The sequence below is a fragment of the Erigeron canadensis genome, chromosome 1 (assembly GCF_010389155.1).
Source record: "Erigeron canadensis isolate Cc75 chromosome 1, C_canadensis_v1, whole genome shotgun sequence".
NCBI classification, from domain to species: domain Eukaryota; kingdom Viridiplantae; phylum Streptophyta; class Magnoliopsida; order Asterales; family Asteraceae; genus Erigeron; species Erigeron canadensis.
This window is the reverse complement of record NC_057761.1, coordinates 29,604,949-29,677,037: the sequence shown is the minus strand read 5'-3', so window position 1 is coordinate 29,677,037 and position 72,089 is coordinate 29,604,949. Positions and strand designations below refer to the sequence as shown.

Sequence of the window (72,089 nt, the reverse complement as noted above, 5' to 3'; positions counted from 1 at the left end):
GACCAGTCACAATCTGTGACGGTGGTCTCTGAAGCCGCTGCCGGTGATACTGCGACTGAGGATAGAGCAGTTGTAGTTGAGGCACCAATCATCTCTGTCCAGGGAGAAGATGTTTCGGCAACGGATCCCATAACTGATGAAACCATTGAGGTCACTCAAACTGGTCATCAGGAGTCTGAACAACTTGTTCAGCCACCCCCAACATTTATGGATCTTGGCATAAATGAGGGTGAGTTTCAGCTTGAGTCTTCGGACTCATCTGAGACGGAATCTGACCAGGAGATGGCTGATGCAACTGTACTTGATCAGCTCCCTTTTCTCCTTGGTCAACCCCAAGAACCACATGTTTCAGTTTCCCCAACAAATGTACAAAGCTTAGATATACCTCCTATATTCGCCTCTCGCCAACTACTTTCTTCTATGGGTGTGCCTAGAAATAGACACATCCTAACACCACCGTCGCCGTCGTTCACACCTGAGCATTCTCAGCATGAACGACAATTTGAATTTCTTCCCTTCATTTCTACAAACCCTCCTCTTCTATCAACTGACGCTACTGCAACTGGAGAACCAAATATTGTCATACCTCGTCCAGTTGCACCTGTAGCTTTTCGAGCTGGTCCAGTGACACCTTCTCCTCAGTCACTGGAAAGCTAATTTGTGTCTTTCCAAGCCGATCTCTCAAACCTTCTCACGAGGGTTGAGGAGATTCAAAAGACACTGGACAGAAACACCAAGTCCCTCTCCAGGTACCACAAGGACCATTTGCAAAATATTAAAGTGGTTGACCTGGGGATCAACAAGTTCTCTGCCAATGAGGACTTGGTGTTTGGCAAGTTGAACGAGTTAGTGGAATCCTCCAACCAACTGGCAACATCTTTAAAGGAGGCATTCACACTGACTCAATCTGGAGTCACATCTTCAATATCCAACCTGCTGAACAGTACTGTCAGATCATCAGAGGTTGATATTAAGAATCTGGAAAGGCAGGTGCAAGATCTATGTAACAAACCTGGCCTAGATGTGACAGAACTTGGTAGTCAGTTGGCCTCTTCAGTGGGTCTAAAGATCGAAGAAACTTTGGCTGCCAGTGAGAACAATTTGATTGAAAAGGTGATGTCTGAGATCACCAAGATTGCAGCGCCCCAGGTTGATCTCACTCCAATTACATCTGAGATTGATCGGTTGAGGTGCAGTCTGGATACACTGGCCAGCAAAGTGTCTGAACACTCAACTGCTATATCTGATCTGACCACTGAAGTTGGCAAAGGAAGGGAGGATGTTCCTGAAGGAGTTAAGGAAGTCCCTGCAACTGGGCTTTCTCCAGATGATCTCTCCATACTCAAACAAATCTTAAAGAGTCAAGAGCTGACAAGTGGCAATGTTATGACTCAGTCTCAGGAGATCAATCATCTGTGGAGGACAATGCAATCATGGTAGCCTCTAGATCGCTTGCCCTCCAGTCATGCAGATTTTGAAGCTATCAGGCAAGGACTAGATGCTGCCAAGGGGGAAAGGTCTGTACATGCCCCTCGCACTTTTGTGGAGACTTCAGGTAAAGGGAAAGAGATAGTGGTGGCTACCAGTACTGAGGCTGGTGAGTAGGAGTTTGAGGTATTTGATGATGTGGTGAAGGGGAGTACTGATAAGGGAAAGGCCATTGCTGATGAATCTATGGAACCGGCCACCGATGCACCGATGTTGGAAACTGGCAATGTTGATTTGTTGCCTCCAGTTACTGAAAGCGAGAGTCAGAAGTTAGCAAGAGTGGGATACTTGGTCAAAGAAAGGAAGAAACAGATGAAGGTAAACCAATTCGAATCAAGAAGAAATCTTCCAACCCCTCTTGTTGATATCACTGATGCTCAACTCCTTGGCTTGACACTTGTTGAATACAAGAAGATCAAAGAAGATCCAAGAATAGTCAATGCACTGAAGGAGATGCTTGAAGTTGAACTGGACAAACACTACCAGGATGATGAGGCTGAACTGGATGCTAAGTGTTTGAATGTGTCGGTGGAGAAGGCCAGAGAGATTAGGTTTGAAGGGATTCTCAAAAGAACTGAGCAGGTAAAGAAGGCGGTCACCAAAGTGTTGAATCCACCCAAGTCCAAAGGAAGAAAACAAAAGGATTTACCAAGGGATGCAAATCTGAGGACTTGGGTAGAACCATCTGAACCCACAACTGATGACATTCGAGCTGCTACACAAAAGCTGAGCACGAGCAAAATTAAACTGACAAATGAATCTGAGGCTCGCACATATTTGTCTGATGTACAGCGTCGAAGGCACAATAGAGGCAAGATTACTGATGTTAAGGTTTCGATCAAGCCTGGTGCTAAACATTTTGTTGTTGAGGTACAATACTTTGGGGGACCTAAGAGAACAACTGAGAACCCGGATGTCCATCAGTATGGTCATTCCGAACATGTAGAGATGTTGAGGTTGCTGGAAGGTAGGCAGAGGAAGAACAAGGTTGAAAAGGGCTGGGAATATGTATTGCAAAATCTTATCAAGTTCAAGGAAAACATTGAAGAAAGATTAGGCCTTGATCTTGAGGACACACAGCCAATTTCATCAGTTACAAAAAGAAGGAAAACTGGCGAAGGGCCATATGTTTAAGTTTTCCTTCTAACTATCTGCTTGTAATTTTGTTTACTTTCTTGTAACTTCTTTGTAAATGTTGTGTATATACAAGCTGCCAGATTGTAACTCACAAGTAAGATATCTGATAAGATCTACAAACAATTAAAACAAAATCCAAGACATTTGATGATCTATAAAAATGTCTTGGAAACTTAATAGGTTTTATCAAACTCAAGTATTTCAAACTTAAACTTGTATAGAAACAAGTTTGAAAATACTTGACAATATTTCAGGACAATTAGGGGAAATTTGTTAGGTCCAGTTTAAGCTAAACTGGAGCTCTCCAGCGACATCTGGAGAGCATGCGGAATTGTCCGAAATATTAGAAGTCCAGTTGCACTGTACAGGTTTAGCAACTGATGACTTCCTCCAGTTAAGATCAAAAGACTAGAATCTGAAGACCTTCCAGTTGAAGTCAAAGACAACAAATGGAAGATAGAGATTGGCAATGGCAGCGAAGCCCAATTGACAATCTACCAGATCAATCAACTGGAGAATTCTCCAGTGTAAATGCTCTTACAAAGCTTTACACTGATTACGAGGAGGACCTTTTTACTCTACATCCTTTTAACCGGACAATGATATTGTCTCTGGATAAAGGTGCAAAGATGTAGAGTGGTTAAATAAAGTAACCTTTTGTCTTACTTTATTAAGCACACACAAAGGATAATTTTAAACAATACTTTTGTGTGCTGTCAACTATATTTGTACGTCGAAGTTGAGATCCCCATGCTCAATCTTCGACTATAAATAGAGGTCCTTGCACAAGCATTTTCAACAACTTTGCAAATACATATATTCTGCAATATTGGTGAACTTGTGCAATATTCTCTCAATCGCAAAAAGGAACATTTCACAACTCTAAGTGTTTCGATTGTTTAGGAGAATTTCCAAGTTTAGATCAATTGTAATTCATGGGTTGTTAGGATATTTACATTCATGTATTATCTTGGTTCCGCAACAATCTTGTATTTTATTTAAACAATCTATAAATAAAATACACTGAAAAATTACATATTGTCTCACCAGTTTATATACTTGTCATTTATATTATTGCATTGTATTAATTTACGTATTCTGTCACCTTAATACATTTACTCCAGTTAACCTGGTACACGATCAATCCAAACTGGTCATATCCAGATTAATTGATTGTGTTGCAAAGTTCACTCACCATCGACATAGAGGTGTCTTCAGCACCCATCTAGTAATAGTTGGGACTTATATACCACATAAGGAATTAATATTTATAACAAGTTACGCACACATAGCGACAAAGACAATACGATTCCTGCGTATCACGCAGATAAATAACTTATAATTTATTTGTAGTATATATCGATATTTACCTTCAAAAAATGGGTTTAGTATCTGTGATTGTAACTAACTATAGATGAATATTTATAGTGTGAAAAACTAAAGTTGTGTTCATTGTAGTAACGAACTTTCGAATCCTATGCATTGTATGTATTTGGGTATATATGTGGCAACCATATAAGATGTCACTTGTAAGTTTTTGATTATAGTTCTACCTTCACAGATAATAAACCCCCCAAAAAAGAAGGGGGGCCCCTCAATATTAATAATCAAATGACTAACTTATATTCGGATCAGTTGACATTGTAATGGAAAACCTCGATCAATATGGATACACTCATGATGAGCTTAACTAGGTTTTTGCACTTGAATCTATATCAATGTCTACTTTATAATATGTAATCATTCAGCTCAATTTCTATGATTAATTTCATTGCATATAATTTACGAGGAATCCTTTTTATATAATAAGATATAAACGTGCAACGCACGGGGTATAAACTAGTAAATTAATGTATGTCTAACTATGTATATTAGATACCATCATGATTAATTAGTAATATATATATATATATGTGTCGTGCTTTTATCATCTTATATAATGTGATGTTATCTTCTTATTTTACACATACCTAGAATATGAGTGGTTTTCGATTATATCGACCTAACTTGTGTTTTGTCTTTCATAATTAGATACTGGTGAGTTGATATAAATTCATATCTTGGTGATTTTATGTCAACCGAATAGTATGACAAGTGAGTTTTTTTTTTAAATTTTCTGTTAAGCAACATCTTGCGTTTAATCGCCTATGTGTTGTAGACTATAACGTAACTAATATAGTGTAAATATGTTTAGGTAACAGAAGCGATTTGGGTGAATTAGAGACTACGCAATCCGCACCCGTGTTGATGACACGATGTTCAAATAATGGTGTTTTTATAAGATATTGTTCAAATAATGGTGTTTTAATTGGGTGATTCAAAGATATACTATTATGGCATGCTTTTTCCTAATCAGTTTTGTTACGTTTTTGAATTTAGACGAGAATTTCTGTTAGATCTATCATGGTGTAAATTTGAGACTTGATATAAGTTTTTATATTGTTAATTGTTAGATGTAATTTGGTTTATTGAATTTGAATTGATTTAGCATTCATCGTAATCCTTTGTTTGTTAATAAAAGTGATTATTACTAGGTAAAACCCGTGCGTTGCACCAGTCTATTTTATTTTCTACATAACTTATCGTAAATGACATGCAATAAAAATAATGTTATAACGAAAGTGAATATATAATTATATACTTAATATAACATATATGAATTGATTAGGTTTTTAAATGTATTTTTCATTGATATAACTTTAATCAATTAATATATAACACAAATAAAGATATTTACGGTCGAAGTGTACTTAAGCTTAAGTGTGGAACATAAGGCTGTTAGGTACCTAAGCTTAAGTGTTGAACACTCACATATTATTTTTTTAATTCATAAAATTCATGGGGGGGCGAAGCATTTATTCATTAATTAAGAAATATTAAAATATTTGTATGTGAGGGGTTCCACACCTAAGCTTAGGTACCGGACAACTTTATATTCACTTTTCCCCAAATAAATAGATTGTAATATCCACACTTGAAGTCATCAATAAGATTACACTTGATATTATTGTCTAAAACCCCCAAACAGAGCATGGTTTTGAAACTCAATAAAACACTCTTAATCAATGCGATATCATTATGAAACAACCCCATTAAAAAAAAGTATTTAAGAAAACATCCTCATATGTTTGATTTGAATGTGGTTAATGACTCATAAAATGTGTACTTACATTGGGAACTCAACTTAGTATCTAGAAAAAGTAAGTATTATATATGTTAAGGAGTGGTATTTGTCAAACCCATTGACCGAGTCGCCGGCCGGGCAATACCACCACCGCCGGTGTTACGCCAAAGGAGAGAATGCGTAGATTTCGGCAAACTTCACCGAAGAGAGTGTGGATGAAATATGGGTTGTGGGGGCCACTATTGACTAAAAGCATGGTTGTTCCTTTTTTCTTTTATTTTTTATATGTATATATATGACAATGAAAGTTATATATATCAATTTATATTATAGCATTTCTCCTAATATTTTAAGTAATTACAAAATGATTTTTTGTTTTATTACTATTTTTAATTTAATTTTATTTAATTGAAATACTTATAATATCTATAATGAAATTAATTATGTTTTCTTCTAGTGTCATATATATATATATATATATTAATATATAGTCTTGTAAGAAAGTTGAAGAAGTAATCTCTATCTTTTTACTTTAAAAAAAAAAAAAAGTTTTTATTGTTTATATTTTAGTCCCTAAGATTTGATACTATACAAAATTTAAAACTATATTTATATTTATATTAATTACATTTCTTTCTCCCAGATATCTATTTAAACGTTTTAATTTATATCGTTTTTGATTTTATGTATTAAAAATATGATGTGGAAATAACATTTATAAGTTTGGTGAAGTTTGGTGAAAGCGATGTCAGTATTTTGGTGAAATTGGGTTAAGTTTGAAAAAAAATGGAGTAGAGGGGTTTTATTGCACAGTGATATGGAAAAATTGATAAAAGCTTAGTTATGGAATGACCACTCTCTCCCCCTTATAAATTTGATTTAATTAATCTAGCTAGATAAGATGTTTATTATAGGACTTGAAATTTTTTGAAGTATAACCCATGCATTCCATGGACTAATAAAATTTATAATTATTAACTAATTAATCATTAATAAATAAATGAAAAACGACACATATACTATTGTGTATACTAAAAAATGTCATTAAATGAATCATAAAAATTATAAATTATATAAAAATACATATAGTTATAAAAAAAATGAATTAATTCACATGATACAATACAAACATTGTTGATAATAACTTAAAATCTTGAATTGTAAAGCCTTACGTACCAATATATACTTCAAAATACCGAAGAAACTTTAAAATTGCTTGCACGGTTGCTCAAATATAGCTTTAACAAAATGTATGAGAAAAAACAACTTTATATGTTAGTTAAAAATGATAAGTTAAAAATGATGATCAACTTTTGCAAAAAAATAAAAAATATAAGAGTGCTAATCTACTATTTAAGACCCAACTGTTTAAAAGACTTATAATAATGTACGCCAATATAAGTTATACTATGTACACATATGTTTAGGTAATGAATTCTTATAAAATTTGTTAGTAACACAAAAGTTTCAGACTTAATTACACATTTTACTATCTTAATTAGGAGCCAAAAGATAAAGCATGAAAAATATTATTAAAATGTAGACGAAAAATACTTATTAAAATGAAAAATTTATTAGTATAGATGCTAATGTGTGAATATTGATAATATAAAATCTATTGGTTTCAATGTGTGAAATTTATTACTAAAGATGCTAATATGTGAATAGTATTTCTATTGTGACTTTTCAAATAATAAACAAAATTCATTGTGGTTCAACTGGCAAAGAAGCTCACATGGTAGCCTGGAGGTCACATGCAGGTTCTATCCCTACCTCCAACATTTTTATAAAAAGTTTAATATATATAGCATGATTGTAAATCTTGGTTGCGTGGAGGCTGACTAAGCAAAGTAGGCGTCAACATGGATGCTGACGTGTGACTTGGATCACTCTGGTAATGCCACATCAGAAAACGCTGACATGGCAGGCTCAGAAAGTGTCACGTGAGCACTTTCTGATAGCCTTTTATATAGATATAGATTATATATATTCTTTGTTGAAATAAGGGATATATATCATGTTAATAAAAGTGATAAAACGAAAAACATAACGTGGCTGTAAGGTGTTAAGGAAAAAGTAACAGGGTCAAAAATTAAAATAGATGTAAGGGTAAAATAGTCTAGCTAATTATAATTATTGTGTATGGTTAATTAGTGTTGTGTAGGAATCACCTTTATAGTACTTAAATTAATCTTCAAACGGAATTATCAAGTTACATTTACGATATAGCCTTCCTTAAAATACTAATTTTAATATGTAAAAATTTTTACTCAATTATTATTTGAGTATAACATGTCTATCGAAGCTGTTTACTTAGCGATATTCTAAAATTAAAAAATAGATTACTATCATTTTGTTTGTTTTATTATTACACATGGTGTATTAATTTTTTATTTTTCACCATTAGAAATAATATTTTATTCTTAGATAATACATATTTTATTCAATAAGAATATGACAATAGTTTATGTGTTTCTTATAAAGATGTGATTTTAACATGTTCGGTATGTTATCACAATTATTAAAAAACACTTTAAATAAATGATAATTGTATAATTATTTTCAAAATCTCAATATACTTACATTGATTTTTATTTATTTTTAATTAATTAAGTTTGTATATATAAGATATAACATACTATTAGCATATATATTAGCTATTATGTTATTGAATAAATACTAACTATCTTTTTTAATTTATTATATTAAGATTATCTATAATACCTTATAAAAGAAATGACCTATTTTTATATTAGGTAATTCTAACTTTGAATTACCAGATTTGCCCTTGGACTTTTTTGTTTTTTTTTTCTTTACGTAACTACCCAAAATCTCTAATAAAACAGACCGTCTTCCCCATTACTGCCGCCGCATTGCACGGGTACCATGCTCGTTGACTAAAAAGTGTGACTAAGAAGTGTAATTTGGTGATAAATTAAAGCCAAAAAGAAAAAAAAAGTAACTTAAAGAAATTTGTAAATTTATTATTGGTTAATAAGTTATTAAAACAACTCTTTTAAGTATATAAAAAGATAGCTATAAATTTTTAATAGTTTTCAATAACTTATTATTTATCTATCTTTAAGTAGAGTGGTAATTCTTGTATTACAATTATCTAATTCAATTATACATATGGATCTGGATAAAGAATAGTAGTCGACATTTATTGCTTTTAACTTTTTAATAGTTTTTTAATAAATTAATAACTATCTATTAATCATAAAAATATATTTATTTATGAGATAATTTCAATACATCACCATGTGGTTTGTCATTATATCATTTTCCGCACCTTTACTTTATTATTATTATTATTATTACATACGCCTATGGTGACATTTTGAATCAGCACCGACCTCTCATCCTAACGTCTGTTAATGAATTTCTTTTATGACTCTCACATGCCTTGCACATGAGGGTATATTGGTACATTTGCATCTAAACACCTCCTTCTTCTTGATGTTTTTCTTTTCCAGATCTAAGCACATTTTCTAAATCTTCAACATCACATTCTCCATTTCAAATCCTTCATTTCTTAACACATATTTCCATAAATTCAATTTTCAAAACCCACAAATTACTTAATAATATAACATAATAATAATACTAAAGTTAAACTAATAACAAAATAATCCTAGATATTAGAGGGGTGTAAATTATATGTTCTGCTTTGTAGATTCATTTTCGGATGTTTCAGCTTAAATAGATTTGCAAATGGTTTTAGAAAAAAAAAAAAAGTGAGATTTTTATTTTGTTTGTTTACAAATTTGATCTGTGAAGTCGCAAAGATTAAAAAGAGGGTGTTTTTAAATGCGAAAAGACCAATATACTCTCATGTGCAAGGTATGTGAGAGGCTTAACAGAAATTCATTAACAGACGTTAGAGTGAGAGGTGAGTGCTGATACAAAATGTCACCATATGGGTATGTAATAATAATAAAAAAGTATAGGTGCGAAAAATGATATAATGATAAACCACAAGGTGATTTAATGAAGTTTTCTCTTTATTTATATAATAAAAGTCAAGAAAAGTCAAAATTAAGAGTTGGAAGAAATCGAGAGTTATGATTGGTCAATAAGTTATTAGAACAACCATGTTTTAATATAATAAAAGATATCTTAGTTATTAATGACATATATATATGCAACCTTATATTTATATTTAATTTTCAACTAATTATTTTACGAAATTAGTAAACGTAAGCTAGATCCCCTGAGCAAATGATCCACACTTTTCAAAGAAAAAAAAAATATCAGTCTATAAATTTTGATATCAAAATTATGAGGAGCGAATTTAGTATCCCAAGACTACAATAAATTGACATCAAAAATATGAACATTTGAAAAAGGTATATAACTTTGAGCGACATCATGTGTTTATTAAGTGTATATATTTTTCTTTTTAAACATCTAGGTGTATAACTTTGAGTGACTGAGTATATATATAATCATCAATCTGTATCTCGTACGGGTAGTGAAATATTCATTTGAAAACTAAATTTTTGTGAAAACTAAAAAAAACTGACAAAAACACACCGTGATCTAAATTTAACACAATGTGTTTTTATAAAACACAATGTGTTTTTATTGTGTAACCTAAAATACGCTGTGTTAAGTTTTAAATCACAGTGTGTTTTTGATAGCGTTGTAAATCGTAAAATTGTTCAAACACACTGTGATATGAACTTAACACAATGTGTTTTCGAAAAACACATTAAAAACACATTGTGTTAAATTCAGATCACAGTGTGTTTTGGCAGTTTTTTAGTTTTCACAAAAAGTTTACTTTTCAAATGATCAAAACCCTTATCTCTATATATATAATTCTCTATCTCCGAACGCTTAAGTGACATATCTCTTTGCTTGCCACATCATTAACATTCTGCTTACGTGTCACTTTCATATCGTGTTGGGTTAGGAGCTTGACACATAAGCCGCCACATACACATATGCATAATATCCAATATTTATCCATGTCATTATTAATAATTAATTATTTATAGTGCAAAACAAGACTCGAACTTACGACATACGGGATAAAAACAGGTGAATGTAACCATTAGACTAGACAACATGTTGGTGATATTGTTTCTAATTTTAAATAAATGTATAGCATTTAGTTATTTTGATCTGTTTCCTTTGACACATATTTTAATATTATAATATGTTTATGTATAAATATAATATATATTATATATAATATGGTGTCAATTCAATACATCCAATCTTAAAATGAGAACATTGTGAAAATACTTAAAAAACTTTATTTTGATGCATCAAATGTCTACAAAACCAACATAGTTTATATAATTATAATTATTCAAGTGTTTAACAACATATTGATCCATCTAAATCGAAAAAATCATGTTTCCCGGTGTTTTTTTGGTATATTTGCTTATCATTTAAGGACTTACAATTTACAAAAAAAAAACGCAATGAATTAACTTACCAGATAAGGATTTAACATTCGTAGCAAATTATTAATATTTACAATGAAAATACGGTACCCCCATAGCATGCAACCATGCATGTAAATACGTTATAAGTTATTTGTAACATATTATTATAGATTCACCACCATTAGAAAAAAAATGGACCAGACGTTAATGTTTATAATGAAAAGACTAATTTATTATCAGATTTGGTTGACATTGTAATGGAAAATCCCGATCATTATGAACATACTTACGATGAATTTAATCAGCTTTTTGCGTTTGAATATACGGGCATAGTGTCCGCGCGTTGTGGCGGTTAGAAGGAGAAGACATTATAAAAAGGAGGCGGTGGTGGAGATCACAGAGGGTGATAGAAGGTCGATGATGAGAGTATGTAATGATTGAAGAGAATGGGAAAAGATGTGTATATGAAGGTTTTATGTTTAAGTAGGGGTATTTTAAGAAGAAAAAATTATGCTAAATTTTTTAACCCTATTCTCTTTATAAGGGATTATATATATATATATATATATATATATATGGTAACACTACAGTGAGAACACTTTTAAAATAAGAACGGTTAGAACACTTAGAAACATCATTTTGATACATTAAAAGTCCATAAAACTAACATAGTGCATAACTAATTATCATTATTTAAGTTTTTAGTAACACATGCATCCGTCAAAATTGAAAAAATTACGTTTTTTTGTTGAATGCATCATTCTGATGAATATGCATCCAAGATGGATGCACAAAACAAAAAACATGATTTTCTCGATTTTAACGGATTCATGTGTTGTTAAACACTTAAATAATGATAATTAGTTATACACTATGTTAGTTTAATGGACTTTTAATACATCAAAATGTAGTTTTTAAGTGTTCTCACCATGTTTTTATTTTAAAACTGTTCTTATTTGATTGTCCTCATATATATATATATATAGGGTAACACTCCAGTAAGAACAAATTTAAAATAAGAACGATGGGAACACTTAAAAAATATTATTTTGATGCATTGAAAGTCCATAAAACTAACATAGTGCTTAACTAATTATCATTATTTAAGTGTATAACAACACATTGGCCTGTCAAAATCAAGAAAACCATGTTTTTTGTTTTGTGCATCCATCTTGGATGCATATTCTTCAAAATAATGCATCCACCAAAAAACGTGATTTTTTCAATTTTGACGGATCAATGTGTTGTTAAACACTTAAATAATGATAATTAGTTATGCAATATGTAAGTTTTATGAACTTTTAATGCATCAAAATGATATTTTTTAAGTGTTCTCACCGTTCTTATTTTAAAACTGTTCTTATTTGATTGTCCCCCTATATATAGGGTAACACTCCAATTAAATTATATAATCTATGAGAAATCTGTATAATAAAATATAAACGTGCAACGCACGGGGCCTAATCTAGTTACTAATATATAACAAAAAGTTAGAAGTAGATGAATAAATTTCTGCCTCGTACGGGTGCACCTTTGGACACTCAAATGTCTAATTCACCAATTGTACGTATAAATTGGGTTAAAAGAAACCATACTTTTGAAATGAAATGTGTATTATCAAATCAATACAACAAGAACAAAATCATACGAGTAATATATAGAGAACACATTTGTTATGAATTCATCATATTTAATTATTAGATAGACTGATTTTTGAACTCAAAACTCGTTGTTAATTATCTCCAAACAACCCGAATTCATGTGTAGAAGAAAGATAGTACACAAAATTTATAGTAACAAACATATAGCATATAATAAGCTTAGGAAATAAGAAAGTGGAAACCCTAGATAAATATAAGGAAGACAAAAAGAGAGAGTGGGCTAATTAAGAGTATGGAACAAAAATAAATAAACACAACACACCCTTCTCCATCCTCCTTTATCTTTCCAGGCTCCTATCTCTCTCTGTGAAAGTTTTCTTACTATTATTATTGATGTGATTCTCCACCATACTCATGATCATCAACCCCATCAAACTTTAACAAAAGAAAGTAAGTAAGAAAGAAAGAGCTAGCTTTCAATTAGAGACCACACAATATTGATCATATGGTTTTTTCATCACTTCCTAATTCCTATCTAGATCATCCTAATTGGCCTCAACAGGTAACTAATTATATATGGTTAATTTCCTTTAATCTTACATACCTTCTTTAACTCTAAATAACTACAAAGTTTGTTAATAATAACTTGATGATGTAAAATAGACTATATATATGGTTTCATATATTCCTTTATAATTTTTGTTCTAGAATATACCCATATATTGATGTATATTTTCTTGCTTTTATAGCAGCCCACTGGAGGAGTAGTTCTTGGCGGCGGTGGTGGTGGTGGTGATCATGAGATTTCTCAGCTTCCTCCTCAACTTATGCGACCACCTCATCCACCGCTAGGGATCCACGGTGGGGATGAGGAAAGATCTTTGCATGTATCTGACCGAGGAAGAATGATGAAGATGCCACAACCTCATGATACTGCAATGAAATGCCCTAGATGTGAATCAACTAATACCAAGTTTTGCTACTTCAACAATTACAGCCTATCACAGCCCCGTCACTTTTGCAAGACTTGTCGGCGCTATTGGACAAGAGGTGGCGCGTTAAGGAGCGTGCCAGTTGGTGGTGGTTGTCGAAGAAACAAGAAGACTAGTAAGGGATCAAAGGGGAGTTCTAGCTCTATGTCAAAGTCTTCTTCAGCTACTTCAAGCTCAACTAGTAATGCTCCAATTTCTTCTAACACGGATATGTTAGGGCATTTGTCACACAATAGTACTCGACCACCTCAATTTCCTATCATGCCCCCCTTGCATCACTATGGATCAGGTGGGGATCTTGGATTAACATACGGGGCCGGAAATGGAACTGATTTGATCAATCTTGGTCATGATAGTAATTACCCGAGTAGCAAATTTTCACACTTTCCATTTTTGGGAACTACTAATAATGGTGGGATGTATGGCGAAGGTCCATCAAATTACGGTGGACAAGTTGAAGGGATGAAGATGGAGGAAAATAATCAACATCATCAAATACAACAACAACAAGGATTGAATATGTCAAGAAACTTTCTAGGTATGGCTGGAAATGATCCGTTTTTGGGTACTAGTAGTGTCCCATGGGGTACAACTGATCTCAGTGGCTTCACGTCTTCTTCTACCACCACCACCCATCTCTTGTGATTTACCTTGTTTGACAGACTTTCTATTTTAAGCTTGCCTCTTTTTTCACATGTGTGCGTGCAACAAAGGCATGTATATTGCGCATCACTTGTGATCGATTAAGTTTAGCATTCGATGCACAATGGTATTGGTAAACTTTGCACGCAACATATAAGATGGAGCAGTCATATATGTTGCAATTGGTATGAAGAATTTCATGAAAACCCTTAGAGCTAGCAATAGTTTCTTGATTCCGGTAATCATATATATATACATATAATTTGGTTTGTTATATATTGGGATTATATTTGTAAGTTGTAATGTACTAATATCGTGTGAGTTAATTTATTCTATATGTGTCATTGTTTATGTTAACTAGTTTTGTTTGTTTTAATTATATGGTATATAGTTTATAGCTTACTCTGAAATAACTTTCTAGGACACATATTCTGCAAAGGAAAAAGGCTATAGACAACCTGGGATTCATTGGCATCCAAGATTCTATATATAAATTAAAACTTTAACTTTGGCGCGGTTTGGCTTTGAAATGTTACCCGGACAGTATAATTCTAAACTATTTTGTGTCGAATTAAAGGTAATGGCAAGAGATCTGATATAAACTAACTGGTGTATATGATCTTTTAAAAGAGAAACGTGAAAAGGGAGAATTTTGTTACATAGATTCAAAGGTCATTATGATGACTCCATGATGTGTATGTTATTATACGAATCGAGGAATTATACCCTTTTCAGGGATGAAAATTCTGAGCAAAAAATGCCTGGGGATGTAGGATAGTGCATTCTATATGATACCAAAATCATCTTTACATATTCTTGGCTAAAATAGATTCATAAATGCAGCCACTTACCACCATTGACTGACTATGGGCAGCGTCTTAACTCAAGGTAAAAATGAAAAAACGCACAACATTACCCCCAACTCCATTATCATCGTACGAGTGAGATTTTAATTGTTATACACAAGACGTATAGTGATCAATCGATGTAGTGCCTGAGCTAATTATAACAGCGTGCAGTGACCTAATTAGATGAATGACCGATCGATTAAGAAATTAGTTCTTTTGGATTTTATAATCGATGGCTAACGAGGAGCTACAGAAGGACCAATTAAGAAATAACTAGATTATTGTAAGAATATATTAAATTTCGTCTTATTGCCTAATCAAAGAAAGGTTAGTTATTCTGACATTGATCATTATCAGTAGACTACAATTTTTCCTAACATATATATATCCAAGTCAAGGAAATCGTAGGATTAGTATGTATATACAGCCATAATAATGTGTATATATATATAGTTGGATGCTAGGCAAATATCAACTTCAGATTGATGAGAACCATTGATTATATCCCTCTAAGTAAGTAAGTAGCACCCAATATTGTTTTCTACGGGTTTTTGGTCTCAATATCTCGACGGTGTATGAGAAGGTTGAGATGTACATAGTTTTACCCCTGCCTAGGTAAAAAGGCTGCTTTCAGGTTCCATCTAAATGATAGAAAAGAACATCCGACCTTTACATGGAGTGAGAATCAAACCCTTAATTTTCTGTCTACACAAGCAACTTGTTCCAACCATGTTAATTTAATGGTTAATGTATTAGTTCTACAAGCTAGAAATCTAAAGTTCACATCTTGCTATATAGAATCTTGAGGGTTGTTACGGAATGTTTGGAAACGACCACGAGATATTCCGGTTAGGGTGCGTAAGCCCAAGTCAAAAAAATTCACATTCCCGGTATAATTTGAATTGGCCAGGGACTTGCTTAAAACTAGGGGAAAAAAAAGAAGTAATTTGTTGACCCATTACACTAAACCAGGTAAGAACGTACAATGTATATATTAGCTTGAACCTGTTGAATGATTATTAATAGCGGACTTGCTTGCTACTAATGACTAGGAAACAAACTAGCTAGTTGATTATACAAAGTATGCAAGAAGCACATTAAACAAGATGGTAATGGGACTTCGTTACTCATTTGTACATTATGCACCCAATTTGGGTGAAAAACCCTTCCCATACCAATATTTTAGTATTTTGAATAAATGTTTGTCCCCTATTATTAATTTTATGGTTTAAAAAAAAAATATGTGAGAAATTTTTCACCAAATTTAAGTGCCTAACAGCATCATATTCCCTTCCCCATATATTATATATCGATCAGGATCAATTATATCAAGAAGACAAGAAAAAGTACCAATCTTGAAGGACATATTATATAGAATTTTAACAAGAAATATGACATGAGTATGATAGTGACAAGGCACTTTAGATTTTAGCAGTAAGGTACCATTAAAATAGCAAGTAGCATTGAATTCTGTTGTTGCTTTTTAAAGTCTAGCATTTTAGCAAACTCCCATTTCGAAAGTGAAGAAATTTTGGTATGAAGCCCATACTTGTATGAGGACCATTATTTGTACAAGTTTACTGTAGTGTAAGTCTGACTGCAACGGCTTTTTTATTCACTTTTAATCTCAATCTTGATGATGAAAATTAATTATATGACTACGTGGCATTCCATACAATTAATTTCAAAAATTCCCAATCTCCTTTTACAAACTCCAATTCTACTCTTATATCAAGGAGTCAATTTTCAACATGTTCCAGGTAGATACTCCCTTTACCTTCTTTAATAGAATCTTTTGTATTTTTAAAACAAAACAAGCTAGAAATCATATTCGAAATGTTGAATTATTGGCTTGATTCTTTAATCCGTAATACTTTACTGTTATTTTAATCTGACAGTATCTATGAGTCAGACTTAAATCTTAAGAACAAAGATTTGTTTTGAATAGGTTTAGAGTACATATATATACTTAAATATGAAGGATGTTAACACTTTTTCAATTCCCCTCCTCAAAATATATGTCATGCACAAAATTTTAGAATAATTCTACTTATTGTATACCCGAGAATGTCAAAAATGTTTGAGGCGTAAGACAAGAAGAAAATTTGACCCCTAAAATTCTCATTGGAAGCTAGCTTTACTACTTTCTTTTTTCTTTTTTCTCTTTTGCTATGTAATAGTATAATTTAATTATTTTTAAGCATAATACATTATGCCTAAAATCTATTATTTCAGGTTTTGGGCCCTTCACTTTTTTGGGCCCTAGGCTTATGCCTTGCTGCCTCCCCTCCCAGTGTCCCAGTTGTCCTTGATTGTATATAACGAGCAATAGTACCCGCGCAATTCGGCGGTGAGATGGTGAGGGTGATAGGTCATAAGAGGTGATAAGTCATAGAATGTGATAGCCAAATGCCTTAGGCGTACGGGCTCCGTACTCGGAATTAAAAATTCATTAAAAGTATATTGAATTACATTTCTAATAAAAGAGTATGAAGTTTTAAGAACACCCGTACAATTTTGATAATTTATCGATATACGGTTTTTGAGATAAAAGATTTTGAATAATTTAGAGGAATAAAATGATTTATGGAGAAGAAAAAAATAATGAGTGGTTGATATTTGAGGAGAGAAAAAAAGGAGTGGTTGAGATTTTAAAGGTATTATAGGTACATTAGATAGATATGTTAAAATTAGTGAATAAAGAAAGAGGATAATTTAGGTAGTTCAAATCATCTGTGAGATTTTAAAAAATGCCAAAATGCTTTATAAGATAGTATAGGTAGTGGTAGGGTTGTGAAATCTACCGACGATCAGGTGTAGTGACGACAACATTCTTGAAGCCGTTTAATTTGAAAGGCCGAGTATAATTCACTACTCAAGCTAGGGAATTTTTGACACATTTTGATATGCATCGAGAATTTCTGAAAAACATATGCAATTGGAAAAACCTTGATCCACTTAACTGGATTAGGATGAAAGAAAGATGAAAGAAAGGAAAAGTGGATGAATTAAGGTATGATCGCCCTTTGGTTTGGACACTGATAAATAATATGACGATTTGGGTACGTAATGCATTTCATGCATACGAAATAAAACCATTTGACCACTCGGGAAGCCGTATCCACCTGTAAGTAACAATAGATCAACAGGTGAAAGGTTGACTAGTTAGATCTTTGATGGGAGAACTTGCTCAAATGTAAAACGAGAACCTCGCTTTGTTGCAAACTAGGAAATCAGATGTTGTCCATGATGCCAAGTGCTTGACCACATGAAAAAAAAAAATAATGATATTACCAAATTTAAAATTGAATTTAATTGGTTGAAATATCTTGACATTATCCTTGTTGGATTATGTGGGCTTCAATTCAGTACATGAGATAAAACGATTCTCATCAATTTATCGTTTTAACATATAAAAAATGACATCATCAGAGAGTTCACTCCTCATCATTACTAGAAAATTGGGTTGAATGTCAGATTTACCGATGACAAAAGTCTGGCACAATTAACGACGTAATTAACTACCTTGATTTATATTAATGACGAAAAAACTATATTATGTTATTCATCGATAAGCGACATCTTTTATATATAAGTTTTAAGCGGTTACTGACGGATTTTATTAATTAAAATTGCATTTTAGAAATCCGTTGATAATAATCCGACAGACCATTTTATAGCTTTTGTTGGTTTTAGATACAACAGTTTAGTGCCAAATACTTTATAACTTTTCGTTCGTTAGGATGATATAACGGTTTACTACCAAGTACGTCAATACAACAAATTAGTCAATTGTACACACTTTATTCTACACACTTTTAAAAAGTGCATACAATTTATGAAATTGTTCGCACTTATAAATGTGTACAAATAATCTACATAAAAAAGTGTGAAAAAATTTAGAAGTTTCACATTTAAAAATGTGAAGAAAGAATGTACACACTAATAAGTGTGTGTAAATTTTATATTTTATGCACTTATAAGTGTGGAGATCATGTCTTCTCAAATGATTTCTACGCACTTGCGTATAATTCATCCGCGAAGAAATGATTTTTCAGTGCGAAGAAATTACTTGCGAAGAAAATGATATTTACATTTAAAAACACGTACAAATATAATATTGTACACATGTTATTGTTAAATTGATAATCATAAATGATTGAATCTCAGTTCAATCAATCACACTAGAATAAATTGATTTCAATCAATCAAACCATACAAATTCACACCAGCTAATTTGATATGAATCTATTATCTAAATGATAATAATTCTATTAAAAAGATATGCCTAATCTAGAATATCAAGATTGATCGAATATTGATCCAAAAAAATACAGAAATATAGATATATGAATATGTATATATGTATGTGATTATCTAAAAACCCTAAAATGGGTTATGAGAGCTTTATATACATAGCCTCTATTTTCTAACTTCAAACTGCACCTCCATCTTTCATTAACTTGTCAAATTGAGCCCAAACATTAAAACCTGCACACAAAGTTCTAAACGTACAAATTTAGTCCCTCAACTTATAAACCAGGTTAAGAATATAAATTTATAATAATTTTAACACTTAATGTGTGTAAACATTTTTGTTCGCACATTTAAAGTGAAACTTGTAACTTTTTTCACACACTTTTTAATGTAGACTATTTGTACACATATTTAATTGCGAACAACTTAACAAAATTTTACGCATTTTTAAAGAGTGCCTAGAAAATATGTGTACAATCAACAAATTTGTTGTAGTGCTTACTTTTACTTTCCTTTTATGATTATTAATAATTATATTCTAACAATACCATAAAAAAAAATATATATTTAGATATATAATCGTGTAACAACATTTGGACTCCACGAAACAGAATGACCGACTTTAATTTTGGTATACGAGTCTAGGTCCAATAAGGCAATAATAACCCGTCTCATCACCTATAAATTAAAGCCTTCATAAGTCGTATTTTTTCTCCCATTCGTTACAACAGAAATAGAATTATTAATTAGAACCCTAAACTTTTTTTTTTATTTTTATCGAAAGCATAATGAATCGACAAATTATTCTTTTCGTAGTAGTCTTTTTTCTACTTTCTTCTTCTTCCTTGTTCGTGGCAGGGGCCAATGAAGATATCCTAATCCGAAACGTGGAATGGGATGGAGAAGAATACCGCCTCCAACACGATTTCAACGTCTTCAAGCACAAGTTTAACAAAGTATACGCCTCGCAAGAAGAAGAGGCTTTCAGGTTTTCGGTTTTTAAAGCTAACATGCGCCAAGCAATGCAGAGGAACAAGAAGCTTGATGATCCGTCGGCTGTTCATGGGTTTACTCAATTTTCTGATATGACGGCAGCGGAGTTTAAGAAGCATCTTGGATTAAAGATTTGAAGTTTGGTCTGCGTACGGGTTTGGGTAAGGTTCGGATTCAAGAAGATGATATAGAAATACTAGCATTCAAGAATTATGGATATATCGAAAATATTTTTCAGATTCTAGGTGATATAGGGATGATGTAGAAGAACGATCGAAAGTTTCATGGAATTGTTACCGAATTCAAGAATCAGTTTCTTATTTTTTATTGTTGTAATTGATACTTTGAAAAATAAATCGTTCGATTTCCTTGTAACATACTTATTGATTTTATTTTTATTCTACATATAGTTACAAGATATATAAGAATAATATTTTTAATTTATTATATATTCTTATTATGTCTTGATGACTTGATATCAGGATGTACGTTGAACTCAGAATTGAAGCATAAAACATATAACCCCAATTAACTAGGGGTGTTCAATTCACGTTTGGGTTTAAACCAGTTAAACCGTACATCGAACTAACTGTTTAACAATACCAAATCATTTCTAAATTCAGTTTTCGGTCCAGTATATAATCAAAACCGAGTAATATATACGGTTTTTGGTTTGGATATGGGAATAGAATATTGAATTTTTGGTTAAACTGAAAAATATTTGGCACAAAAGCTTGGAGCTGAGGCTGTAGCTTTTTTATTTTAAAGACTTTTGAGGCTTTTAGAAGTTTTTCAGGACTGGAGCTTTTAATTTCTTATGTATTGCCAAACAGGGCTATAATTTTCAAAATGAGCTTATTTTTTAAAAGTTAAGGGCTTTTAAGCCCTAAAAATCCCTTGCCAAACAGTCCCTTAGAAATTTTTAAATTATTCATACAATCATACCTTTCACAAGGTTGAACTATACTTTAGTTATCAATAAATCATTGACGAAAGACCTTATAATGGTAAGTACGTATATAATATGTTGTTCAACACTATGAACACATATAGAACAGAAAACAGAAGGTGCACCACTAATTTCGTACATAAAAACAAAACTGAAGATGGAGACTATTCGATTTCGTCATAACCACATGATGTGTTTATTCACAACAATTATGAGGCGACTGTTGAGATTATTTTCTTATACTTACTTGCCACTAACTCTCATTCCTTTTAAGTCATCGTCTAAAATAAAGTTTTAATTAAATACCAGCCTGTATTATCGATATTACTGGTACCAGATATTTTAAGCTCGATATATTTTGGGTATTTTCATTATTTAATACCGGCCGGTATTTCAGGTATTCCTGATATTTTCCGGTATTACCGTTCCTGTATTTCCAGTATTTTCAAAAAAAAATTGAGTTTTTTTAAAACAATTTTTATGATACTTTAATATTATTTTTTGTTATTTGTGAAATTTAAAACTTATATTTCGTTATGAAATACTTATTTGGTATTATTTTTTAGTGGATTATAATTGTATTTTGACTATTTACGTTTACTTGTAACAAGTTTGTAGGATTTTTATAAATAAAATAAAATAAAGGGTTATTTACTGAAATGTTACCTGTACTATCCACCATATTATTGGTTTGATACCTTAAACTTTAAAATTACCTTCATCATACCCCAACTTATCAATTCTCCTCTCGGACGATACCTGAACTCGACGGGCGTCAGTTTGGCCGTTAATTTGGGGTATGACTACTGCAAATTTTAAACTATAGGTAAGGTAATCAGTAATATGGTGCATAGTCCAGGTAACATTTATGTAATTAACCATTATTATTATTATTATTACTATTATTATTATTATTATTATCATGGTTGTTGTTTTGTTTTTTTATTACATAAAGTATCGTTTAGGAATAAATAATTTTAAAAAGTTTGTTGATATATTTTGTAAATATCTACTTTTATTTTATAAAAGAATTCTTTAATTTTATATCAAGTTTATTTTATTAAAAACTATTAATATATCAAATTATAAATCCATGATGATTTTAATTGTGTGTTTTCATATTTATATATTTTTAGCAATAAATTCGAGTTTTATAAAAAAACATACTATTATTTATAAAATTTATTTTTTATTAAAATAATATTTTATTTTATAAAAGATCATTTTTAGTACAAAGTATTTTTTTTTGTTTTTTTTTTTATTTTCAATTTTCTTTTCAAAGGGGTAAACCGGAAAGAAAACTTTAATTTCTTGTATTGCATTAGTACATGTACAACTACTATGTAAGGTTTGAATTAGCTCAAATCGGATTTAATCAACTCCATGTGGTGGTATCCATTCAAGACTTCAAGTACATTTATCAATGTTTTACATGAAATTAAATATTTACAATAATATTTTTTATAAAAATAAAGTATTCTTTTATAAAATAAAAGTAAATAATAATAGTAATAATAATAATAATAAGGGTAAATTACAAAAATCATACCTGATATTTGTTCGAAACTACACTGGTCATACCTACAATTTAAAAATTACGCGATTCATACTCACTTTTGTCAAAAACTTACACTAACCATACCTGTCGCTGACGGTCGTCTATTTGACCGTTAAGTCAAGTCACGTGTCATGCATGTGAGGTATCAAAACTGTAATTTCGTGGATACTTCAGGTATTATCCATGTAATTCACCATAAAAATAATTATTAAGAATTTTAGAGTTATTTTTTTTTTGAACAGCAGTGGTGATTGGACTCAGCGGTATGCTTCGTCATTGTCCGGCAGAGATCGACCAAGTCACCAGCACAGTCAATCCAAGGGCATAACTGGCGTTGGAAGTCCCATTATCGTTCTGAAGGAAACGAGCTAAATGCTAGAGAAAACGCCCATGCCCAACCTCATTGGCAATGACTTCCCAATATGCCTTTCAAAGGTTTTGAACCTGTGACCAACATTTGGCTGAAAGACATAAGGGACATTAAATGTCCAGTTGGGCTAAGTCCCAAGGACTTAGAGTTTTATTTATACTTCATTTATTAAGTTGGGTAGATATGACATTTATAATCAAACAATAATTTTTATAATGAAAAGTATATTGAGAAAAATAGTTGATACAAGAATGCATTTATTAATAAACATGTCATTATTATTTTGTTATATGGTTCTCATCCTTATTATATTTACCCATATAACAAAGATGAGAACCATATAAAAAAATAATAATGACATGTTTAATAATAAATGCATTCTTGTATCAACTATTTTTCTCGATATACTTTTCATTATAAAAATTATTGTTTCATAATAAATGTCATATCTACCCAACTTAATAAATGAAGTATAAATAAAACTTTAAGTCCTTGGGATTTAGCCCAATTGGACATTTAATGTGTTTTATGTCTTTCAGCCAAATGTAGGTCACGGGTTCAAAACCTTTGAAAGGCATATTGGGAAGTCCTTGCCAATGAGGTGGGGCATGGGTGTTTTCTCTAGCATTTAGTTGGTTTCCTCCAGAACGGTAGTGAGACTTCTACCGCCAATATGCCCTCGGATTGACTGTGCTGGTGACTTGGTCGATCTCTACCGGACAATGAAGAGGCATACCGCTGAGTCCAATCACCACTGCTGTTCAAAAAAAAAAAAATCTAAAATTCTTAATAATTATTTTTATGGTGAATTACAAGGATAATACCTAAAGTATCCACGAAATTACAGTTTTGATACCTCACATGCATGACACGTGATTTGACTTAACGGTCAAATAGACGACCGTCAGCGATAGGTATGGTTAGTGTAAGTTTTTGACAATAGTGGGTATGACTCGTGTAATTTTTAAATTGTAGGTATGACCAGTGTAATTTCAAACAAACCTCAAGTATGACTTTTGTAATTTACCCTAATAATAATAATAATACTTAATTACATAAATAGTACCTGGACTATGCATCATATTACTGATTATCTACTTATAGTTTAAATTTTACGGTAGTCACACCCCAACTTAATGGCCAAACTGACGTCCGTCAGGTTCAGGTATTGTCCGAGTGAAGAATTTATAAGTTGAGGTATAATGAGAATAATTTTAAAGTTTTAGGTATTAAACCAGTAATATGGTGAATAGTCCAGGTACCATTTCATTAAATAACCCTAAAATAAATTAAAAATTGTCGTACCAACTGGTATATCCAGTAATACCAAAAAAAAATTTCACATCAATATGACCAAAAATACCTGTTTTTAAAACATTGGTCCAAAAAGTAAATATAAAGCCAAAACTAAGATGACAAGTCTAATAGCTAAAAATAACTTGAGCGCCTAGGAAGTAGGCAATACCACCTAGGCCGTTCACCTTAATGCATGGGCCCTTCTGAATTGGGTTAATGTTTATATTAAGCGATATGAATAATTCTCCTAACTAAATAGTTTAAATATCTTCTTAATTATGAGATGATGACATATGGATAAATCAGAGGGCAAGATTAGAAAAGAGAATTAGTGGATAACAAATGTCACATCATTATAGTTTTAGGAGAATTTTCAGGCTATTCTTTAAGAGGATTTTATCATTTTCCTTATATTAATCTAAATCTTGGATACCTTCTAATATATGCCTGGTTAAAACATTATATAGACCCAATTATGTACTACATTATTCGTTCATGCTACAACCCACATCATTATTTGGATTTGCCAAATCGTATTTCGTTCGAGTTTTTTATATAAGTTACTTCTTGGTTTTTTTTCATATTTTTTCCCTTTGAGTTTCCAAATAATTATATTAAAAATATTTATCTTTTTTTTAGCATTATTCAGATTTTACCACGTTGGATTCCTTTCGGGTTAAAAATTCAGACTTTTCGGATTTCCAAACAATATATTAAAAACTTTTATTATTTTTTTACGGTATTGCCTTTGAATAAGTATCTATTTTGTATATCAAACATAAATTATCAATACAAAATATAACCCCACCAATTGAAACCATGCAACGTGTAAACGTAAACTATGTGGTTTTGTCCTTAAATAAAATATATGTGATATGATAAACTTTTAAACAAACTTATACCTGACACAATGTTTGTTAATTCAGTGTTTGAAAGTTCAACGCAAACACATTAAAATAACACATTCGTTTCAACATGACAATTGGTGACCCGCAACAAAGAGAAAATGGATGTTGTCTATGAGGCCAATTCCTTGACTGCATAAACAAAAACTAATGATGTTGACATATAGAAAAGGACATCATCAGAGGGTTCACTCCTCATGATACTAGAAATTAGGCTTAATATCATCGGTAAAAAGATTTACCGATGACTAAAGTCTAGCACAATTAACGACAGATTTAACTACCTCAAGTCAAATTAGCGACGAAAAAACTTTGTTATAGTATTTGCCGAAAAAACACAACATTCACCGACAATTTAATTGAATTACCCGACAAGTTAATTGATTTACTGTTGGGTAAGCGACAATTTTTTTTTATATTTTATAAAAAGAAATTTGTGTAGTCCCTGACGGATTTGATTAGCATTGCTCATAAAGAGAACTGTTAGAAATACAAACAACTTACAAACAAATTTTTACAAATTGAGTTGTCACCAATGAAATAAGGTGAGAGAAGGATAAAAGAAAATAAAGTTTGATATCTAATCGGTCCACCTAATTTGACACATAAGTTTATATAGATTTGTTTCTAATTAGTTTGTATGTTTAGCATTGCTCTTTGATAAATTATTATTTAATTTTTAAAAATCCTTTGATAATCGGTAGATTATTCTATAATAACTTTTAGTTTGTTTTAGACATAACGGTTTAGTGCCAAACTAGATTTTAGACCCATGTCCAACACTGGATATGGGATTTATGATATTAACAATATTAAATCTTCATACATTTAAATCATAAAAACTTACAATTTAAAAAAAACACGGTTGAAGTGTTATATTTTGCAAGTTGTAGTACAATAATCATAGGTTAATAAGTCATTAGGTTGTTTTTATTAGCCTAGACATATTTTCAATCACTTGTTCTATGATAATATGATAACAATTAGGATTGTTTTTATATTTTTTGATAACAATTAGGACTATTCTAATATTTGTTAATCAGTCATTAGCTTTTCAAATAAATATTTTTTTGTAGAAAATATTTCATATGTTAAATTTTTTTTATTTAATTAAATGATTGTAAATTTTAAATGTTTCTCTCAAGTTGATGACTAAAAATAAATGTAAATTAAGTATTCAGAGTTAAAAAGTGTAAATTATTGATGGAAAACAAAAAAATGTAAATTAATGAGACTTTTTCTACAAATTAATATAAATATTAATATAATAATATATTTAGATAATGATTATTAAGATTTTTAATTTGTATTTTATTTAAATGATGACATCATCAAAAGTCAATTTGATGAAATCGAACGATATGATTGATTAGTTAATCATTAGTTCCGTTTTATAGTATATATTAAGATATTTTATAACTTTTCGTTTGCTTTAGATATAACGGTTTAGTGCCAAATATATTTTTCACTTTCCTTTTATGATTACTAAATTATATTCCAACAATACCATAAATAAGTTTTCTTAAATATGATCGTGTAACAACACTTGGACTCCACGAAACAGAATGACCGACTTTAATTTTGAGTCTAAGGTCCAATACCACAATAATAACCCGTCTGATCACCTATATAAAAAGCCTTCATAAGTCGTATTTTTTCTCCCATTCGTTACAACAAATTAAAAATTAAAACCCTAAATTTTTTTACCAAAAGCATTATGAATCGACAAATTATTCTTTTCGTAGTCTTTTTTCTACTTTCTGCTTCTTCCTTGTTCGTGGCAGGGGCCAACGACGACATCCTAATCCGAAAAGTGGAATGGGATGGAGAGGAATACCGCCTCCAGCACGATTTCAACGTCTTCAAGCACAAGTTTAACAAAGTATACGCCTCGCAAGAAGAAGAGGCTTTCAGGTTTTCGGTTTTTAAAGCTAACATGTGCCAAGCAATGCAGAGGAACAAGAAGCTTGATGATCCGTTGGCTGTTCAAGGGTTTACTCGGTTTTCTGATATGACGGCAGCGGAGTTTAGGAAGCATCTTGGATTGAAGATTTGAAGTTTGGTCTCGGACTCATGAAGAAATAAAACTTATTTGGATTCTAGGTGATATGGATGATGTAGAAGCTAGACCGAAGGTTTCATGGAATTCGATCTTACCGAATTTAAGAATCAGTCTCTTGTTTTTTGTTGTTGTAATAGAAATAATTTGAAAGATAAATTGTTTGATTTCGTTCTAATTAATATACTTAAACCTTGATTCGTTTTTATTCTTTAAGCGTGTTTATGGTTTGAATGATAAGAATAATATTTTTAATTTATCGTATATTCTTATGTCTTGATGACTTGATATCATGATGTTAAACTTCAGAATTGAAGCATAAAACATGTAACCCCAATAATCATTGAGGAAGACCTTATAATGAAACCGAATTGTTTCTAAATTTATGGTTTATAACCAAAACCGAGTAATAAATTTGGGTTTTGTTCGGTTATGGGTATAGAATATGGTTATAAAATTAAAAACTAACATTGTTTCTTATAATTATTTTTAGAAAATTTTTGATGTGGCAAATTCATATTTCACTTTAAATTTTTATTTATTTAATTATGATGTCATATATATATAAATAAAATAAAAATAGCCCTTTACATGTTTAATAAAAGCATTAATCATTTATTTAAAGGAAAAAACATCTCTCTTATATAATATTACAAACAAAATGTATTTTTTTATTTACTTAATACGGCAGTCATTTCTATTTTAAAATTTTTTATTGTGTTAATTGATTTATTAACGATATAATTATTGTGTTAGTTGAATTACTAGATTTATATCAAGTTATAATGTTTTAATAACAAACATTAAATATATTTTTAATATATTTTATAATTTTAAATTTTAATTAACAAGTTGATTAACTAGTATGGTTATAAAATTAAAAACCAGATTACGTAAAAATTATCAAGTTATTCATAAATTTCACAAGGTTAGATTTTACTTTAGTTATCCTCAATAAATCATTGAGGAAGACCTTATAATGATAGGTAGTTAGGTACGAATTGATAATTAGGGATCAACAGGATAAAGATCGTTAGAAGATGAATGAACTTACCTGATTACAAAATCCATTTTATAAACGAATTTTAATTTCGTAAGAACAAAACTGAAGAATGGAGACTATTCGATTTCGTCATAACCACATTTTTTTTTTTTTTTGAAATTTAAATCTCATTCACAACATTTCTACTCCAGAGTAGAACACATACATAACACCTTTCAAGGGATATTAGATTACATTAAAACCATTCCAATCCTCCCAAATAATAGACCCTCTCTTTAATCTACTTTTATACCACAAAAAACCTATCGTCTTAATATCAAAAAGAACCTTATTACTACAAAACTTCACCTCGTCAAAAATCTTTTCATTCCTCGCTTTCCATAAGCACAAACAAGAGACAAAAACAATATTCTTGAATATAGTTCTTGCATTTTTTCCCAAGCCAACATTCTTGTAACTCTCGACCATGTCACGAACAGAAGAAAAAATAAGAGTGCCAATTTTGCACCAATGGGCAATCTTGCTCCAAACCTCCATAGAATAAGGGCAGAGGCATAGTAAGTGTTCGATACTTTCTTCCTCTATTTCACACCAAGCACATTGAGATGTTCCAAAATTACAGTTTCGTACCTGAAACGCTTTATAAGTAGGTATACGGTCCATGGCAGCCCGCCACACGAAAATGTTACACTTTTTTGTTACACCCTTCGCCCATTTGAAAACAAACCTGCCGCTATAATCCTTGCCTTTTTGGAAAAACTTTTTGACGCTCTTTACCGAGAAAAGCTTATTTGAAGCTCCCGTCCAAACCCATTTATCCTTTTCCTCATTGATTCTGATCTCGTTTAACAGGTTGCGAAAATCAAACCATTCATCAAGGGCCTCTGTAGGGAAGGGATTCGAGTACCAAACATTGTTACCAATAAACCTTTTCGATTCCAAACAAAAACGATCTTGAACCAAACAATTCTTTTCGGTCTCCAATCGGAATATTAGAGGAAATCTGTCTTTCAAGTAAATATTATCAATCTAAGGATCCAACCAAAAACGTATACGGTCCCCTTTTCCACACACTCCTTTAAATAAACTATTTAGTCCAATTCCATTCACTTTAACTCTATCAACTTTCCTAACAATTGCCATCCAACCACTAGCAAGGGATTTATTAATAGGAACTGAGTTCCAGCCCCTGCCACCACCATGAATTGAGTTAATAACCATTCTCCAGAGTGCATTCTCCTCATTCCTATATCTCCAAATCCATTTAGTTAACAAAGCTATGTTCGAGTCTTCCAACTTACTTAAACCCAACCCTCCATGTTTAATAGGTGAAGCCACACGATCCCAAGCAACCCAATGGATTTTTCTTTCTTCTTGAGATCCACCCCAAAGGAATCGTCTAATGATAGTTTCAAGTCCCTCGATGACCGCTTTTGGTACAACAAAAAATGAGAAATAATATGATGGTAAACTTTCCAAGACGGATTTGATGAGAGTAACTCGTCCCCCGATCGAGAGAGTTTTAGCTTTCCATGTAGCTAGTCGTGACTCAAAAATTTCGAACAAGAAATCTCAACTGGAGATTCTGTTGATGTTTGCGCCAATTCGAAGTCCAAGATATTTAAAAAGTAGTGTTCCTTCCTTGCATTTAAACACTGCAGCCGCATTTTTTACTTCCATATCATCTACCCCAATCCCAAATAAATTTGATTTTCCCAACATGATGTGTTTATTCACAACAATTATGAGGCGACTGTTGAGACTTATTATACTTGCCACAAATTCTCATTCCTTTTAAGTCATTGTCCAAAACGTAAATATAAACCCAAACTAAACTTGTGGCCCCAGTAGGCAATACCACCTTGCCCGTTCACCTTGATGGCCCTATCTGAATTGGGTTTATGTTTATATCAATCTAAATCGCTTGGATACCTTCTACTATATGTCCGGTTAAAACGATACAGTCTATACTAAATTAAAAAAACAATTCATTGTAAAAAAGAAAAAGAGAAAAATGGATCGATGTTGTCCATGAAGCCAACTCCTTGACTGAAACAAAAGATAATGATGTTGACATATAGCAAAGGACATCATCAAAGGGTTCACTCCTCATCGATAATAGAAAGTGGGCTTAATATCAGATTTACCGATGACAAAAGTCTGACACAATTAATGACGACTTTATTACCTCAAGTCAAATTAGAGACGAAAATACTTTGTTATGGTATTCGCCCCAAAAAAACGACATTCACCGGCAAGTTAATCGAATTATTGTTGGATAACAGAGATTTTTTCATATATTTTTTAACAAGAAATTTGTGTAGTTACTGACGGACTTGATAAATTATTATTAATTTTTAAAAATCCGTTGATAATCCGTAATTCTATGGTAACTTTTAGTTCGTTTTAAATATAACAGTTTAGTGCCAAATATTTTATAATTTTTCGTTCGTTTTAGCTATATAACGGTTTAGTGCCAAATACTTTTTACTTTCCTTTTATGATTACTAGATGGATATCCGTGCGATGCGGCGGTGATGGTGGTAGCGACGAAAGTGTGGCGACAGCGACAGTGGTGGCAACGATGTGCTACGGTGACGATGGTGGTGGCGTGGTGGTGAACGTAAATTAATTGAATGTAAGAGGGGTTAATATGGTTCTTTAAGGGTTGAAGAATTATGTTGTAATTTATTTCCTTAAGGCTATTATAAGTAAATAAGGTGAAAATGTTTAAATTAATGAATAAAAAAGAGAAGTAATATGGCCATTTCAAAAATCTTAATTACTTAAAGGGGGGGGGGGAGGCAGTTTGCTTTATAGAGTGACATAGATTAATTGTATTCTAACAATACCAAAAATAAGAGGGGTAATAACTAGCTAATAAGTGTCATATACACGGGTTTTACAACATTATTAATATAAGAAATTTGTATACCAAACAAAAAAAATATTTATACGTTACATGTAAAAATATACTTAAAAAGGAAATTGAGATATTTAAATGTAAATACTGAGTGATAAATCATATCAGAGTTGGATGGTGTAACAGAATTTCTTTTGTACAAATCCTTTCAAAGAAACAATATCTTAATTTTGATTACATAATCGACCGAGTTCTGATTAATGTCTTGCAAAAAAGTAATTTTATTTTCGTTAGCCATGATTTTTTAAAAACAATGAAAGCAACAGCTAGTTTATTGGGTTTTCAATAATTTTGTCTGTTATGATTTTATTTGTAGGTTTCAGTTTATATAAGAAGAACTTGTATCCTAAATATAATTTGATTTTAATTACGAATAACAATAATGTGTATTCTAAATATAGTCATTGATATAAATATATAACATCCCTAAGTTTTAGCTATATTTTGTTATTATACAATAAAGTATTAATTATTTTTAAATTGGGTTAAAAGTGTAAATTGATGATGAAAAACCAAAAAGTGTAAATTAATTTAGACATTTGTTGATTTAATTAATTTTGAGAAATTGAAAGCTATGATTGATCAATTGAGGTTAGATCTGCCTTTTAATATATATTAAGGTTTTGAGAAATTGAGAGTTATGATTGGTCAATTAAGGTTATATCAGTTGCCTTTTAGTATATCTACCAATAAAGTAAAACATGATAGACGTAGTTTTGAAATGACACGTGGCGTAATCTTTGATCGACACATGTTCTTTAATTTATTTATTTTGTTAAATTAACTTTTTTAGTTGTATATAAATTCAATTTTCTTATTAGACTTAGACTTAAACTCTAACTCTTGGTTTATGAATACAAAAGACATTATAATCTTATTTGATTGATCTTTTTTCTAATTAATAAACCATCTCTTTTTCTTTCTTAATTCTTAAACTCCTATTACTTATATTAATTATAATAAGTTATTAACATGAATACTTCAAAATTTTGAGTTTGTGATCCAAAATCACAAGGCTATTTGTCATCACTACTATGCTTACAAGTTCCAATTTTGATGTGGTTTAAAAAATTAAGGTAAATCCTAAATTCTAACTAAACATATATTATATTTATCATTACTGTTTATTATAATTTAGCTTTGATCATCGATTTACTTCAACAACAATTTATTTCATACTCACGAATTGTATGAGGCATATTCAAATTTTTTTTATAATAAAATCTATATAGCTACCGTACATTGTACGGATATTAGGACTAGTATCTTATATATATATATATATATACTATAAGACAGTTGAACTAATTGTAATATTGTTGTTATTAATAATTGGAATCAAGCTATACTTAGGATATACATATTCATCTTATATAAACAGAATCCTACAAATAAAATCACATACACAGAATAATTGAAAACCGACGAACCAACTGTTACTTTTATTGTTCTTAAGAACGATAGCTAATGAAACAAAATTATTTTTTTGCAACATATCAATGAGAACTTAATTAATTAGGTAATCAAGGTTAAGATATTGTTTCTCTAGAAGAGTTTGTATAAGTTACACCATATAGTCTTGATGTCATTTAACATTTAATATTTACATTTGAATATATCAATTATTTTCTATGTATATGTTTACATGTTAACGTATAAATATTTTTTTTTTCATATACTATATCTTATATTGATAATGTAACAACCGCCTTAGAAATAATTTAAATAAATCCATGATATGTTCTAGTTTCGAATATGTGCTCACATGAAGGTCTATTCAATCTTAAATCTTGAATTATAAGACGAGTCTATGGTCTATTGTGATAAGAATATTAGGTTTCAAGACGTAAGCGATTGTATTCAAGAAATTCTAGTCCGAAAATGTTTCATTTAGACCATACATTTATTAGAATCATTAGTTAAGGGAAAACTATAAAAGGGTTAGAAAACCCCATTTTTCCACTTCTTCACCATTTTCTCCCCATCTCACCTCTCTCTCTCTCTAAAAAAAAACACACACATACATTCACCATCTTCACCCACAAAAATTCATCATTTGATTTTGAGTTGTTAAACCAAGATTTCTTGCATTTTTAGCTTCCTTGTGATAATCAAAACATATTTCTAGCATCGATTTTCAGGTAACCACAACAAATTTTGAGATTTTCATCAAAAATAAAAGTTTACTTTTCAAGTGTATGTTCTTGATGATTTGGTCCATTTTTGGTGTAAAAATCGTGTTAAAAGTTAGTGGGGTTTGTGTCTAAAAGTGGTTAGTAACCTTTTCGTGATCAAATTTGGGTCGTAAACATGTCTTAATCTTCAAAACCCTCGTTTTTGTTTGAACAGTCCCAAATTCGTCCTAAAAACACTTAAAACGAATTTAGTATCCTAGAAATGAATTTAAGGTCTATCTTCGTTCAGATACACCTTACGAATTTAAAGTCTATCTTCGTTCAGATACACCTTACGAATTTAAGGTCTATCTTCGTTCAGATACACATTACGAATTTAAAGTCTATCTTCGTTCAGATACACCTTACGAATTTAAGGTCTATCTTCGTTCAGATACACCTTACGAATTTAAGGTCTATCTTCGTTCAGATACACGTTACGAATTTAAGGTCTATCTTCGTTCAGATACACCTTACGAATTTAAGGTCTATCTTCGTTCAGATACACCTTACGAATTTAAGGTCTATCTTCGTTCAGATACACCTTACGAATTTAAAGTCTATCTTCGTTCAGATACACCTTACGAATTTAAAGTCTATTTTCGTTAGTTGTAGAAATCATATTTTATACTTAGTTGTAATCCAAGTCTATCATGTACAAGGAAACCCTAATTAAGGTATAATCAAGACATATTCGATCTTGTTTATCAAAGTGCGAGTTCAAAGACGTTCATTACAGGTCTAGTGTATGAAAAACACTGTTGAGTCAAACGTTTAAAGATCTTTAGTGAACCAAATCATCAGTACATCAAGGACACTTAGTGAATAATTAATCACGAGAACTAATACATGTATCCATCTATGCTCAATGGTTTGTGATTAGGTTGACATCAAGACATACTTGGATTCGAGTAGATATATTTTACTATATCTGTGCTTATACTCTGTGCTCGCAGAACTACGTTGTAGCAGATCACTGTGAGTCTTCGTAGCCCCTTTTTCTCTACTTATTTCGGGGTGAAAGGAATACTACTCATGCTTTTATACATGTCGTAACTACTTTTACTACTCTTCGACTATTTGACTACTTGATACTACTAGCCGGTCCTATTGAGGATTGTGTGTGCTCTATTGATACTATTAGCCGGTCCTATTGAGGATTGTGTGTGCTCTATTGATACTACTAGTCAGTCCTATTGAGGATTGTGTGTGCTCTATTGATACTATTGGCCGGTCCTATTGAGGATTGTGTGTGCTCTATTGATACTATTAGCCGGTCCTATTGAGGATTGTGTGTGCTCTATTGGTACTATTAGCCGGTCCTATCGAGGATTGTGTGTGCTCGCTTACTTATGTGCAAGTTGGTCACTAGCCACTACATACTACTTTACACTTGAGATCTATTGACGGCATAAAATGCTTTTATACTACTTGTTTATACTCAAACCTACGAACTCACCAACCTTTGTGTTGACTCTTTTAAGTATTCCTTTCAGGTAATCAGGCTAATCGTGGCTAGGAGTGGTAGCATGGGACTATTAGCAGACTTCAGGATTTAGGGTTGGAGTTTGCATGCTTGTACTTTGTGGTTGGTGGCAATATGCCCAAGCGTATCCCCTGCGTGGGACTTTTCGTACTTGATTTGATCATCTTTGTTGAACTTGTGTGTAATAACTACTACTATGCTTGTTTGGTTATGAAATTGACTATTTATGTTTATTCTAAGCACTCATTTAGTATTCCTATGTAACATCCATGTGCGCGTGTGCTTTATCTTACATCCCGAGTTTTCCGCCGCTGTCGGGGTGTTACAGATAATGTCATAAAACTCGTGTATCTGACATGGGTCAAAAATCTAGTATATACTATGAGACAGTTGAATTAATAACTTATTAACCAATCAAATCGCTCAATTTTATCAAATTGATTTTCGCTTATGTAATCATTTAGATTTACTACAAATTAAAAATCTTAATAACCATTATCCAAATAATATTAGTATTTATATTAATTTGTAGAAAAAGTCTCATTAATTTACACTTTTTTGTTTTTCATCAATAATTTACACTTTTTAAGCTTGGATATTTAATCTATATTTATTTTAGTCATCAACTTAAAAAATTTTAATAAAATTTACAATCATTTTAATTAATTAAAAAATTTCAACATATAAAATATTGTATTCAAAATATTATTTAAAAACCTAATGACTTATTAACAAATATAAGATTACATTTTTATAAATTAAAAATATTAATATTTAGTTTAATATTTAATATAAACACAATTTGAACTCTAGATACATATCCCAAACATAATAACAGATGACGATATACAATATCATTATCTTTTAGTCAAAAAGGTTCGATTTACAACGGAGTGTATTAATGTTTAAAGTTACAGTTGTCACTCAAATCAAGAGTTTTAATTGTTATCAAAAAGTATAAAAACAATCCTAATTGTTATCTAATTATCATAAGACATGTGATGGTAAATAAACTTATGAGTGTTATTGCCCGTATTATGATCAAATAAATATACTTGAATATCAAGTACAAGATCACAAGTATGTTTATATTTTAATTATTTATTATCTTTCATAATAATATCACATTATGAGTACAACTGGTTTCAAAATATTCAATAATAAATAAAGTGTGCCTTGTGAAATGATTACGGCAAACAATTCCATCAATATGTATCGGTTAATAATGACAGTGATGAACCTATGATTATTGTACTACAAGTTGCATAATATAAAACTTAGAACCGTATATATTCAAAATTATAAGCTTTTATGACTTAAATGTATGAAGGTCTAATTAATATTGATAATATCGTAAATCCTGTGTCCAGTGTTGGACACACGTTTAAAATCTAGTTAAGATAAGATAAGATGATCGTGTAACAATACCTGGACTCCACGAAACAGAATGACCGACTTTAATTTTCGTAAACAATAATCCGTCCGATCACCTATAAAAAGTCTTCATAAGTCGTAGTTGCATGTTTTTCCATTCGTTACTACCAAATTATTAGAACCCTAAATTTTTTTAATCAAAAGCATAATGAGTCGACAAATTATTCTTTTCGTAATCTTTTTTCTACTTTCTGCTTCTTCCTTGTTCGTCGCAGGAGCCAATGACGACATCCTAATCCGAAAAGTGGAATGGGATGGAGAGGAATACTGCCTCCAACACGATTTCAACGTCTTCAAGCACAAGTTTAACAAACTATACGCCTCGCAAGAAGAAGAGGCTTTCAGGTTCTCGGTTTTTAAAGCTAATATGCGCCAAGCAATGCAGAGGAACAAGAAGCTTGATGATCCGTCGGCTGTTCAGGGGTTTACTCAATTTTCTGATATGACGGCAGCGGAGTTTAAGAAGCATCTTGGATTGAAGATTTGAAGTTTGGTCTCGGGCTCTCGGTGCTGCGTGCGGGTTTGGGTAAGGTTCGGATTCAAGAAGATGATACATATAAAAATATTATTCGGATTCTAGGTAGGTGATACGGATGATGTAAGAAGGTTTCAAGGCAATGTTACCGAATTCAAGAATCAGTATTTTATATTTTTTTTATTGTTGTAGTATAAACACTTTGAAAAATAATTTGTTTGATTTCTTTATTATCTATTCTTTAAGAGTGTTTATGATTTGAATAGTACATGTTACACGATAATAATAATTCGTTTGATTTTGTTGTAATATACTTATATCTTGATTAGTTTTTATTCTACATGTAGTTACAAGATAAGTATTAAAATTTTAATTTGTTATATTCTTATATGATGACTTGATAAAACATATAACTTAATCCCAATTAAAGCCGGGTTGAAAGATAACACGTTATCCGGGCACCGAAATAAAAAACCAAATCTTTATAACCGAAACCAAGTAATATAGTTGGTTTTTGGTTCGGTTATATATAGGTATAGAATATATTGAATTTGGTTAAACCGAAACTTTCACAAGGTTGAACTTTACTTTTAGTTATCCACTTATCCTCAATAAATCATTGATGAAAGACCTTTATATAATGGTAGGTACGTATATATGTTATTGTTCAACACATATAGAACACAAAACAGAAGGTGCACCACTGATTTAGAGAGCAAGAAATAAGAATTGATAATTGAGGATCAACAGAATAAAGATCGATAGAAGATGAATGCACTTACCAGATTAATTACAAAATTGATTTTCTAAACGAGTTTTCGTACATAAAAACAAAACTGATCGAAGATGGAGACTATTCGATTTCGTCATAACCACATGACGTATATATCCACAACAATTATGTGAAGACTGTTGAGATTTTTTTTTTTTCAATGATCCACTAGCTTAGTGGTGAGACACCCAGATGTTGTAACTCAGGTCACAAGTTCGAATCTCGCTTCGGACGTGGTAACTAGCTTATATTCTAGGCGTTGTGTTGAATTTACTGGGAGGGACTTGGCAGGGGGAGGGGAATGGGTAGGCTCACGGTATCCAGTCTGGATATCCTGTGATCCGGCCCACTGATGTTCTAAAAAAAAAAAAAAGACTGTTGAGATTTTCTCTAATTATTTTCCTCGAACTCTCGATCATTTCTTTTGAGTCATTATCCAAAAACGTAAACATAAGCCTAAAAGGAGATGCCAAAGCCTAAGCTGAAAGACACTGTCTAGGCCTTAGGCGAGCGCCTAGCCCGTTAGCCTTAATGGGTCTACCTGAGTTGGGTTTATGTTTATATTAATTAAACTGATCTACTAGAGTTAAGATTTTCAAATTTTAGCTTGAAACTTTCATTATACTTAAGCATGATATGATGAAGCGGGTCATCTTTGATTGGCTTGTCAACCACTTAGGAAGGCAAGTAGGGTTCATGCCAATAATAGTTGCTAAAAAACATTAAATCATATTGTCTCAGTACGTACACTTCAATAAAATACAAGTCATAGAGTATATGCCACTAGGATGTGGGTGAACCCTCCTTTATCTATATTTATATCTATACATCTATACTACTATATAAAAATTATACCCCATATTGAGAAGTTAAGATTAAATGGGACATGCGAAATTACCATTTTACCTTTAATGAATTAACTTAAACAATCATTCTATTATCTTCAAAAAGATATACACTACTTTTTAAAATCAAATATCTTTATATCAAATACCAACACCACTTGCATATGCCGCCACCAACGATCACCGCCACTGTCACCATCCGTCGATACCACCACATCATTGTCACTGTCATCACCGCCGTATTGCACGGGTAGCATGCTCGTCAATTCTTCCAAACTTGCCGGGACTTCAAATAGGTGAACTAATTTAAATGGCTTAGATACCTTTTTTAGACGCATATGGTTCTATCCAATGAAACGTTGACAAATAGTTAATTATAGACTTACAAATAATGTTGATGCGGACCCAAGCATTGAAAAAAAGGTTATGATATATTTAGAGGCCCAAGATAAAACTTCTAAAGGTGTCTCACTAAAATGAACATAACTTTTGCTACCAAGTTCCGTTTGTTCGTTTATGCCTCACTAAAATGGACAAATAGGTCCGTTTGTTTAGGAAGAATTATTCTTGTCGTCTTGATATTCTTTGGAATAAACAAGCTTGATTGTTTATCCCAAAACTCCGTATGCGTCAAATGTATATTTGAAATATTTGGAAAAGTAATGTATTGAGTACATATATGAATCAAGTGTAGTGAAAAATGAGAGATAGACGGCTTTCCTACTTGGAAAGCAGCTTTAGTTTTGATACGTCCTTGTTTCCTCTTTTCTTTACACATAAAATGAGAGCAAGAGAGAGATGAAGTGTCACTCAAATTCCTGAGAATCACGTTCTTCCACATGTAGATGCACTCATCAATCATATGATATGTCGTCTAGTCTAGTTATATATATAGACCTGACAAAAAGTTTATATACGTTACTTATTGGTGTATATATATAGATAGAGAAAAGTGAATATAAGGTTGTCTCACACCTAATTTTATGTGTGAAATCCTTCACATACAATTTTTTTAATATTTTTTGATTAATGAATAAATGTTTGGGCCCCATGAATTTTATGGATTAAAAAAACAATATGTGAGTGTTTCACACCTAAGCTTAGGTACCTAACAGCCTTATATTTCCATCCCCATATAGATATATAACATGTACATAGAAGTTGCACATATAGATTATTATCACATCATGGCATTCACGGCCGGCTTAGGCATATGCCTAAAACTGGACAACCGGCTGAGACCCGAAATTATAAGAAAACCGATTTTTTAGTTTATTTTATGTATATATATATATAACTATATAAGAGGCGGGGACAACAGAGCTAGGTGGTGTTAGGCCTCCCGCGGTAAACGCAAATGCAATAAATATTTAATTACCTGACTTAAAATTCTCTAAGATTTATGTAGTATGACTTTTCTCCAATGAATAAAAAGAAGCCATACTTTGACTCTGCCACAAACTATATATAGAAAGTATATTCGACAATTATGACCCAAACAATTAAAATTGGGTCATTCTAGGTCTTCAACTTAATTATTTTGGGTGACCATGGGTTTTTTAACTTTTCTCAAGCAGGTTACAATAGGAAAAAAAAAGTAAAAACTTAGAGGACGGGTCATAATGGGCAGGTGCTTAGTAATCATGTGACTGATATGGATCATGAAATTGAAAAACGATAATTCTTCCATAGCTTAATTCGCAACTTTGCTTGACGTTATTGAAAACCATAAAATTGAAAATCTGAACCACCGGCGAAAACTGCACCTGAACCGCCGCCTGAGAATCTGACCATTTATGGTAGTGAATCAGACATAGGGATGGTGGTGGCGACAGGTGTCGGTGGCTGGAGGGTGATGTTCGTCATGGACTGTTGACAGTGGAGTGATGATGGATATGTCATGGGCTCATGGCCGACGACGAAGATAAGATGTAGTGCGACGGAGAAAATAATGATCATCGGGACCCAATTGATACATTTTCAATACTGCCCGTAATGATCCGGACCCATTCTGATCCGGACCCATTCTGATCCGGACCCGTTTTGACCCATTACCTAACCTGATCCGACGCGTACAATTTGCCACCTCTAATAGAAAGTATTTAACTTCGTTAGTATTGTGACAATACTACGCTAGTTTTTGTTATATTTGTTCTAAACTGAACAAGCTTTTGTAAACGATTCAATCAAATTTTGGACTTATTCTGACAAAGTTTTGGATACTTAAGGCAATAAGAGCAATTTCCATAAGCGTTGGGGGGCAATATTGAACATGATAAAAAGTGTATATGTGTGAGTAAAACGGTGGTTTAGTGCGTGTATGCAATACGAAGTAATGAACGTGAAATTCGGAGGTAAGCAGCCGACGGGTACTCCGTCAATGGCATGGTCAACGATAGTCGTCGTCGTTTCACTTCTCTCCGGCGCATCTGTTGTTCATAACATCTTCAAGCCTGATTTGGTTTATCTTCTCTCTCAATTTCGCATATACTTTATTTTACTTTGCATATGAACTGTTTGATGAAATGTCTGAATGAAATAACAAAATGTTGTGTTTTGTTTGGTATGTTTTTACATTTTGAACTGTTTTTAAAGTTTGTTCACACTTGTTTATATGTTCGTATATGTTTGATCTGCAGACGCTGCCACCAATTGATAGTGCTAAGATGCAACAGCCCGATAAATAATGAACGTTTCGATACGAGCATTTGTAATTTAGGAAAGCGTGTATTTCATATTGAACTGTAATAATTTTATGTTGTTTCCGCTATTTGTGGTTGAATCTTGAATCATAATTTCAAATTTAAAGTTTCTTCGTGGCATCCTGCATCCTGTAACGTATGCTATATGAGTTATTAAAAGCTCTCTTTTAATTATATCAAAACTTGTTATGAGCAAAGGTAGCGCCATGAATTCAATATAAGGGGTTATTCTTATAGTAAAATCGTAACGATTCATGATTTCCCAATATAACAAAGGTTTTGGTGATGATACCTTTCTATCAAGGAGTTGTAGCAACATATGCCATGTGATTAGAGGATGCCTGATTACAAAAGTTTTTCCAAAGGTTTGCTGATCTTACATGGGAGAAACCCGACGGTTAGGAGAGGCCCTGACCAGCCAGCCCGCCTGCTGGCTCTGCTACTGGTTATGAGGTAAGTATTTTGATTGTTAGAATGGGTAAATTGAGCGTAAGGTAGATATGTGTAAACTGTTGCTAGAAATTTGCTGAAGCCTGATTTGTGTTTATCATCGTGATACTAAGTTACTAGCAGAGCAACAACCATCATAGAAAGACTGTTTTTCACTAGAGACTTTTTGATGATTGTAAGGCGTAAACCTTATTAATCTTTAGTCAGTATCTCAAGGAAGATGACTCATGTAAAAGGTTAATTATATTTTTTGAATGCTCAGTCTAAATACAATGCCAACCCTCGAAATGTACTATTAACGAGGATGCTATTTAAATCTGTCACTTTCAGTTTTGTACTCCAACAAATTAGGGTATCAACAACAGTTGATATTAACATCCAACTCGATATATTTACTTTACCCTAGCTGATCAGTGTTCTTTTAAGAAAGTGTTATGTTAGATTATATGATCTTTATGTGTGTCATAGTGCTGGGAAATCATAGTGGCTGCTAGAGTTTCACCGCGTTATGTAACACCAAGACACCATTACCAAGATAGAACATTTGCCAATCAAAAAAGCTTTATGAAAAAAACTGTAATAGGGCCTATTTTTGTAGAGTAATGATACACATGACTAAAATGGTAGACCTATAAACATGTCTAAAAGTTTTATAATGGCATATGGCATGATCAGTGGGTAAGAGAGATTGAAATTACTAAACGTAATTTTTTTCTCTCTCTATGAAACTTAACTATTGATCATGCCACTTGCCCACGCTAAATTTTTTGGCATATCTATAGGCCTACCATTTTAGTCATATCTATCTTTTTTTCATTTTTGAATAGCTTATTGGTGCTGTATAAGATATCTTTCTATTTTGTCTATGGAACTTTTGGATATTTGATGGATAATGCCAGTGAAATTTTGGAGCAGACATTTAAAGTTTTGGTTGAACTTTGATAATTGCTATAATGCTAAGGTGTGTCTTAAAGTTACAAGAACTTCAATAGTGATTTTGTTTTCCTTTTAAAAATAAAAATGAAAAACTAACTCCTCTTGAAAAAAATTAAGGTGCAGCCATATAGTGAAACAAGAGAGCAATTTATTCTTTTTCATTTTAACGAGTACTAAACTGGATTTGGTGCTAACTTATCACCAAAGAATTCAGTTGTTAGTACTCAATTGTCATTGTATCACTCATATATTCTTAGATCTCGAATTCTTTCTGCATTCAATAGCTCTAAAGCCTGAACTTCTTCATGCATACTTTCTTGTACATGTTGATGACAACTTACCCGTGAATCAAGATAGCATTCAAAACTAGACACATTATCCTACTGATTCAATTTATTCCTTGTACTGTTTGTCTTATAGGCTTTTAGCTGTGCAACCTCAGCCCTTTCAAACGTATTCGAAACTGTGTTTATTATTGGGCATTGGCTTTCTATGTACCAGTCAGTGTCCAACTGTCCAAGTGTAGATTGGATTCTGGTTGTGGCTGGTTATGCAAGTTGCAAGTAAAAATTATACTAAGAAAGCTTTGGAGCCCAACTGAAAATGGAAGGTACCAAATTCATTGTGGGTTTTTTGTTAACATTTGTAATTTGTGTAAATTGACAACTGATTGGGCCTTGCTAACCATCTTCCCCTCAAAAAGGTACTTTGTAAAAAATGCAGGGATATGATGTCAACTTCTAAAATAAACCATGTCTTTGTTTTTGCATTCTCTATACAAATGACCAATAGCATTTCCATTCTGTAAAATGAAAACCACTAAAACCTGTATCGACCCATTTACATACAAACTGGGCGATTCTGGTTATATTTCTCACTGACGGATCAATGAGCTAATTTAAATGCCCTAACTAGAAACGAACGGGCCAAATAGTTGACTAAGTCATAGGTGACACATAATGTATTATGTATATATAAATTCACGAATATCTCCTAAATTGCTTTAACTATTAAGTTTAGATCTTTATTGGAATAATGTAGTTTTTGTAATCGTACATATATAGAATCCCAAAAAGTGTTTTTAGCTACAGCCAGTAAAAATTTCCACTTTAAACTGAATGTGTTTTGACACTCTATAATCTTCGATATCTAACGGTTACTTAGTAACAATATTGTTTTCATTTTCCAGTTCATTCTGCAGCTATTTCATGGGAAAGAAGGAAGACCCAGGTATGTATGCAGAACCCCCCCACCCCTTTCCTCTTTTTTTCTTATTTTTCCAAATTCCTCTAAACAACTGCATCTAAAAGTCTTCCCTTAATAGAATTAAGATTATTAGGTTATGTTACTCCTTTCCTAAAAACAGATGCATTGATGCAAAATGCTAAACTTTCTTACCTTTGCTTCTGATGAGTACTACATATCTGGTGAACTTAGGCATCTAGTAAGCTCTACTACAATATGTAATCACTACAATTATAAGCTTACATTATCATTTGTCTGTGCGTGGGTGTGGGTGTTTTGGGGTGGGGAATTACTGGGTGTGATTTAGTTCTCCACTTCTCCATGTTGCAGAACCTTCAAATGTTTGACATAGCACCAACAGATTCACTCTCTTATGGCTTTTTTTAATAATATTTTAATTTTGTGGCTAATAGTTTGAAAACGGACATTATCCTAAGCCCTAACGATTGTCGATTCCAGCCCCAGAAAGGCATAAACAAATATGTAAATATTTGTGTCCCAAAAAAAGAAATAAAAAATTGTTTCTGATTATTGTTATTTCACTACCAGACTATAATCAAACAATGCTCCCTGCCCATCCTTCTCCATTTTTTCCCCCTTTCTAAATACGTTGTTTTGAAAGGATTCTTGACAATACAATACAAAATAAGAAAAGTAAAAATGGTGTCAAAAGAATGCAACATGATTTATAACGACTTCCAACTGATATTTTGTTTAGTCCTAAATAGATTTAGGTGCAAGAACCAACAATTCTTTAGTACGTGTTTAGGCTTGAAAACAAATGCAATCAGGTCTCTTTCAATTTGGTCAGCATTGGGTTATTTCTGTCCTGTTGATATTTGTGATATTTGTTCTACCTTTTACCCATCTCTACCAACATATAGAGGCAGATCCTGGAAATCACGACGTGAAGGGGATACAGTTTCGGCTTAAAATTTTGAGGACATAATAAACCAAAAACATGATGATATACATAAATATCATGTATCTATACTAAAAGTTTCCGCGACTTCTTGTACACTGGATCCGCCCTTGTCAACAACTGCAATCTTATTGTTTTTCGTTTCCATTTTAATTAAAATCGTGATATCGGTCCCTTAGGTCTTCCTAAACCACGAACCCGTTTTCTATGCCTTATATGAGAAGTCAATTGGCTTTGGGCAATACTTAAAGCACTTCAATAAACAATCTCCTCCCTGGTAGTAGATTTTATCACGAGTCGAACAACTTGGCCAACGCTAGTTGAATCGGCACGCTTCATAACTTCTGGTTGTTATTTTTATGTCAAATTTCATATTTTCCTTTTCAGAATATGTTTGTAACTTGTTGCTTTGACACCAAAAAAAATTTCAAACTATAACAGCTCATGTGTGCATGTGGGAAGAAGGTGGATGCATGATGAAGGAAAACATGGACAGCATTCCTCTTTTAACTATAAAAAGCTACAATAATAACAACTTTAAAAGCTTTTCCCTTCTATCATCATTATTACTCCCTTTTTTCATAACAATAATTCGATCTATTGCACACCAAAAAGATTTAAAAAAAAAAACCGATTATAACAACAAAATCGATTAGGGGAAAAATACGATATTCCGGATATTCAGCTATAATAATCCAAGTATTCTTAATCTTCAATACTAAACTACAAACAAGTTGAGCATATATCGTATATTTGTATCTATGACATTAGAAAAACAGTTAGGAAGCAAAAAATGATTAGATGATTAACGTAAGACGGCTTCCAATGGGTCTCATCAGTAAACCTCATGAGTTGATGCCAGTGATTGACATTTCTCTACTGAGGCACAACCGATCGACACGTTACTACCAATGGACCTGATTACTTCATTATCCCTTCCTTAATCACTTTAATTTATTTATTTTTTGTACACATATATCCACACATGCATAAATGAAGGAAAAGGGAAAGAAAAAAAATCATACGCAAGCCACTTCTTATCAGTAATTCATCGGTTGCCCTACCACTGATGAGGTACTTCAAGTGGCGTCAATTGTGAAAGACCCACTAATGGGGCAACCGATGAGGGTCTTGCTCTACCCATTGGCACTGCCCTAAATAATATGGCAATGATATTAAAATCCACTCGGTGCAAGTTTGTAGAAAAGGAGTTTAGCTTTGTTTGAAAGTACCTAATCTGCTTTCCACTTTTGTACAGAAACACATGGCCGGCATCAAACTGAATATATGAGACCATCCCTTGACGTTAAATTGTTTTCCCATCCGATCCAACGTGATTACAAACTTTACTATTACTAGTCGGTATATTTCTTTGCGTTATAATAAAAGTTCAGATCTACCCCAGTTACATGAAACAATGACATTTATGTCGGTAAAACGAAAATTGTAAACTAGGTGAAGAATGCCAATGGTGAGTAAATGATGAAAGATCGATAATGTTTAACTTCCAGGCAAACAAAAATTAAGTGATCAAAGTATTTTTTTCATATATATATACCAATTTAATAAAGAAATAACTATATCTTTTTTTTTTTCCAATAAAGTTTAGGTTTGGTCATGCTTATGAAAAAGGGGAATCGCGCAGTTGCAATTTAGAGCAAATCGCAACTTACTGGTTGGAAGGCTAGTGATTTACACTTAACTGCAACCATGTGGTTGCGAAGGGTTAGCTTTTAAGTCGTTGTTTCTTTATTGATAAATTTGGACCCGGAAACATTCTCTTCATATACCAATTTCAGTTCTAAAAGAAGCCCCTTATGAAAAAATCCTTGTCTCCTGCCTTGAGAGAATTTCCTCGCATGAGGATTTGAACCCACGACAAATCCATTTAATAATAGTTGGTCTTTTAAGTTATTGTTGTGTGGATTGATAAATAATAACATATATTTCACCCGATAATTAGACGGAAACTAATAGATATAAATTAAATTTTACCACTGACAGTTAAACGTCATTTAGGTTACTACTGACAGAGGTCATGGGTTCGATCCTCATCCCATGTAAAGGTTGGAGGGCCTTTTCTACCATTTAGGTAGAAACTGGAAGCAGCCTCTCTACTTAGGTAGAGGTAAGGTCTGCATACATCTTAACCTCCCCCCATACACCGTCGAGGTATTGGGGCTCAAAACCCGCGGAAGGCGGCACTGAGCAGTTACTTACTTTTTTTTTTAGTTAAACGTCATCAAATGATGTATCGCTGAAGAACGATAAAATGATGTATCGCCACGGATCACACATAAGTGATTCTAGTTTTCAAGAAAGCTAGGGGAAGTTGTGTACTTTACCTAGATATATAGGGAATCCAGATCCATGTGTATTATAAAGGCTCAATTATAAATTGTTAAAAAAGATGGTACACTTCTGAGTTCTGATAACCTAAATTCGCATGTATCTTTTCATTTAAAATCAACTAAAATAATTATAGAATTAATAAGACTGTTTATTTGTTTAAGGATAGTTTGATGGAAATTTTTTTTGCATAATTGTAACTTCTCCTTTTAGAATAGTCATCTAATTATACTAGGATGGTGTTTCAAGTATTAAATTAAAAAGTATTCGATGCTACATTGATATGGATAGTGACTTACAACGAAATTGAAATTAAGAAATGAACCGGTTAATTCAAAGAATACCAGGAACAATTCTTCAAATTATCATTAATTCAGAATGAATATCGATAATCTAGGGATTTCACACACTAAATACACACTATGAATAAGGGGAAAATGATTTTTGTATATAATAAAAATTGATCATTTCTCCATACTTACAATCATATAATTAGACAAGCAAAATTCGTACAAGAACATAAGTAGGCTGAAAGTTATTATAATAAGAGAGGTCCAAAAAACTCAAAAAATGTAGAAAATGACTCATAACTCTTAGAAAGTGACGTTTTTGGGCCTTCCATTGTTCGTAGCTTGATGCTCCTCGTTTCAACGGTCGTTTTGACTGGTCACACGTAAAAAACAGAGCCCTATAGCTCAAGTTAAGATAATTTAAATGAATGTCTCTTTTTTATTTTATCTTTACCCTCGATATATATCGCATTTGGACCGAGATAGATATTATGGACGTGATCAATGTCACATTGGATGATTGCAATTGTTATCATAATGAATCTTTTCTTTTTGATAATACTCCTATGACATATTAATTTTTTTGTTAGTGTTGTCAGTAAAAACTAATTGGATGCATTTAAATTTGTATCTTGCTGTTAGAAAAATCAGGAGGCGGTTTATGTACAAGTTTTTAAGCATGTAATATGTTGTTTGTGACAGCCCTTATCATTTTCCAATTTTTTAATACACGTAATTAAGTTATTAATTGTTATCATAATCAATCTTTTTATAACTAAAAAGGAGTGGAGTCCATGTAGATCCAATATCCATGACACTATAATCCTCCCTCCACTCCATTTCATTAAAAATCGGGTGACAACAAAGAAATCAAACCATTCACACTCTGTTGTCTCCGAAATTGCATCTCATCCCTCATATTAACCCTTTCTTTTAGGCCTCCCTTTGCTATTATTCCCCCCTTCATTCTTCCATTTCTGCTTCTCACGTTCATTTCCTCCCACATTTCAATCCACATTCTCTTAGATCTTTTTTCTTTTCTCGGTAGGTTTCGTTATTTTTATATTCATTTTACGTATGCAAAACTGATATTAACGTGACAAATCTTGAAATAAATTTGTAAAGACTCTTGCATCTGTCTAAGTTTTGAAAGAAAATGTTGTTAGATCATGACATGTTACATTTTTGTTAGCTAGACAACCATCATGACCAAATATTTCCTCTTCCCTGCTTCAATGCATTACTTCTTTTTTTGTAAACCGTCAGAACGTACTAAATGTTTTTGTTTTGAGTTGTTCATGAGAAAACATTTAGGGGCCGTTTGGTTCAAAGATTCTAATAGAATAGAAAGGAATTTGGAATTTCCTATATTAATCTAACATGGCCAGGAAGGAAGTCCACATTCCTTTCTATCTAAATCCTTTGGAATTTTTGAACCACACGGCCTGTATTTTCAAGATTTGTTTAATGGGAAGATTGATAGATTTGTTTTCATACATTACATTACAAATATCGTCATAAATACAAGGATCGGTATATATATATACACCATAATAAGTATTCTTCATTAAGCTGATTGTTTTCATACTTGATTATGTTTCATTCTTTAGGTAGCATAAGATGGCAGACGGCGAGGATATTCAGCCCCTTGTTTGCGATAATGGAACTGGAATGGTTAAGGTACTGAATATAATTTCATCATTTGAAATCTCTACACGTATGATCTAAAATTTACGCTCCAAAGTTAAACGCCTTTTGATAAATAAATGATATTAATCTGCAGGCTGGATTTGCGGGTGATGATGCACCACGAGCTGTGTTCCCAAGTATTGTGGGTCGTCCACGTCATACTGGTGTGATGGTTGGCATGGGCCAAAAAGATGCATATGTTGGTGATGAGGCTCAGTCCAAGAGAGGTATCTTGACACTCAAGTACCCGATTGAGCATGGTATTGTTAGCAACTGGGATGACATGGAGAAGATATGGCATCACACATTCTACAATGAGCTCCGTGTAGCTCCAGAAGAACACCCAGTTCTTCTTACTGAAGCACCTTTGAACCCAAAGGCCAATCGTGAGAAGATGACTCAGATTATGTTTGAGACATTCAACACTCCTGCTATGTATGTTGCCATTCAGGCTGTCCTTTCCCTCTATGCTAGTGGTCGTACAACCGGTAAGTGTTTCATACTTGGAGCTGGTGTATTTGTTTTTTATTTTTATTTTATATCACATGTTTACAAGTTGGCCCACATGTGACTAGAACCCCACAACCTATACATATTCTGGTTGATTGGTTATCTCGATACCTTCACGACCAAGGCCCTTGCGTTGGATTACTAATTTTTATAACCATCGGTTTTGTGAAATGGCAATACTAAATTTGGTAAGAATGAACAGCTTAGGATAGTTGCAAGAATGTAAGTGGGAAAATAACAATCATATACCACACTTTCTCAAAGACAATTCTCCATGTCAAGTTTGGTTTTTATGGTGGCAGAATAGTGGTCTTTTTAGTACAAAATGTCAAAGTACTATAGTTTTAAAAAGTGGCATTGTAAACATATTGCTAGAGCTTGGAATTTAGTTGAATTACTTGAATTTATTTCTTGATGTGATACTAGAGGTATAACATGGGCAGGGCTGATAAATGGGTCAAAACATATACAGGTTGAGCCATTTTAGGTTGAAACGGATCAGGTTGATTTGGCTTGATCTATTACCACCTATTAGTCTTGTAAATGGAAACATACAAGGTTTTCTCAGTTTGGGTTACCCTAGTATGACGAGACTTTTTTAACTCAGACAACACCATATCTCTGGCCACCCCCAAGATGTTTACTTAGGAAAATTTCGGATATGAGACTTCTTGCGTCTAATTACTAGGTTACTTTGGTGGTGGCTACATTTTGTCCTGTATTTCACAATTAGGGTATCCCGTGATTGTTACCAACCATTACCTGGCAACCCCCAAGAAGTTTACCATGGGAAGTTTTGAAACCTAAGACCTCTTATGTGGAAATAGGATGCCTAACCACTAGGCCGCCTTGGTGGAGGTTAGTTGGTTACCTTTTAGTCCTGTATTTCACAAAAGAACAATGTATATAGTTGTGATAGTTATATATCACAAAAAGTCAAAAACTAAATTCTCACAATAACATATAAATTCTGAATCTTTTCATATAACAGTTTAGGATGTTGTCTGGGTTAAAATAAACTTGTGTAGCTTTAATGCAGATTGGCCCAATTGACCATTTGTCTTTTTTTCTAAGTTTAGTCGATTTGACCTGTTTGAGATAAATTACAACGCAAGCTGGCTCATTTATAAGTTAATGAGTTGAATTTGTTCCCTCTACATGTGGTACCAAATAATATTCTAATCATGCTATATGGACACACACAGGCATTGTCTTGGATTCTGGGGATGGTGTTAGTCACACAGTTCCAATCTACGAGGGTTATGCTCTTCCCCACGCTATCCTTCGTCTTGACTTGGCTGGACGTGACCTAACTGATGCTCTAATGAAGATCCTCACTGAGCGTGGGTACTCTTTCACTACATCAGCAGAGCGGGAAATCGTGAGAGACATGAAAGAAAAGCTGGCTTACATAGCCCTTGACTATGAGCAAGAACTCGAGACTTCCAAAACTAGCTCTGCTGTGGAGAAGAGTTATGAGCTGCCCGATGGTCAGGTGATCACCATTGGTGCTGAGAGGTTCCGATGCCCAGAAGTTCTGTTCCAGCCATCTATGATAGGGATGGAAGCTGCCGGTATTCATGAGACTACATATAATTCTATCATGAAGTGCGATGTCGACATTAGGAAGGATCTGTATGGAAACATTGTGCTTAGTGGTGGTACAACAATGTTCCCTGGAATTGCTGATAGGATGAGCAAAGAGATTACGGCTTTGGCACCAAGCAGCATGAAGATTAAGGTCGTTGCACCACCCGAGAGGAAGTACAGTGTCTGGATTGGTGGATCTATCTTGGCATCCCTCAGTACCTTCCAGCAGGTTCATTTTTGTCATCTTTTAATCCTATATAGAATTCTTGATAGTCTAACTAACAAAGCATGTACTTATTGAGTTACCGGTAGGTGGCATAACGGGTGGGTTGGTTAACAGTAAATAGTTTGGGTTGTTTTAATTCCAATTTTGTTGGGTTGATTTGCACAAACAGTTTGTCCACAATTTTTAACTAGGTTAAGTATGTTTGCTAAACTATGTAATACAATACAACGGTAATATGAAACCGATTTAGTAGAATATAAGCATTAAAAATACACTTTCGGTTACATAAACCCATTTGAACTTGAGTCTGGATTAAGCTTAGTTAGCTTGTTACCTAAATTTATAAGAGCATTTAAAACTAATTGAAGTTGAGCCTTATGGGTGACAAGTCATGAGCAGAGTCCAAGCATGGGTTCTTCATGTGGCAAGCTTCGGGCCAAATGAATTGGGCCTTGACTTGGGCTAAAATATAGTTTTATCATTTTCAATGACTCATAGTTAATTGAAAATCTTTTAACTATCTATTTTTGGTGTTTGGGTTTGTTTGAGTGCAGATGTGGATAGCAAAGGCAGAGTACGATGAGTCTGGTCCATCGATTGTGCATAGAAAATGCTTCTAATTTATGGAACTTGGATGTTCGTATGCTGCTTCCTACCCATTATAAATTTCGACTTATTCTTTTTCGATTAATTACTATATTACATATATGGTTTGTGAAATTTGGTTGAAATCAACAAGACTATGATATTGTATGGTATGTTTCACAATTCTTTAATATTAATCTTGTTTTTAGAAGTTTTGGAGTATATATATATATATATTCCTCGATTCTTTGTTTATTTCATGATTCTTAATCAGCATATTGAAGTAGAAACTCTCAGTTCTGGTTAATTTGTTGTACCATGCCCATTCGATCAGTTTATGCCCAAGCATGGCAAACACATGACCCGTGGCTAAAAACCACACCGTATAGTTACCAAATGAGAATCACCACTTGACACAACAACCATATCATCACCTTCCTAATGCAAAGATCCTTAAACACTCTAAAGATCAACTTGTTATTTTCACCATTACTGTACCATATGGCTTCTAGCCTTATCGGTACTTGAGTTGGGTATATCAGCAAGAAATTATGGATTCAAGTCTTATTCTTCTGAACAATCGTGTGAATTATTATGTATGGTGTTTGAATCTCATTTGTAGATTCCTGCTTACACAAATAACTTAGATAACACCATTTTTGGATCAAATTAAAAAATTGTCTAAAAGATAGGCAAGTCTTCTTATAACATGAACTTAGATCATCAAGATGTTTTTCATTTCTCATTCTTTACCAATTAGGCCTAAACTGGCAACCTCTTGGTATCCACGGACATCAAAAAGGAGTTTCTGTGTAACACTAGTAATAATCAATTTGTCTTAGTTATGATTGAAACTGAAAAACCTTATAGTATTAGTTAGATAACACTACATAATGGACCACATAACCAAAAGATATGGGAGATAATAAATTTGATGATAAACAATTTGTAAATCTTGTATAATGTGTAAATCATCATCACAAAAATAACATATGCCTAGTGAGTCAAGCTACATTTAGGCAATGCTTAAATCGTGTTGCTAACTCTTGTGAAATAAGAGACATAGTGTGAAGAGTTGTGATAATCTTCATATCTATACTACTATATAAAGATTATCACCCCTTCCATTTTTAGAAATAGTTACTCAAATGTCACAGGAGAATTTACCAAATTGCCCCTTAATAAAAACCCACTATGGAAAGTGTTTTATAAATTACCAACTTTGTCCTTAATTAATTAATTTACACCATAAACCCTTATTTTAATACTTAACACTTTAAACCCTTATCTTCTAAAACTTTTCACTATCACAATTACATCAACCTACACCACTTGACACCGCCACCACTAGACCGTCTTCTACACCACCGCCGCCGCATTACGCGGGTACCATGCTCGTTCAATCAAATAATAAGCACATGAAGTCTTTAATTGATGAGTCTGATCCAAGGTTCAGCGACGATGCTATAAAGTATAAAGTAAAAGACTACAAGAGTCAACGTAAATTGTGTACATATTCATTTATGACTTTCTCAAGATGTCTTCTTGTGTCTCACTATGTCAAGACAGTTGTCTAAAGTCATCCTGAGATAAACAATGGTTGATAACTTGATATCAAGATGACACCTGAGGGTTAAATTAAAGGTACACTTTTTTTCTAGACTCTAGACTCATTTAACCAAATTAAAAGTTTCAATTATCTCAGATATAATGGGCCCCAATCTTTAATGATTAAAAATGGGCCCGAACATTTGGGCTGGGTTGTCACAACAAATGTCATGATCATGTTCAATATCTTTTTTAGTGACAAACTGACAACGGGACTAAAGAGAGTACGAGAACTGAGAACTAAAATAAAGATTAGACTAGTAACATCTAAAAATGTCAAATAATTCACAACCTAAACCACACAATACAAATCTTTGTTTTAGTAGTCTTGATCTTCATCCATCACTTAAGAATTAAGACAGATACTTGCACGAGCCTTTACCTAACAAAATAAATCAAAATCCATAGTTAAGCCAAAAGACCAGAAAAGAGAAAAGCCCAAATAACCTAACCCCAAGGTCCATCGATTAATACAAATGTAAAAGTAGAGCCCTTGCTTACTTGGATCAGTGAAGGTGATGACTCCAGTATGAGCAAAATCACAATTGAAGTCATTACGACCATTTGTCTGATAATAAGCGTTCATGATGTAAGATGCATGAGACCGCACGTTGTTAGGCTCAAAGCATGCCCCTCCAGCCTGAATGGGCCTGCAATCAGCTCCGTTGCTGCATACATAGTCTATATTCGACTGAAGTGCAGCAACGGTTGCATCTGGTTTTGGCACACACCACTTTTTTCCCTTAGTTGTTGGTGCTGGCAATGCCGGTTTTGGCGACGGACCTGTTGGCACTTGCTGTAATAATAACCCACATAAACAATATTATGAGCAAACAGGACAATAGGCCCAGTACAACATACATGTCCAAAATACAAAATGAATCAAGGCAACCCAATAAGTCTATTATTAAAATTCGTATTTTGTACATATCATATGTTGTCTTCTATATATATAATCTACAGTCAAAATAATAAAAACTACTCGTAATAATAACCACCAAACTCATATGTTATACAACCATTATATGTATGCGTTAACCATTTATTTTACTATATTTTTCCCTCAACCCTTCTCTCTAGTCTCTACCTAGCTATTAGAACAAAGCCATGGCAAATGCTATAACGACAAGAGTCTCGAGGTTAAAAACGACATTTGAGCTAGAGCTTGGAGATGAAGCGCGAACACCGCTGATGTTGCCAATAGAAGGCACAGGTGCACTAGATGGAGCAAGCATTGGTGACGACAAAGGAGCCTGATTCGCCGAGAAAAGTGAGAGTTACCATTATTCAAGCTCACTATTTTGATATCGTATATTTTAGTTATGACATTATAATATAGCTAAATTATATATGCAAGCACGACATAAAAGGTACGTCACTAAAACTGGCCGGGCTAGGGTCCAAAGGAATCAGTGAGGGTGACCTGGCTTCACATGTAGGGTCGTTTGTTAACGTTGGTGCCGTGCCGTGCCGTTGGCAAAGTGACCATAACATTTTTCTAAAAAAGTAACATATTTAATTTGAAAATGGATGACAACCACACACATACATATGGCCATACTGTCCATTCCTTCTATTTCACTACTCCCCTGTTGGGCCTCATTCCTGATTTAATGGCCACCAAATTTATTCTGTAACACACTTGCACTAAATTAACCATTACAGTTGGCCTGAAGATTCAAGTACTCAAAACAAGATGGAATAAACAAAAAAACTTATAATTAACGACCAACATTATAAACAAGTTTTTTTTTCCTAACGCCCCTAATAAAATGGTCCCAGGACAGTCCTCCTTTACATTAATACGTGTGATTAATACACTAAAACCTATTTTTAAAAAATAACTTATACGAGTATATGTGTATGTGAATTAACAATTTAACACATACATCAAAACGTTTGAGAGACCAACTAGGGAAGGTACCATTTCATATGGTTTTTCTCTATCACACGTGATAAGATTGATCATTTCTGACATATAAAAGTCAAAAATAGATGTCAAATTAATTGAAAACCTTTCACATGGACCACACCCAACACTACATATTTATCAAAACTTTCCGCTAGATCCGGTTCCTATGTGCCACGTAAATAACCTAAATAAAACAATTAAAAACACACATGTACAATATAAATCAAATCAAGACACAAAATTGAGTATGATAATAAAATTTATCAAAGTAAACCAATTATTGTACCTGTGTTTGGCGTAAAATCCCAATGTCATAAACTTGGCTAAAATCGGGTCGAAAAAGCCCGAAATTCTTTTCATCCAAAGATGGTCCTTTTAGGTCCTCATTAAACAGCGAAAATATGTATGTTTCAAACTTTCGACCCGGCATCAAAGGCGTACCAACACCAGAGGTGACTCTTTTTATTAAACCACCGTTATATGCCGCGGCATTTGAAGGATTTGCGTGGGTGTTTTGTGGGTCTCCGCCCGATGGCCAACCCGTTTCTGCGATAATGATTTCGACGTCGGGGTATCCTAGCTTCTTCATTGATACATAAACCGCGTCCATCAGTTGATCAAACTGGTTGGTGTACCTGCATAGTTAAAAACACTTATAATCTGAAAAATGCTAAATGAAGCTTCACTTAACGTGAAAAAAAAAAAAGTTGAACGTTTCCATATTAAAAGTTCACCCTTGATTTTTATGATAAGTGTACAAATACTTAATACAACTTAACGAAAGCCCTCGTTTAACAAAACCCTTATAATCTTTTAAAAAAATTATCATATATAAAAAAATAAAAAGTATCCTCTATCACGGACAATCAACTATAAAAAGCATTAAAAAGGAATACTTTTTACATATAAATCACAGGTGTTTGTATGTCTGAAATCATTTCAATTATGTAAAAATCACTTCTCAACTTTATGATAGCCCTTTCCTATATATAAAATGTATTTATCTGTATGTATTTTTACAAAACACAATTAGTCAATTATATATATCACAAATAATACACAAAAACTTTATTAACAACCAACCTTAAACTACTCTATTCATAAATCATTTAACTAAGAGTAATTCATAAATAATTAAATATTATATCATTTCCAGAATATAGTTGAACAATAATAAATAAAACTGAACATGTAAAATAACTATGTTCATAGAGACCGTAATAAATACACATGGGTAAGAACATTACCTTTTTCCGGTGGCCTTATCAAACAATCCAGAATTCGGTTTAAACAAACAATAGTTAGCATTAGCTGGAGAATACCCGAAATAAGTATACGGGTTAACCATAAACCCGGCTTTTGTTTTCCTCAAAAACTCCAACATCGGGGCAAGATTACCCACATCCCACCCGGGTCTAAACTTAGCCTTACTAGGCGGGTTAGACTCCTCCAATATCCCAAGCGAATGCGGGCTAGAAATTTTAACATCATTAATACCAGCTTTTAAAAGTGCTGCGTGCAGCACTTTCATAGCTGGTACTAGGTTGTCCACTAGGACCTGTGGGCCCCAGTGGAGAACCTCGGTACCCACACAGATATAATGGAATTTAGTAGTTGGGTAAAATGGTTTAACATTTGTATTAACCCAACGTAATGCGTTACGTGGGTTAGTTAATGATGGGATGTCCCCATTTGGTACGGTTATTGTTACGGATATGTTTGTGTTAGCAAATGCTTTTATTATCTCTTGATTTGTGTCAAATATTTTGATGCTGTTAATGTTGGTGTTCGAGTTTAGGAAATGTGCTACTTGGGAGGGTGGTGGGAGGTTGTCGCCGAGCGTGCCGTAGTTTACTCCGATAGAGTGAACTACGGCCGCCGGGAAGTTCAAGGTACAGGCGATTAAGATGAAAAGTATAGAGGTTTTTGGAAGATTCATTTTTGTAATCGAAGATGATGAGGATATGGGAAGTGGTTTTTGTAGGTGAAGGTGATTGGTCGAGAATTGACCGTTGTCAAATAAGGAATTAAATAAATGTTGAAAACTATATATATAATAATATAGTAATAATAATATAGATTTAATAATTATTGGAAAGTGATGTGAGTAGGGGCTAGCCAAAAACACGCTGATGTTGGGTTGGATGTTGCACAAAAGTAAAGAATTTGTTGCGAAATTGAATACAGACACCGCGTAAAAATGACAGGAACAAACGTGTGCGTTTTTACCTTGCCTTTTTTCGTTTGTTTTTATCTTTATCTACAAATCAAGATCCTCTTAAAGTTATTAGCAACTTCATAGCTGAAGTTGAGTAGATTTTGACCTTTAAATTAAAATCAAAGGTTAAGATTCAAAGTTGATATTTGAATTTTGACCCTTGAATTTAATCCAAATGTCAAAATTATGAATTTCACTGAAGTTGATAATAACTTTAGAGCATCTTGATCTCTTATCTATAGTTAATTCTACAACTGTTCCTTAAACAGATCAAATCAGTTAAACGATTCTGAGTTAAAAAAAACGGGTTTCGTATGGAAAATATAATATGATTGAACTATTTGGTTGTTGTAACATAAATTTATACTATTTGGGTCATAGGTTCGATTCTTCAGAATAACATGTTAATGAGCTTTTTTTTTAAAAAAAACGACATTCTAATCAATTCCTACTTCTAAATTACACACATATCTGAAATGAAACTCAAAACTTTCGAAAAACCCCTATTAATCCACCCCACAAATGTGGGAAGTGGGACATGTTAATGATTTATTTTCTTTGATTCACTTTTAATGTTACATGTTCTACATCTTATAGTCTAAAGTACATATAAATTTTATCATTATATGGTGAGGTGTCCCCTAACATCAAATATTGATTAACTTTCAAAAGAAAACTTAGAGTATGCTTCTTGTTCACACAAAATGGAACAAATATACACAAAGTTATATGGGAAATAAAAAAAACAAAAAATAAACTTGAAACCATGAAATTAACAAAATCAGGCCAACTTACATGATCAGGTCTAGTCCAACGAGCTAACTTATTTGGTTATATTTGTTTTGATGTATGCTGAAGCCAAGTATGTTTATTTGGTTTAAAATCTAATCAAAAGTAGACCAAAACAAACCATAAACACCACTAATTAGTTTCATCAGTAATGCACACAAACTTAATACTCTGTAATTAAATTAAATTAAAGATTTTTACTAGCTCTGTGATATTAAATATCTACAAGCTTGAAATCGTAAGATTGATAGCTTAAAGATCCACACAATTTTTTTTTTTGAAAAAGACAGACAAAATATGTTACCAAAATAAACTTGTACAATGTTTCGTCTTACAATTCAAGTCACTAAACAACACTTAAATTAGTACCCCATATTACAAGATGTAATAAGGGATTAAGGGGTTTGACAAACCAAAAAGAAATAAAGCCAGCTAAGCTCATGACCACTGCAGGAAACCACCACCGTGCCCACATCTATTAGGCCTTAGCTTATAATGTCCTAAGGCATGCGTCCTTGTGCTTGAGAACTCCGGACGCTATAAGCAGCGAGAGTCTTCCGAGAGAGTCCTTGGCCAAGAGTCCTCACCAAGAAGATGAAGGACGCAAGGAGGTGGAGTCTGCAACATTATTTTTTTGTTTTATATATGTGTAGTGTACATATATGTGTATTTGTATGTGTGGGATAATTTATTAAATAATTGATGATATAGAAAGAAGCTCCAAGAAGCTTTTCTTTACAAACAGGGAGAGTCCTGAAGAGAGTCCTAGGTGATGTGATGTTGATGTGGCAGTCAAAAAGTTGGGAGGACTTCCTCTGTAACCCTGTTTTTGTTGAACCCTCAGCGTGTCAAAGTAGTGTATCTTACCTCGTAGAGCATACAAAATGATAACGTAAGTTACCGAGCTTTGCAAGTATTCCCGACTACCTATAATCATTAACCCTGTTTTTGTTGAACCCTCAGCGTGTCAAAGTAGTGTATCTTACCTCGTAGAGCATACAAAATGATAACGTAAGTTACCGAGCTTTGCAAGTATTCCCGACTACCTATAATCATTAAACTACATAATGAGCTAATCAAATACCCACTTACTTATGGTCATAACTCAGGTCTAGATACCTATAAACATGACTCATGACAAGACTTGATGCATCAGAGGTTCGATTAATGCTTTAAAGCTTACATAACTCGACGCAACTCGGCATTCACTCACTAAATTAACCTTTCTGAAAACTTGACATCATCATCATCCTTTAAAAGCATTACCATTAAAAAGTAGACTCTCTTACGATTCTGTGGATAGCTTATTTGTTAAAAACGGAGTTACAGTTCAAAAGTTACGACCTTTTGAAAATTATGTTGCTATTGCGTTGCAATGAGCAAATTTCATCGCAACTAAATGTCACTGTAATTTTGTTGCGCCGCAACTGGGCCCGATTCTGCACAAACTCATTGTTTAACCTCCAAAACTTAACCAAACACATCCCAAACAACCCAAAACCTTATGAACAACTTTTCTACCTCAAAATTCACCATTTTAAGACCATAATGATGCAATGAAATCATTGATTAACCCCTACTTGATTTGCATCACAATAACAAACGTTTTATGTTACTGAAGCGATCAAAACACACGTTTTTGACATCAATTGATCCTCTAATAACCTAGATTAGTTATTGATCTGATTATATGATTGAAAGGACATAAAATCAATGTTATTATATGAAACGACAAGACTCGATATATAAAAGAAAAAAAAAAAATTTTTTTTTTGTACTGGCCGTAAAAAGTGGCTGTAAATTTACGGCTTAATTACAACTGACCGTAAAAACCTAGCCGTAAATTTATGGTTTAAATTACAACTAGCCGTAAAAATGAGCAGTAATTTGCTCCTGGATTTTTTTCTTCTCTGAAATAAAGTGACTCAAAAATACAAGGGCCGTAAATTTATGGTCCGACCTGCACTTTTCCATTTTAATCAAAAATCCATATATTTACATTCCATGCTTCAAATTCTTAAACCAAAGCACCAAGAAGTGTAAAATCACATATTACAACATAATTGATACATTCGAAACTTTAACCATTGAAATTTACATTAAAACAACCAAACGGGTCACTCGCCCACATTTACCCAAAGTGACGAAATGACCAATTTGACTCCAAAATGATTTATACTTCAATCCACCATAATAGTCAAGACTTCAAGACTTAAAATACATCATACACAACATTTTCATTCAAAAGACACATGTATCAAGAGCCAAGAGTTTGAGAGGGAATTAACTAGGTTTCTAACCAAAATGTAATTCTTCTACAGATGATCAAATACCTTCGAGTCACTAACACTTCAAGTCATCAACTTCAAATCAACAATACCTAGTTCCTTCTTCCGGAACCACCTATAAAATGATAAACAACTAAAACGTAAGCAAATGCTTAGTGAATATGCTTGCATAAATTTATATAAACGAAGGAGGGCAATGCACAAAGGTCTATTGCATATAGGTTATGACACCGTCGTGTCATGCCTATAATACTCACCTTTGTGTCAAACGCTATACATGGATCCATATAAGCAAATGATTACAATCACTAACAAATATAATAATAACAATGCTCCACATGAGCTATGGCCACCAATTAGGCCCGTAATCAAAGAAAGCCACCAATTAGGCTTAACGCCAAATCAATTACCACACATGGAATCCACCATCGTATGGTAATTGACCCGAAAAATATACAAAGATATGCAAGTATACTCACCTCCTCCGCGACACTATAACCAAATCAAATAACCGCAATGCACAACAAGCTTTTAACCTATTCAAATCATCACAATACACCTATAAGACAATATTCACCATTTTGGCTACTCAACCTAGCCCTTCAACACTACACTAGCATTCCTAACCTAAACCATCTTATTTGCCATTGAGTTGCATTTCATTCAAAAATTCACTTGACAAGTTCAATACAATAATTTCATCATCATTCCATTCAACTAGTAAAATCATCATTCTTTCATAATCAAAATTTTCATTATCAACATTCAAATTCTTAATTAAATTCATCATGCAACTCAATAACAAGCTATAATATATAAGAATTTGGGGGAAAATGATATCATAACTCAATTCTAGCAAAAACCCCCAAATTGGAATTTTCAAGAACCCTAATTCAAAAGAATGAATGAAACTAGGTTAAGGAATCAATACCTTAAAGAAAAGAATTAAAAATAAGGGTAGGAAACACAAAATCTTTCTTCCTTCTTGAAATTTTCAGCCACCACCATACACTCTCCAAACCCCACTTTCAATTACTTGAATGGTAGAAGATTATTGCTATAATTATTGTTGATGATTGGAAGGTTTTTGGTTGATTTGGAGAATTAAAATTAGATTGAAAGAGATGAATAGATGATTAGAGAAGGAATGGATGAAGCTAATGGAACTATGATTCATCAAACAAAAAGATGGTTGGCACTCCATTGAGGTGCCACGTCCCTAACCAAAATTAATGGGTATTTTACCCGCTATCCGCTAAAGTTCCAACCAAATTAACCCCGTAACCAAAAATAAAATAGTAGAAACTTATTTTAATGTCAAAACTACAAAAAGGGTTAATTTATTACCTTAAAATTATTGGGGTGTTACATTATACCTTGGATACCTGCAGATTACAAAGAGAATGCAAAAACTTGATCAAAACACTCTCGAATCAACCAAACGAAGATGAAATCGAACAAGGAATTGATTAAGGCAACAGGGAATGGTTAGGGCTCAAAGGGGAAAGGATAATATGAGTAATTAGAAACTAATGACCTGCTCTAAGACCCTAATCCCGTTTTTTAGTTTCCAGCTATATCAAAACTAGTCCCTAGACTTCCTTATGACTCATATTTAGCTCAAAACACCTATGTGGAATACTTACAACACATTAAACACTTCAAGCACATCAAAAGGCATATAAAACATATCTTAAACACTTAAGCACATCAATCATTAAGGCACTAAAGCCTTGCACATATAACACATTAAACACATATAGTCATTAAATCATTTATAGGCTTAACGGACACATAATGTTGATTTAACGACTCAAGTCAATTGTTAAATAAAAAAGTTCGGGATGTTACACCCTCCCTATAAGACTGTTCGGAGTGGGGGGACTTTCGTCCCGGCGTCGCCCTTCTCCGCCTCATATCCGCCTAGTACACCACGTCGGAGGGAGGCATTGGCCAAAAAACTTCCCTCCTGGCACATATATATCGCCCCTCTCATTTCAAATTTCAACCAAAATCTAGCTGTTAAATGGCTATTTTGACCATATTTTCATACTTTTTAAAAAAAATCTTTACTTATATATATACACACCCACAACCAATTCATTTTCTACAAACTAAAAACATCTTCTACTAAATTTCTCTCTATCTTTTTTGCTCGAAATTCAAATGGCTTGGACTCGGTCCGAAGAAATAAGTTTGGCACGAGCTTGGGTCGAGGTGTCAAACGACCCGTTGTGTAGTAACTACCAAAGGGAACGTATGTTTTGGTCCAAAGTGACTCATCTTTTCCTCACTTATGAAAACCAACCATCGACATATCGAAATTCAGATGCGGTGACCGCTAAATGACACCGCATGCGCACAAACATTCACGTATTTGATATGATGTTCAACTATTTGAACCAAGGTCACGACGATGAACACGATGCAATGGTTGAAAGGACTTTGGCCGAGTATACGAAGGTATCTCGAAACAATTTTCATCACGTGGGGGAGTGAGAATTGGTACGAAGCAATCCGAAGTTTAAAAATAATTAATCGTTTAGTTGTAATGTTTGAAATAATCGTTTAGTTGTATTTTGTGATGTTCTGAATAGTTGTGTAGTTATATTGTGTGATGTTTGAAATAACTGTTTAATTGTGTTGTGTTGTGTGATGTATGAAAAAATTAATAAAATTGTGATGTATAAAATTAATAAATATACTAATACCTAATCAACAATACCTAAAAAAAATAGTTATAAATATTTCTTTTATATCAAAAAGGGTAAATGCCTAGGAATCCCTTAGTACTATAGAGAAATTTTTCCTCTTAATATATATATATATATATATGAAAAGAATTAAATATAATTACTTCTTTTATATTGAAAACGTATGATCGTGTTATATTGGACTGGAAGTTTAAGCTTTAAACTCTATTTTTTGGAAATGAAAGGATATAAACCTCTTTTTTTTATTAGATAAATGTTTTATATTTGTACCATAAGTAGGAATATTTCATAAAACTTTTAGGCAATGGATATTTTGTAATCTTGAATTTAAGTTCTAATACTTATAACTATATGTTTGTTCATTGTAGTTCGTTTGTGTTCATTCGTTTGTGTTCATGAACATAAACGAACGAACATGAACAATCCATTATGTTCGTTCATCTGTTCGTGAACACAACATTATGTTTGTTTATCTGTTTGTCTACCGTTCGTTAAGTTAAACGAATGAACATGAACAAGGTCTCATTCTTATTCGTTCGGTTCGTTTACAGCCCTAGGCCTTACTCTCCATTTCACAAAATGACAAACCAAATAAGACAAACATAATCAATCTGGTCCCATTGTATCTTTAAGCTGAGAATGAAAATACCAAATTCTTATCAAAAGAGCTGCACATACCAATAAGTGTTGAGTGTTGACCAACACCTCCACATAAGGCTATTCGGAGTGGGGAATATTCATAGGGTGGGGATATCCGCCATGTGACGCCATGTCATCATCAAGAATTTGTTAGAAAAAGAAGAGAGTGGTTTAGTGGGCGAAATTAGGGGGGGGCGAAAAAGGGCAAAACTAGTCTTTTGATTGGCTACACACAGAAAACAAGGCAAGGTCACAAGACATTTTGGGCGATAGAAATATTCCGCCCCTTTGGGTTTTGGGGCTTAATCGGCTAGAAGGGTGGTGTAGATGGCAAGTTTTGGGCGACATGGAGGGAGAATCCGCCCCATTCCGGATAGCCTAACCAAACCAACTATATAAAATGAACTTACAGAGTAATCAGACCACCCTCAGATTGACTACACACTTAGCTCCTCTCATAACAGTCCACATCAATGACCAATAATTTTAGAGAAATGATAATTGTACCACACTTTTTGATTAATCTACCACTATCGTGCATCATATACTTGTACTATCTGCTATATTATTTGTAAAGTGTGGTACACTAATAAAATTAAGTGGTACAAATATGTGCTGCCATAATTTTACATGACACTATAAGTTTATAATTTAGAGTTATAGACCCTTCCTATGACAAGACAAAATCTTCATGCTTTGTAAATATAGACCCTCAAAGTTAATTGATTCTTATTGAGATTTTCGTAATTTAATTTTCAATGTCCAGCCCAATTGATCATAGCTATAAATTCCGTCATTCGAAATTCGTATGAATAAAGACCCTCAAAGTTAATCCGCCCTAAAGCCACCTAAAATATTAAAATAACCATGTAACCAAAAACACTGGAAACTCTAGATATTGTTGGTGTTATCCTTTGTTATACTTCAATTTGAACTTTATAAAAATGAATATTTGACATTAATAGACTTTTACCAATCACACAAGCAAGCCAAAAAGTTATTTACTTTTCCATTCAACATCACAGATGGGTCTCTGTTTCAACTTTAATTCATACCTGCGTGCAAAGCTATAAGACTAAGAGTAGAGATGGCAAAAATACCCGTACCCAATGGGAAATCCGATACCTGAACCCGATTTGACCGGAGATGGAGACAAGTATAGGGATGTAATTTTATTCCCCGATGGGATGAGGACGGGAATGGAAAACCGTAAATCCCCGATCCACATACCCGAACCCGAAAACACTATATATATTAATTAGATTTACTTTAGGTTTTTTCTATTTGTTAGAATTATTTTAGGTTTAGAGTTTTTTGTTTAATACTTTTTATGTGTTATACGTTATTTATCATTTATTTAACATAGATATTAGTTTATATATAGAAAAAAAAGGTCGAGTTACACGTTGTACTACTTATGTTATGCTACATTAAATTTATGTTTATTCAAAAGAGGTATCCTCGGTACCCGACTAGGATCCCCGATACCCGATGGGGACGGGTATGGGGACAGGGACGGGGTGTACAAGTGAAACCCGGGGATAGAGATGAGGATTAAGATCCCCGACAATACCCGCCCCGTTGTCATCCCTAACTAAGAGAAGTGGAAGTTTGGGAAGGAAAGGCGACTTGCGCAATGTGGCATGTTGGGTAGAAAGGGTTGCTCTTGAAAAAGAAGGGTGAAATTTGGAGTGTGAGACGTCTTGCGTCATGTGACATGTGGGGCAGAAAAGTGTATATATATATAAGAGGAGGAAGAGAAAAAAAATCAAGGCTTTTTTGGTTTTCTGGGCAACCTGTGTGGTTCGCCTGGCACCCAATTCGCCCCTCGGATCTGGTGCTCCGGGAGAACTAGGGCGAAATAGGTGTGGTTCGCCCCTTTCAAACGTCCACTCCGCTCAGCCTAATGTCATACCAAAAGTGACTAACATTTTTTGACATTTTCATACTGAATTACATATTAGTTAACAGGTGTAGATTCCTTCAAATTACTGTATAATTTGTGGGATAAAGTTGGGATAATCTTACCATTTTATTGAAATAGTTACCAAAGTTATTGTAATTATCTTTCAATTTTGACCCTAATTTTATGTCAAATGCATAAATTTCCTAAACATAACTTGAATGGATCTCTCTACCTATATAACATAGAATCAATGACTATTACTTTTTTTTTAATGTCAAATATTGGGGTTAGTGTCATTGCCTTCTCTTTATATAACTAAAAAGATGATAGTTTTTGTTTAGTTGATAATAAGAAGAGAATGTCATGTAAGATTTTTTATTGGGTGTCATTTTTGCATAAATTTTCTAACTTGAAGCATTCCATGTCATTTAAATTATTCCTAATCATTTATTCTAATCATCATTAATTAATAATAAAATTTTTTTTAATAAAAACTAAACAATGAAACAATATATGATAACAAGTTGGCTACAATGGTGGATATGTATATGTATAAATGGCTAAAATTTTGTTTTGTTTTATTATTAATGTAACTAATTAATAAATTGTTTTAAAACAATGATATTAAAACATATATATCTCTTAATATATAATGATAATGAGCTCGGTCGACTACAATATATATGGATCTCCTTATATAATTAAGAGAGAATATGTTTTCTCCTACGTGACATTTTTAGTTTTTTACCACATTAGATATTTAATGAGGTGTCATTTTCTCCATTTAAATTGTTATATCTATGTTACCATATGATCTTAATCATCAATTTTAATCCTAATCACCAATTATAATCCTAATCATTAATAATTATATTTCTATTTTCTATATAAGTACAAAAATTATATACGTGATAGTGATTATACTACGTTTTTTATTAATTCAATGATACTTATATTTTATTAAATAAGATTATTTATTATATTATGTTTATTCTTTTGAAAAGTATTTATTATATTATATTTAATAATTATGTATCATAAAAAAGATTTTTATGATTTATAAATATTTATGTTTTATTAGTCATGCTCTACATATTTGACGTATATTATATATTTATAAACTATAATAATTATATTGTTTGTATTAATCATAATCTGACAGTTTTTTATGCTATCATTAATTTTGAATGTTAATGTAATTATCAGTTATTGTATTTTGTTTATTTATTTATGTTTACATTTATTCCACACAACCTGCTTGTTTAATCTAGTTTCATATATTCATATCCAATTCTAGAAAAACCTGATTACTTCTGAAAAAAACCCTTGTCTCGAGCTTAGTCGATTGAACTTCATTGGTTCAGTGGTTTCATTCGACTATCACTCACTCATGCAAACAGAAGGAAAATAGCTTGGGGCAGTGTAGGCTTTCTCCATAGAGGTTTTAGTGTATAATATATTTTTCTAGTAGAATAACAAAAGTTCAATTTTCATTCCCGCATAACAACCTAATAAAAAAAAAAACTTGAAGAAAAGTCTTGACAAAGATCCTTTTAGAATTTTAGCTCCACCCTCTTCACAAAAATCTAAAATATTTAGTAGAAGCTAAACAACTTCTTTTATTTTCACTATCGTATTCTCATTTCCTTTAAGAATGGAGCCTTAGCCCTTAGAGCTTGGCCCATAGAGTATCAGATTACCGTATTTATTAATGGGCTTATATCTCTGTCGAAATATATTATGGGCTTGTCATCTTATGAAAAACTCCTTATGCATGACCAAGTGAAACTTGAGAAAAGTTGTCGATAGTGTTTGGACTTGGTTTATAGCTCATTACCTCATTATATTTCCAGGACCTTTATGTATGAGTAAGGCCATTAAATTAAAATAAAGAATACAAACATAATTGATGCGCATTGTACATTTGTAGTCGTGTGTCTTCGTGACTTCGTCATTTCATGGATAATAAGGATAGCATTTAAATTGGATAAACATTTTATCTTGATTATAAATTATACATAGCTTCAGGATTTAAAATAAAGAATTTGATGTTAAAATGTTCATTGTGAAAAAACCAACGTAACAATTTGATAAATGATGTGAAGAGTTGGAGACGGTATAAGTTGTGACAAACACTTTTAACTTTTAATTTAAGTTAATAAAAATAAATGGTCATATAAATGTGAATGATGTTTCTAACAAAAGAAAGAAGACCTAATATAACGTGTTTCTAAGATTTCACAAGTTTCAAGTGCACATGGTTATAGATACATGCAACATGGAAACAGCCCGTGACCATTATAAAATAGAGTAAAACACGATTCAAATTCAATGTTCTTGTTGGTAGTTCGGGAGAATCATAAATTTTCATTGTTGTTCCCCGGGGGTAGCTAGTACTTTTGATGAGCTTTATTAAATTTAATTTGTTTTTGTTTGCTATATCTATGGTCTCTTATAAAAATCTAGCAATCCTTTCATGATTTTTTTATTCTTAAAATTTGTAACTATATATCTACCCTTGTATATATAATCTAAACCAATCTTAATGAAACTTTTACAACTTAGTAAAAAGAAATTCACCTCCATGACTACTATATATTTTACCATTTTTAGAAAAAGATAGAATCTAAAATATTGATTTACATTAATCAATATCAATATTTCAATGTATATTGACATGACCAACCCTCTCGTATGATTAGAGGTAGGAGTTTCACTTATAAGATTTCATGGCTTAAGTTCAAAACCGAGGATTGTTAGTAATAATTCTAGAAGGAATATATATTGACATGTTGCGTTTTGGTTTTCTTTTATCAGAATTACAATTTTTTACCATCATGATAAACCAACCAAATCCAAAACTACCAATAAACCAAAGAAATTGTTACATAAATTCGACGCTGTCACTGCTGCATTTTATATATAGTAGACCGAATATAAATAAGCTCACAAGGGCCATTTAACTACAAGATCAAAATATTCATAAGATTTATACAAAAGATTTTTAGTATTTAACAACACATAAATAAAGGACACACAGTTTTATTTGTTAAACCTATATTCTTCTGGGTGCCTTAACCATAAGTCCATAACTCCATAAGTTAATAACACTTGGACTGGTCCAACAGAAATAAGAAAGTGGTTGCAATGATCAATTGGTCATATTCAAATGCTGTCTTTCACATTTTGAATAAACGCAATATTAAAATAAACCATGAATTCAAAAACGAATGTTCAAATTTAGCATCTCCGGACCATAGAGACTCTCATTTTTTCTCTCGCGGCTTAACCATATGGACATATGGTCAATATATGGAGTGGTCCGATACCACTAGCAAAAGTGTTTGAGCCATTGATTTCAGATCATGTCTATTATTGTTCACATCTTTTGATAAATGCAAGATTACAACATATCGTAAATTCGATCAACATTGAATATTCTTAGAATTCAACATCTTCATACATAACAAACCCCTCATTTTCTTCTCGTGCCTTAACCACTTGGTCAATGACGACACTCGGGAGTGGTCCGATACCTCTAGCAAAAGTGTTTCAACGGTAGATTTTCAATTGTCTATATTTCACATTTTATTGATACGCACGAGATCGAAATAAATCATGAATTTCAGATCGAACAATTAACACATTTTAAAAACATTAGATGAGCTGAGGTGAATTGTTTAGTAGGGAGCTTCTTGTCTAAATACACTTGGACTTGTGACATTACTGGTATATATAACTATAACAACTAGGGATGTGATTATTTGAAATTTAAAATTTTTGTAAAAATTTAAAAAACTAGCTAAAACACACCGTGATCTGAATTTAACACAATGTGTTTTTATTTATTTTTTTAGAAACATGTTGTGTTAAGTTCATAATACAATGTTTGAACAATAATTAGTTTTTTGATTTTCACGTGTTATCAAAAACACAATATGATTTAAAACTTAACACAATATGTTTTTAGATTACACAATAAAAACACATGTTATATTCAGATCACAATGAGTTTTCATAGAAATTTTAGTTTTAAAATAAACATTTCACATAACAACTAATACTTAAATACGATGTCAGTAAAAAAAAGTATTGAAGTAACGTGGGCTTTCAAAAATTGGTCTTTGAGGATTTTTATATCATTAAAGTGTTGATGTTGTTATGTCACCTGTATATTTGATATTGATATTACTATTAGTACTTTCCTCATAGCTCAGTAATTGACTATCAGCTTTATATGTTGGAGGTCTTTAGTTTGAGACATGAAAAAGACATTTTCAAGGAATTTCCCAAATAAAGTGTTCTAGTGAAGCAGGTTTGAGTCCTGCAGAGGAGACAAAGTTTTATCCCAATTAAATGGCATGCCCTTGGACGGTTTAGTTGGGAGTTTCTCCTTCTACAAGGTATTAAGGGTGAGGGGGATCTCTAGCGCGGACTCGGTTAAGACAACGTAAGTTAAATCCCTGTTTCGAGTAAATGATCCAAGCCATATAATATATATATATATATATATTTTATATAATTATTGCCACCGGTTAGTTTCTATATTAGTTAATCCTGATCGTTTAATCAAATATTTTTTCAATCTCATCCGTATAAACTCATCCTTTTAAAACTCGTCAGTTAGTTAGATGGATAATAAAAACATGGTTACTAAAAATCATTAGCAGATAGAGTTAACTCAACTGTTAAAATCCTACTTTCCAGCTGTACAATTAGTTTTTCTGCTTAACAACTTCGTATACTATCTCTCCATAAATCAAGGGCTACATTTTAAAAATTAAATTAGTTCTCTGATTGACGTTATTTTTTTCTAAGATATTTTTATTTTATATGTATCTAACTAATTCTAATCCACTTTACTTTTAATTGCAGGATTATGCTTCTCATAGACCCAACTGGGAAGAAGATAGAGGTGTAATATTAATGGCTTCAAACTTTTCCTCTTATTGAGTTCAAGAAATATGGTATGCGATATCTCAAGATTTTAGCTTTTAATTGAAAGAGGTTTGTTTTGTATTATTTTTTCCACTTATCATGGTTCTCTATTGACATTTGGGTGTCATGGTTTATTCGTATTGATTGTTTTCCTTTCACATAATTCATTTTGATATGTTAGATATGTATGTCAAGTTTAATTTATATATAATTTAATCTATAAATGTGTAATTATTTTTAAAGTTAGAGTCTGAATCTATGTGATGAATTCAAATATGCCACATAACGCCGGTAACATGGGATATGCTACTCTTGGGTTTTTCCTTGAATATATACGGCCATATATTATGTGAGAGGTAGCTCACATATTTACCCCCTCATGGGATTTTGTGTTCAATTGTTTTTTTTTTGTGGTTGATTGTTATGTTATTATTTTTAGAAAAGTCGGGCATGGGAATGATAAGTATAAAACATAGGGTAGAAGTAGTACCAGATTTTCGTATTTAAATTAGTACCAGAATGTTATCTTAGGGAGGTATTATGTCATATAGGTCATAGGTGGTTTATCCGTTTATGTGTATTTTGTTATCAGCTTCTAGAACTAACAATTGCTTATAACATTCTCTATTCATGCACATCATATTGATGATTTTAAGGCGACTGGATAAACAATGTATTGTTGTTCGCTATATGCAAAAGGGAGTCGATTGGTATGTGCCAAAGTAGAAAAGGTGGTTTCTGACTTAAAATGTGGACTACTTCAAAGAGTCCTATACCTCACATACCGGCCCATTTTAAGCCGTCACCCATCCTGAACCAGCCCGCATATTTTACTTGCAAGCCAATATCTTCT

General features: G+C 32.6%; 7 protein-coding genes and 1 long non-coding RNA gene across 11 annotated transcripts; 7 read left to right on the top strand and 1 right to left on the bottom strand.

Moving 5' to 3' along the window:
* Window positions 1-13,051: 13,051 nt before the first annotated feature.
* On the top strand, window positions 13,052-14,713 carry LOC122585206 (dof zinc finger protein DOF3.6-like). 2 transcript variants are annotated; one of them, XM_043757316.1, is made up of 2 exons: window positions 13,052-13,311; window positions 13,502-14,713. In XM_043757316.1, the coding sequence occupies exons 1-2, from the start codon at window positions 13,255-13,257 to the stop codon at window positions 14,384-14,386; spliced, it is 942 nt and encodes a 313-aa protein (XP_043613251.1). In that variant the 5' UTR covers window positions 13,052-13,254; the 3' UTR covers window positions 14,387-14,713. The 2 variants fall into 2 exon arrangements, with proteins under 2 accessions (XP_043613251.1, XP_043613250.1); XM_043757315.1 differs by having other exon boundaries at window positions 13,499-14,713.
* Window positions 14,714-20,276: 5,563 nt separating this feature from the next.
* Window positions 20,277-20,618, top strand: LOC122589313 (cysteine protease RD19A-like). Its single transcript, XM_043761598.1, has one exon. It carries the CDS (start codon window positions 20,277-20,279, stop codon window positions 20,616-20,618), a length of 342 nt encoding a protein of 113 aa, XP_043617533.1.
* Window positions 20,619-27,276: 6,658 nt separating this feature from the next.
* LOC122589304 (cysteine protease RD19A-like) lies at window positions 27,277-27,615 on the top strand. Its single transcript, XM_043761584.1, has one exon. It carries the CDS (start codon window positions 27,277-27,279, stop codon window positions 27,613-27,615), a length of 339 nt encoding a protein of 112 aa, XP_043617519.1.
* A 9,171-nt stretch (window positions 27,616-36,786) lies between these two features.
* LOC122589294 (cysteine protease RD19A-like) lies at window positions 36,787-37,125 on the top strand. Its single transcript, XM_043761574.1, has one exon. The coding sequence runs from the start codon at window positions 36,787-36,789 to the stop codon at window positions 37,123-37,125; it is 339 nt and encodes a 112-aa protein (XP_043617509.1).
* Window positions 37,126-40,953: 3,828 nt separating this feature from the next.
* On the top strand, window positions 40,954-41,606 carry LOC122585681. Its single transcript, XM_043757805.1, has 2 exons — window positions 40,954-41,191; window positions 41,370-41,606. The coding sequence occupies exons 1-2, from the start codon at window positions 41,051-41,053 to the stop codon at window positions 41,415-41,417; spliced, it is 189 nt and encodes a 62-aa protein (XP_043613740.1). The 5' UTR covers window positions 40,954-41,050; the 3' UTR covers window positions 41,418-41,606.
* Window positions 41,607-41,808: 202 nt separating this feature from the next.
* LOC122596984 lies at window positions 41,809-46,634 on the top strand. Of its 2 annotated transcripts, XR_006323395.1 has the most exons (4): window positions 41,809-41,885; window positions 43,239-43,428; window positions 44,008-44,048; window positions 46,595-46,634. It is a non-coding gene; the product is annotated as an uncharacterized LOC122596984 (long non-coding RNA). The 2 variants fall into 2 exon arrangements; XR_006323394.1 differs by lacking the exon at window positions 46,595-46,634 and having other exon boundaries at window positions 44,008-44,091.
* A 1,841-nt stretch (window positions 46,635-48,475) lies between these two features.
* On the top strand, window positions 48,476-52,435 carry LOC122585433 (actin-97). Its single transcript, XM_043757566.1, has 5 exons — window positions 48,476-48,668; window positions 49,235-49,304; window positions 49,408-49,801; window positions 51,029-51,642; window positions 52,194-52,435. Exons 2-5 carry the CDS (start codon window positions 49,245-49,247, stop codon window positions 52,257-52,259), a joined length of 1,134 nt encoding a protein of 377 aa, XP_043613501.1. The 5' UTR covers window positions 48,476-48,668; window positions 49,235-49,244; the 3' UTR covers window positions 52,260-52,435.
* Window positions 52,436-54,057: 1,622 nt separating this feature from the next.
* Window positions 54,058-57,784, bottom strand: LOC122605805 (glucan endo-1,3-beta-glucosidase-like). 2 transcript variants are annotated; one of them, XM_043778764.1, is made up of 4 exons: window positions 56,992-57,772; window positions 56,031-56,379; window positions 54,334-54,628; window positions 54,058-54,214 (listed from the first exon to the last, which is right to left on the bottom strand). In XM_043778764.1, exons 1-4 carry the CDS (start codon window positions 57,681-57,683, stop codon window positions 54,186-54,188), a joined length of 1,365 nt encoding a protein of 454 aa, XP_043634699.1. In that variant the 5' UTR covers window positions 57,684-57,772; the 3' UTR covers window positions 54,058-54,185. The 2 variants fall into 2 exon arrangements, with proteins under 2 accessions (XP_043634699.1, XP_043634706.1); XM_043778771.1 differs by lacking the exons at window positions 54,058-54,214; window positions 54,334-54,628 and adding an exon at window positions 54,711-55,085 and having other exon boundaries at window positions 56,992-57,784.
* Between the last annotated feature and the right edge of the window lie 14,305 nt (window positions 57,785-72,089).

Excerpts from the sequence above, each read along its gene's own strand:
- LOC122589304 (XM_043761584.1), top strand. The coding sequence starts at position 27,277 with ATGAATCGACAAATTATTCTTTTCGTAGTCTTTTTTCTACTTTCTGCT.
- LOC122589294 (XM_043761574.1), top strand. The coding sequence starts at position 36,787 with ATGAGTCGACAAATTATTCTTTTCGTAATCTTTTTTCTACTTTCTGCT.
- LOC122589313 (XM_043761598.1), top strand. The coding sequence starts at position 20,277 with ATGAATCGACAAATTATTCTTTTCGTAGTAGTCTTTTTTCTACTTTCT.
- LOC122585681 (XM_043757805.1), top strand. The coding sequence starts at position 41,051 with ATGCAATACGAAGTAATGAACGTGAAATTCGGAGGTAAGCAGCCGACG. Across the intron at positions 41,192-41,369 it reads ACATCTTCAAGCCTGATTTG|ACGCTGCCACCAATTGATAG; the intron begins GTTTATCTTCTC and ends TTTGATCTGCAG.
- LOC122585433 (XM_043757566.1), top strand. The coding sequence starts at position 49,245 with ATGGCAGACGGCGAGGATATTCAGCCCCTTGTTTGCGATAATGGAACT. Across the intron at positions 49,802-51,028 it reads TGCTAGTGGTCGTACAACCG|GCATTGTCTTGGATTCTGGG; the intron begins GTAAGTGTTTCA and ends GGACACACACAG. Across the intron at positions 51,643-52,193 it reads CCCTCAGTACCTTCCAGCAG|ATGTGGATAGCAAAGGCAGA; the intron begins GTTCATTTTTGT and ends GTTTGAGTGCAG.
- LOC122585206 (XM_043757315.1), top strand. The coding sequence starts at position 13,255 with ATGGTTTTTTCATCACTTCCTAATTCCTATCTAGATCATCCTAATTGG. Across the intron at positions 13,312-13,498 it reads ATCCTAATTGGCCTCAACAG|CAGCCCACTGGAGGAGTAGT; the intron begins GTAACTAATTAT and ends TTGCTTTTATAG.
- LOC122605805 (XM_043778764.1), bottom strand. The coding sequence starts at position 57,683 with ATGAATCTTCCAAAAACCTCTATACTTTTCATCTTAATCGCCTGTACC. Across the intron at positions 56,380-56,991 it reads GATAAGGCCACCGGAAAAAG|GTACACCAACCAGTTTGATC; the intron begins GTAATGTTCTTA and ends TTAACTATGCAG. Across the intron at positions 54,629-56,030 it reads GGATTTTACGCCAAACACAG|CAAGTGCCAACAGGTCCGTC; the intron begins GTACAATAATTG and ends TTATTATTACAG.